The sequence below is a fragment of the Vigna unguiculata genome, chromosome 11 (assembly GCF_037176805.1).
Source record: "Vigna unguiculata cultivar grain cowpea cultivar isolate G323 ecotype 2 chromosome 11, ASM3717680v1, whole genome shotgun sequence".
Lineage (NCBI taxonomy): Eukaryota > Viridiplantae > Streptophyta > Magnoliopsida > Fabales > Fabaceae > Vigna > Vigna unguiculata.
The window spans coordinates 34,217,379-34,289,467 of NC_140802.1; the positions used below are offsets into that span (position 1 = coordinate 34,217,379).

The 72,089-nt window shown below is 35.2% G+C and overlaps 3 protein-coding genes and 1 pseudogene across 6 annotated transcripts; 2 read left to right on the forward strand and 2 right to left on the reverse strand.

Moving 5' to 3' along the window:
* Window positions 1-34,105: 34,105 nt before the first annotated feature.
* On the reverse strand, window positions 34,106-40,455 carry LOC114170690 (uncharacterized). 4 transcript variants are annotated; one of them, XR_003601122.2, is made up of 5 exons: window positions 40,089-40,455; window positions 37,978-38,067; window positions 37,845-37,903; window positions 36,449-36,565; window positions 34,106-34,429 (listed from the first exon to the last, which is right to left on the reverse strand). XR_003601122.2 is itself a non-coding variant. In XM_028056222.2 (5 exons), exons 1-4 carry the CDS (start codon window positions 38,468-38,470, stop codon window positions 36,478-36,480), a joined length of 408 nt encoding a protein of 135 aa, XP_027912023.1. In that variant the 5' UTR covers window positions 38,471-38,661; the 3' UTR covers window positions 34,106-34,429; window positions 36,449-36,477. The 4 variants fall into 4 exon arrangements, 2 of the variants coding, with proteins under 2 accessions (XP_027912023.1, XP_027912024.1); XM_028056222.2 differs by lacking the exon at window positions 40,089-40,455 and adding an exon at window positions 38,300-38,661; XR_014986103.1 differs by lacking the exon at window positions 36,449-36,565.
* Window positions 40,456-41,697: 1,242 nt separating this feature from the next.
* Window positions 41,698-43,571, forward strand: LOC146881831 (uncharacterized). Its single transcript, XM_085669359.1, has one exon. The coding sequence runs from the start codon at window positions 42,261-42,263 to the stop codon at window positions 43,569-43,571; it is 1,311 nt and encodes a 436-aa protein (XP_085525485.1). The 5' UTR covers window positions 41,698-42,260.
* A 2,256-nt stretch (window positions 43,572-45,827) lies between these two features.
* LOC146881832 (uncharacterized) lies at window positions 45,828-46,652 on the forward strand. The gene has a single exon (XM_085668473.1). The coding sequence runs from the start codon at window positions 45,858-45,860 to the stop codon at window positions 46,623-46,625; it is 768 nt and encodes a 255-aa protein (XP_085524599.1). The 5' UTR covers window positions 45,828-45,857; the 3' UTR covers window positions 46,626-46,652.
* A 7,572-nt stretch (window positions 46,653-54,224) lies between these two features.
* Window positions 54,225-56,537, reverse strand: LOC146881833 (uncharacterized; annotated as a pseudogene).
* Between the last annotated feature and the right edge of the window lie 15,552 nt (window positions 56,538-72,089).

Here is a 72,089-nt window from a genome sequence, read left to right on the forward strand (position 1 = left end):
CATCTAGAAGGAAGAAACCCGCATATTCATTGAAGAAAAGTCATTCGTAAGAACCATAGGTAAAAAACAAGATGTGTAATACAAATTAATTTTTAACTTGATAAGTATTACCTCGATTAAACAATTCAATCATCGATCACTCAAGAAGAGGAGGGTCAACATCAGTAAATGCATCAGTAGTATCTAAGGTTCCAACAATATTAGTAGAAGGGACTGATGATAGGGTAAGTATAGCAATATTTTGTAAAGCAGCAAACAATAAGGGAGAAGGTTGTTGTAGATGAAAGAGGGGTAGTGTGGTGGGTACCACAGTTGGTGGTGGTGTGGGTACCTTAACTGTGGTGTGGGTACCATAGGAGGGGGTGGTGTCGGTACCACAACAGGAGGTGATGTGGGTATCACAAAAGGTGTGGATGAGGAATGTGATGGCATGGGTACAAGAGCTGGGGAGGGGGACTGTATGGGTGCACTTTGTGGGTCAATCGTAGGGGGTGGAATGGATGTGGATGTTTTAGTGGCAGGAATCCTCAAAACATATTGTGCCTTTTTTGGCACCCTTTTTTCTCTATGTTTAGCTCTCTCCTTCCCCTTATCAAGATTAGATTGACCTTCGGATGTCATTGTAAACTGAGTGAAATTAAAACTATGACAATATGATAAAGAAGTGGAACTCTTATACATGTATCAATAAACTTATAATCTAAAATTTGCACAAAAAAAAGAGAAAAGAATCATAAAGATATAGTACATATCTAATAATTTTTCAAGAACATTCAATTAGTGTATTCATAGTTGATCATTCATAACTAAGTCATAATCGCAATCTTATTTTCAATGCAAATGGCTCCAAAAACTCTTTAATCATCATCCTCCTCATCATAATTTTCATCTTCATCATCATTGTCTTCTTCTTCTTCTTCTTCTTCTTGTCTAGGTCCTTGTCTAGGTCCTTCCAATTCTTCAGCATCACCATCAAAGTCATGCAACCCAAATACACCTTATACTTCAATTATTTCATTGGCATGTGACATTTAATCAACTTGGTAGGCAATATCCTCTTCCACCTCATTTGAATCAATGCGACACCTAGGTTTGGTTTGTATTGCAACACATCACCCACGTTTGTAGATGCGAAATGTTGGATATGGCACATACTAAACTTGTCTAACATTTTTTGGAAGAATAAATGGATCAAATGGTTGGTATCTTAAACTCATTTGAAGTTCAACAATATTATACCTAGGATCCACTATTGTACCTCTTCTAGAAGGATCAAACCATTCACAATAAAAAACCATTACTCTTTTCGGAGAAGTACAAGTTTTGTACTCTAACTCAAATATTTTAAGAATTATCCCATAAAAATCAATATAACCACCCTTAGTGAGGCCTTTGACGTACACACCAAAATTAATTGTCTTTTTTTCGTTCGACCACGCTTTGGTGTGGAACTTGTACCCATTGACAAAGTATGTGTGTCATTCTTTGACGCATCTCATGGTCAATTTGCAAAATCCCTTAGCTCTTGATTTCTAAGACTTAATGGCTCGTTATAAACATTACAAATATGTGGCAATGGAGAGTTACATCAAGTTTTATAACAAAGGAATGAATTGTTAAGAGGATACAAGTTGCTTAGAATCATTCCAATACATGTTAGGTTGTACAAATAAGATTATAACATACTCAAGGTAAGATTTAACTTCAATGCAATTGATCAACACATGCACATGAGCAGAGTTGAATTCAGCATCAGTTAACCAATAAGTGAACTGCTTGCCTACGTGACGACCAACTTGTTGAAACAACTAATAATTTTGATTGCTCGGTAGCAACATGAAGTTTTTAAAATAATGGAAACAAAAGTATGTGGTCTCATGATGCAAGTAAGCTACACAAATTGATCCTTCTACTTTGACTTTGTTTTTTACAGAACATTTTGATTCCCCTATGAATCTATATGAAGAAAAGGAATACATTAGGGAAGGACAAGAGCAAGATATAAAAAATATAGTAATCATATCACCTTTCAAATGGATACATCCACCTATATTGCACTGGTCTGCCAAGCATTGCTTCATATGGAAGATGAATAGGGAGATGCTCCATTGAATCTAAGAATCCTAGAGGGGATATTCTTTCCAATTTGCAAAGAATAAGTGGAATATTTTCCTCCAATCTTCTTATTGAATCCTCCTTTAATATCGTTGAGCACAAGTCTTTGAAGAAGTGACTAATTTCTATTAGAGGATTTAACACATGCATTGGCAATGAGCTAAACGCAATAGGAAGTAATGTCTCCATGAATACTTGACAATCATGACTTTTCATATGGTGAATACTACCTTTTTCAGTATCTGCACATCTTGCCAAGTTAGAAGACAACCATCTGGCATTCTAAGCTCTTTGATCCAACGAAAAACTATTTTAGTTTCATCTTTTGTTAAGGTGTAATTTGCTTTTGGCTTCAGTAACTTCCCGTTAGCTTTTGACTTCAACTCCAAGTCTCTTCGCCGACAATACAAAGCTATATTTCTTATTGCCTTGTCATTATCTTTTTTCTTGCCACTAACATTCTTCATCGTGTTGAAGATGCTTTCAAAAATTTTCTATATGCATCACATCAATATTATGTCTTAGCAAGTTATCTTTCCAGTATGGAAGATTCCAAAAGATGTTTCTTTTCGTCCAATTATGCCACTCTCCATACCCATCCATCCTTGTCATACCATTTTCAATCACTTTTGGAAAATCTTTGACTCTTCGTCATACTTGTGATGGGGTTAACCTTGTAGGTAGCCCATCCTTTTCAACATCCCCTTTGTAAAATGCCTTATTGTTTCTCCTAAATGAATGCTATATGGACAAGAATTGACGATGACAATCAAACGAACAACTTTTTCGACCATAAGTTAATGTGAATGACTTAATGTGCTCCATACAATGTGGACAAGCTAATCTATCGTGTGTGCTCCAACCGGATAACATCCCATATGCAAGGAAGTCATTAATAGTCTACATCAAAGTTACCCTCATTAGAAAATTTTGCCTCCTTGAAACATTATATTGTTGACATGTGAAACCAAGGTAGTATGCTTCTTGAAGATTTGATGAAGATTTAATGAAGCTCTTGTGAACTATCTTGAAGCCATTACTATTGGAATGAAGCCTACATTGACGAAGGAAAAGAGATTTGATGGTATTCATGTTGATCAAGGCTGGAACGTATGCTCTCTACATAGTTACATCATTAAGAAAGTGTATTTGAAAGTTTGTAATTCATTTTGTAGACCTTATGTAAGACCCGACAAATTTATATAATTAATTAAATAATTATTTAATAAATGCGGGTAATATGAGCCTTTAAGGCATTTAATGCGAAGTTCTATGACTTGGAAAAGTACTAGCTCAAGTGATTGAGAGTACTTAATTATGTTAAAGGACTTGGGTTCAAGTCCTATGTATTCCAATTGTATGTTATTTTAATTTGTGCATTATTTTAATGTGGTTAGTGATAATGTAATCCTACAATTTTTGGAATTATCACGAAACATCTATTGGTTAATTTGGTTGTGCATTGACTTTGTAATGAAGGGATTGTGGGTTCAAACCTTGCTAAGAACGAATTAACTATTTTTGCCAAATTTTTCTTTTGGCATGGATATGAAAGGGTTTAGGAACCCTAACAGCCAAGAGAGGCAGCTAAAGGGGCTGAAAACATTCTGTTAAGGATTATTGAATAACCATTAAGCCAAATTATAATTAAATTTTGTTTCAATGAATTAAAGGGTAATTAAGATAGAATTAACCTTGAGAGAGTAGGGAATTCAAGAGAGAAGTTCTGCATTTTTTGTGTGAGGGTTAAGCAGAGTTGTTCCAGAGTATTTCGTGTTGGTTGGAGAAGAGAATTGGAGTGACAACCATTGTTGGAGTGGGAGAAAAGGCTAAGAGAGATTTTGGGTTAGAGACACACCAAAAATTCGAATTGGGAGCAAGGATTCCAAGTAAGAGGAGTTGTTTATAGAGGTTTTTAATCATGTTCAATATATTGTGACTTATATGAACTGAATTGCATGAAGCCTTGTGCCTAATTACGCTGTTTCTCGCAAATTCTGGGTTCTCCCCTAGAAATCGCTTGGCGGGCATGAAGGTGTCGCCAAGCGGCACATCAGTTTTTACCCAAATTTTGGGTTCTGCCACGAGTTTCCTAGCGGTGGGTTGAAATCCGCCAGGCGGAGCATGAGTTCTGATGTTATTTTGTTGTTTTGGTGAATTTTGTGATATATTGATATCCCAGTTCGTCTTTGTTTCATTTGTTTGATTGATTTATGTTATGATATTGTTCGTATGGTGCGATTGTGATTAACAATGAAGAAGGGAACATGAAGGGTTCATGTTGAAAATTGGTAATCCCTCTAACAAGTAGAATTAGTCATCCTCCGAGATGTGATTGGAAGAGCTTGACTATAGAATTTTTGCATTGAGAAATTTGGGTTGTAGTGCTCGAGACAACAAATCCATGAGAAGGGGGAAGGGATCTACACAGGTGTAGAAAACTTGCGTCCTTACCCATTATTTGGTATGTCGCCTGGCGGCATCTCATTGGTCGCTAAGGGATAGAGGCATAACAGGGTTGTTCTTAGGAAATTGGTTAATCAGCTTGGAAAGAAACTAACGGCGAATTGAGTTTTGAACTGTCCGGGCATGGAGAGATGATAATATTAGAGGAACCGGGGGTGTAATGTAATGTAGACTATGTAGTGGTAGTAAGGGTGAACTTAGGATGAGTTGAAGTCAAATAAGTAATGACCCCTAGTGAGAATTAATAATCTGACATGAGGAAATGGGGAAGGAGAGACTACCTATATTCAATTAGTGAGTTATATGATCTTGGGTTTTGGTAAGATAATTGATGATGGTTGCAGGATGAAAAAGGTATTAAATTGGTTTAAGAATTCATAAGAATTGTGCGGATTAATGGGAAAGGTAATTGATGGAAAAATGTTAGTATCATAGTGGAGCAGGAGTAATAAACTATTTAATTATAAGGTAATGAGTTGGAGGTCTATCCCATAGGCTTGATTTAGAGTATTATGAAATGTTGAAGTAATTAATAAAAGCATAGGTTTTAGTTAAAAGACTTGCTAAGTGTGAATAATAGACACTTGAACCATATGAGGGTTGTAGGTTGCCAAGTGAGTTCGTATGATTTGATGAGTGTATTTCTGGATGTTGGGATGGTTTTAGTACGTAAGCCAAGCTGTGTTGGGTGCTAAAATCAATAGAAATTCGCTACTGATATAGCGCCTGACGGCACGGGTAGATGCCCTAGGCAATAGGACCTCCAGGGACATTCCTGCACCGCGTGACGCCTGGCGGCAAGGTGTGTTCCGCCAGGCGACAGACCCTGAAAAGTGGGTTTGTCTGGAGCTTAGCGCCTAGCAGCAAGGGGGGATCGCCAGGCGGTCTGCGCAGGTTTCACCTGGCGGCGCTTAGGCTGCGCCAGGTAATAATGATGAGGATAGTGGCTTGTGTGGTTTGTTTTTATGAAATGACGTGATACTTGGATCAAGGGATGTTGTGCCATGAACAGGTAGGTTCATGGAAGGTGGTGAACATGTGATGATATGAGCGGGGAGATTCATATCCAATTACTCTCGTGTGGCCAAGAACTAACTAGAATGAATAAGATGGGTGAATTACTTTTATATTATTGACTTATTTTATTTTTGTGTATAAGCTCACCCTTTCTATTTGTGATTGGCGATGATCGTGTGATTCATTACATAGGAGCAAATGATGATACAGGTGATGTTGTGGATGCACAGACGACGGAGTGAGGGCTAGCTTGGGAGTAGAGTTAGGGATTTATCATGTTTTTCATTACTATTCAGCTTTATATAAATTATGGCACGCTAATCTATGTTTTAAATTTTCCCGCATTTGGGAATAATAATATTGCGACGTTTGAATTTCATTTTCTATAATTATTTATTTAATTAATTTATATTCCATAGGGATGTTACACCTTGTAACATTAATTAGATGTATTTGGTCTTAGTTGTGTCTTTTAATCTGTTAAATAGTTTTTCAACAGGTTAAAATGTGTCTTTTAATCTATTGAATGGTTTTTTAACAGGTTAAAAAGTTGGCGGCAGCAGTCTTAAACTACAACAAATTCAATCAATTGATTTATTTTTCAATCGACTAATTTCACTTAAGTCAAGTGAAATCAATCGATTGATTTGGAAATCAACCTGTTGAATTTCGTAACAGTTTGACTATAAAAGTTGTGATTTTCGAAAGAGAGGTCTATTGATCACTTTTAAGTGTGAATTTGTTCTGGAAAGTTGTGGAAACTCTCTCCTTCTTGATCATACAGTTTGCAGTAGTTGAAGATTGATCTTGGATCAATTCTTGGAGCTTTTAGCTTGGTTTGAAGCTTGGAGAAAGTAGTTTGTGGTAAGCTAGGTTGTGCTACCACTCAGGTTTGATCTTTCTTAAGCTTTGTGTGTGTGCCTAGTGGTTTTCCAGGCCTGCAAGAGGGTTCTTGTTGTGTTGGTGTGACTCTTGTGTGATTCAAGAGTCTTTTGTGTGGTTTTTGCATATTTTGAAAGTGTAAGGGTGGATACTTTGTAAAACTTTTGAAATAGTGCAAAGTCAAGCTTAGGTTGTCCTAACAAACTAGATGTAGCTCAGGTTTGAGTGAACCAGTATAAAAATCTCATGGTCTCCTCTCTTCTCTAACTTTTCTCACTTGCATATTCATTTTAAAGTTTAAAGAACTTGTGCTTTAATAATCTTTTTCATGTTCTTACATGTTTTCATGACATTTGCAGCATTGAGCATATTTGTATAATCATTTAGAACCTGTCTTGATCATTCTTGTGCATTGTTCCTGGTTTAAAACTCAAATCTACATTTCTACATTTTCCCAGTATTTCAGTCAACTATTTTTCTACTTCAATCGATTGATTATACTAGAACATGATATGTTTAGTAATATCAATTTGTTAACTCTATTTTTGATCCACTAAAAGTATACTGTCCAACACCTTTTGCATCCTAACTTGGTGATCTAATTGATTCAATTAAAGGTGGTTTTTAGCTTTCAAAGATAGCCTAAATTTTTAACTAGCCAATTCAATCCCCCCTTCTTGACATTTCAACCATTTCAAAACTAACATATACGTCTAAATACCACTACACAACTTATTCAAATCATCAATCAACGACTCTAGATAAACATTTATAAATGCCTTTGGATTAGATGGACCTGATATAAGACATGTTAAAAACATATAAGGCTTATTCATACAATTCTCAAGTGGAAGATTATATATATGGAGTAATAATCACAAGCCAACAAGAATAGTGGGATGACAATGCCTGAATCTACGAATTAAATCCATTTGTACATAGATAAGGTCAAACGTTACGAGAATCACTGGCAAAAGATGGATGTTTTCGATCAAAGTGCTTCCAAGCTTCCCCCTCATATGGCTGACCTAGCATGCCTTGTGTTTTGTTCTCATCATGCCATGTCATATGTTGTGTTTTTTGCATTGAAGCAAACATTCTTTGTAGTCTTGGAATTATAGGCAAGTAAAGGACTTTAATGGAATTGGTTTTCTTTGCCTTTGTCCTGGATGGATTGTATGGTATCGTGGTTGCCCAAAAATTTTGCATTGGAGCAAGGATGCATCATTTTCATTATCGTTGTCATAAAAAAGCATACAATCAATCACACAACAATCAATCTTCTTAGACTCCAATCTCAACTTTGAAACTAATCTCTTTGCTTCATAATAATTGTTGGGCAAGGAATTATTTGGTAGTGTTAGATCTAAAATTAGTTTTGCCATCTGGTCCAATGCTTGGTTGGGAACGTTCTAGTTGGATTTAAAGGCCAAAAGTCTAATGTGTGCTGACAATTTTGACTCTTTTACCCCTTCAAATACATGTTCATTTGCCTCGACCAAGAAATTGTAAAACCTCTGAGTTAATTCACTTACAGACTCTAAATGAATATCGTCTACTTATTCAAATGAAGCAAGTTGGCCAATAACATTATTCAACTTCTCTTGCATGTACAACCGTGCTTGAAGTAGGAAGATGTCTTTCATGTTCAACCAAATAAACAAAAGACACTTCTTCATTATGAAATGTCTAAATCCAGTAATCTGGCATGAATCCATTTTTGTATAAATGAACTTTAACATCCTCGTCTTTCAAAATATGAGTACATTCGCACTTGATGCATGGACATCTAATCCCTTCCTCAAAAGCATAATATTTATATTGAACAACCATCTGGATAAACTGTTCAAATCCTATCACAAAATTTTCCTTCAACCCTCTCTTACCACTATAACAACGGTCATACACCCATTGATGGGGGCTGGGAACTTCGCCCATGTTTTGTGATAAGGCAACGACGGACAATGTTACATTTGTGATAGTTAAAGAACATGGGAATTAAGTAATAAACCTATGATTACTTAAGTCCAACATGAAAGGCAATGTAGAAGAGAGAGATGCTCCTAAAAGAATGATATTGTGGGGATATATCTCACTTATTGGGTAAGATATCTAATGAATGACCAAACTCATCATTGTCCTAATTGGAAAAACCTAAGTCAAACTATGATTAGCAATTTCTGTTTCGTATCTTACAACTCAAAAAATTCACTTCATAGTGTTAATGTGTGTTAAAACTTGTCTAGCTAGTTACTTCAAAATTGTATTCTCAGATTTAGTGCAAAATTTTAGTTTTAACTTACTTTAGGGAACATTTTTAGATTTGGATACTTGATATTTTGCATGCTACATACTTTTAAGTTGTTAGTATTAATTATAGACTTTTTTATAGTTTTAAACTTGTAGCAAGTAGTCTACATAGATTAAGGTTGCTTGTTTAAGGTTAGCTTATTACTCTCCTCTAATTAGTTGTTAAGATGTGTAGTTTCTAGGTTGTTATGGACATATTTAATTTCTTTTATTTTTCCTAACTTTGTGTTTTTTTTTATCCTTTATATACCACTTATAAAGTCTCTACCTAGTTCCTTAGCATTTCCAAATTCTAGCTTAGTTCAATTTTAAAAGTTTTAGCCTATTTTGGATGAGTCTAGCTTGAAGTTTATGTCTTAGTTAGTCAAATTTTGAGTTTTATGTAGATTTAATAACTTGAGTTGATCCATTGCTTTATTTTGGCACTTAAAACTTAATTGCACAATTTGTTTACACTTTCTTACATATATTTCGTGCAGATAAATATTTCTAGATTTGTAGAGTAGTTATAGATTGGTGTCTTAGCTTTAGACAGTGAAATTAGGTTGTAAGGTTCAATTTTAGGTTGTCAAGCTAGTTATACTAGTGCAGATTATAGTTTTTAACTCGCCTTATATGTCTCAGTTTAGGGAGCATTTCTAGGTTTGGATACTTGATATTTTGCATGCTACATACTTTTGTATAGTTAGCTTTAATTCCAGTCTTTTTTGTGTAAATCTTTGAAGAAGTAGTCTAAATAGATTAAGGTTTAGAAGGTAGGGACAATGGTAAGTAGTCTATATGAATTCAAAGAGAAATTTAAGCATGAATTAAGACTAAAATTCGGTGAGCCCTATGTTGGTTCATTGTAGACCAAAATTCCCATGAATGCAATAGAGAATATTCTGCCAAGATCTACTGATTTAGGTTGTTTAACTGAAATATAGCCTAATGGATTGCTTAGTCATGTTTCTTTAGGTAGATTTGTTAGCATGACTAACCTTAACTTAAGTTTTATGATTCTAATGCAGCTAAAAGATGCAAAATCATCATTGAAATAGTGATTGAAAGAAACCAATGCATGCAAATCAGCCAAAGACTCATAAAATTATGTAGAGTTGACTTTTTTGATCAGAGTTGACCAAAGAGTTGACAAAGATTGACTCTTTACAATTCAGAACCAAATGTTATGATAGTTGTGGGAGAAGCTATGGGACATCTACCTACACTACCCTTGAACTTAAAAGAGGTGACAAATGATAAAGGACTGCATCCAAACTTTAGTTCTAATTTGCACTTACCTAATTGACTAGTCTAGTTGTACTTTGTAGTTAAACCCTACTTTTATAATTGAAATTTAGTTTCTTTGATTCTGAATGCAGATAATGTGATGTGTTGAAGTTCTAGAGTTGTCCCTACCCTAAAAGAGGTTGCTGAGATGAAAGTGCTTTGATGAAGAAATACAAAAAATGCTACAAAAGCCTTGCATGTGGGATTCATTTTGGGAGTGAAGTTAGAGCTACTATGAGCCAGCTAACTTTACTACCCTTGCAACATGTCAGAAACCAAAGGAGGCATATTAGGAGGAAAGACTATTTTGTTCTAAGTTGCTTTAACAGAAACAGGTGCAACTCTTTGATTGGAAAAACATGATAAATGAGTTAAATGGTAGCATGAACTACTAATCAAAAGAGGTTGGGTGGGTTACTGATTTTTTCATGTTCCAAGAGGATAACTTCACATACATACACATTTAACTTTAATATTCCAATATAAAACTTTACAAATTCAAATATAAAATTTTAAACTAAATTTACAACAATTTAAAATTAATATATTTATTTAAAATTTTACAATTCAATTTATAAATTTGTTATTTTTAAACCAATTCTAACATTTGTCTATAAATTATTGATATATAAATATTTGAAACAATATTTAAATAAAGTTCAATGCAAAATATACATTTAAATAAACTTAATTTTGTTAAAAATATCAATTATAATAAAAATATCATTGTAAAATTTATATCAAAATTAAATTTGATATAGGGATGAAAATGATTTAGTTTTAAAAAAATTGGGACCAAATTGAGACAAAATAACAAATACAGAGACTACATTGAGACTTTTCACATCTAATAGTGACACGTGGTACTGCCACTACCATATCACATTGTCTTTGCCACGTGGCAATTTTTTTATTTATTTATTTTAAATTATAAAAAAATTTAAAGATGAAAAAAAAATCACGTGCTGACACGTGGCACATAGTTAACACTGTTACTGTACTACTAACGGAAAGGACCTGATTGCAACGAATTTTCCAAAATAGAAATCAATTGAGTCAAATAAAAATAGGGGGACCTACTTGAGATTTCGCTACAAAAATGGGGGACCTCTGGAATGATTTAACCTATAAATAATTTGTCCCTATAGTAACCAATTTAGATACTAATTTATAAACTAAAAATTACAGGTAACTAAAATTGTTTCAAAAAGTTATCATAGATTCCTAAATTGATAACTAAAATAGTTTATATTATGAATTGGTTTCTAAATTAGTCACTAACATTAGCTACCTAAGTTTTGACTACTAAAATAATTTGTGTCTAAATTAGCCTCATTGAAAATTCGTTTCTAAATTGGTCTCTAAATATATTTTTTGTCATAAAATTGGTCACTATTTGATAGTTTTCTTGCATTGTCTCAAACTTTGATAGAGTATGATCAAACTTAAAAAATAAATAGATATAGTCATTCTAACTTAACTACATGAAACTTTGTTAATGTGTTAAACTGCTATTTCAGTTTATGTTTGAACTTTCTACACCATTTCATACATTTTAGCTCAAATGTTAGCAAGAACATTGTTTAAAACCTAAAGAAAAAATTTAATGTTGTTGGTTAAAAAGACTATATACATTCAAATTTAAAGTTTTAAACCAAAATGTATCAAAGTTTGGGATAAAGACGAATTCTATTTTTACGTCCAAATTTATAGACTAAAAAAATTTAACCAAAACACATTTTAACAACATAATATATTATTATCAAACTAAGTGTTACATGTTTAGTAAGTGTACCAAATCGCACAAGTAACGGTGTACAAGTCTAAATATCGTTTTGCACAACACTAGTGCAAAAACACTGTTCCACGATATTGTTCCACGACGGTTGCCATGCAAGCGTAGTCGAAAGGAATGCGGTGGTAGATTCATAAATAACATTATCAAAATTGACGACGATTTTATACTTAACCGTCGACAATTTGAATGGTAGAGACATCAATGACGACTATTAGTAAAGCTGTCGTTATTTTCGTAGTAATGTTTACGGTTATACTACAAACCGTTGTGGAAATGTGTCGAGGGTTAAAAAAATAGTTTCACTTTTCCCTGTTTTCACTTTGCGTTTTTCATAGTTTCCTCCACCACCGTCTACACAACGCCACCATCGAAGGTGCTCTCTACTCCCGTTGAACTTTGCCACTGGGTGACTGGCTTCCGTTGTTGAACCTTGCCACTAGGTTTATTGTGCCACCGTCGAAGTTGTCACTGGTTGAGGCGCTGCCATAGTCGATGGTCCGCTAGCTGAGGCGCTGCCACCGGCGAAGTTACCACCACTGCTCCCCTACTCGTGCCCCAACTCTGCTCCAGTATCCACCGCTGCTGCTGCTTGCGCGAGGTCCGCCGCTACTGCTGCCACTGCTTGCGTGAGGTCCACCGGTGCCGCTGCTTGCGCAAAACCCATTGTCGTTGCTCGAACCGCCACCGCTACTTGTAAGAAGCTACAACCACCACTGCTTCTGGTTTATTGTTCCTCCCTACCTCATTTATTTGAACTCCATTGTTGCTTCATTGCTCCATTTCTAGAGGTAACTTTTTTTTAACTTAGTAATATTTTTAATTGTTTAATATTATGAATAGGTCTCTTGTTAAATGTGTTGGTATTGAGTCCGGGGGTGTTCGAACCCCGGTAATTATTATCTATAGTTATTGTTGGAATTGTAAATATTATGAATATGTTGGTATTGAGTGTGGGGTTGTCATTAAATTTATTGTCTTTATTTATAAGTAACGTTATTAATGTTTGTCATTTTCATTTTAAAGCAGGAAAATGTCTTCCGATAAAGGTCCTCTAAAGAGATCTGGCAGAGAAGCTACTAGATTAAAGTCCCTCCTTATGAAGTTAGCTAGTGGCAAGGAGACATCGGTGGATGTCGATGTCCACACTGGATGTGGATGTCATTCATTTACTTTAGTATTCTCATGTGTATTTATAATTAAATACAATTACTATAAGTGTAGTGTAATAAACAAACTAGGAGCTTTGAGTGTGGTTATTATGTGATGCAATGAATGACAACCATTATTCAAGGCAATTATGAAAGTGGTTGGGATAAGGTAATATACTAACATATTTCATGTACCAATTTTAACTTGAACTAATTTATATATGTATTGATAATAATTCTCCTACACTTTTGCAGAAATTCAATGACCCAAGTTCAATGGATTTAGGAGCAATAGCTTATGTTCAACAAACCTAGGCGAAATACTTTCTTTGTAACTTTGTTAAAACTGTCTAGATTGGAACTGTGTTGGTACTGTTTGTTTGTATTGCAATTGTGTTGAATTTTTTTTTTTTTACTTCCAGGTTGGTGTTAAGAAATAAAACAAGCTTGCCTTTTAAAAAAAATGAAATTAACGATGGTTCTTACCAAGACTGTCGTTAATTTTGCAACTTCCACGACGACTAATACCAAGACCATCATCGTTATTGGTAGGGAGATCTCATTCTACTTCGAAGAAAAAGAAATTTCCACGACGGTTTTTGAAGTGTCGTGGAATAATGTCACAATGACGATGGTGTTTTTAGACCATCGTTAAATTAGACCGTCGTTATTACGAGTTACTTTTAACGACGGTCTTATCAACGATAGTTTTCGAGCCGTCTTCATAAGCTTCCAATAGTCATCGTTAATAGGAGTTGCTACAGTAGTGCAAGGACTAATGTGGTTTAAATTAATGGATTGTTTACTGATAAACAATGAGAATAATAAAACATTTTTTGGTTTAAAGGGAAAATAAGATTTAGAATTAAGATGTAATATATAAACAAAGATTGACATAGTGAAAACAAATAACTTGTTTGAGAAAAATATAAGATAAAATCTTCACCGGATTGGTTTCATGATCCAATTCAAAACAAAAACACAAAATAACATTCTTCTAATTTGTACTCTAGCATGAACTTCAGCGAAAGCATGGACTTAGATCAAAGGTGGTGAATGAGTTAACATTCTCAACCCTATGCAGCACCAAGACTAGGTTTCATGTCCTAAGTTTTATGTAATAATATTAATGATTGATAATTTTATTAATAATTCTATATTCATTTGAGAAGAAACTTAATACTAATACTTACAAATTTATGCAATAAGTATAAATAAAATCAATAAAAAGTATAAGGAAATAGTAATGATAGAACCCAAGAAAGAGTAAAGATCATTGATTTATTATTTTGATTTAAAATTTCTAATTCAAGTTTGAACTTAAAAACTTCTTTCATTCAATTTTTCTGTAGAAAAACAAAATTAAGACATGAAAAATAAAATATGGACCCATAATCGATTTTTTGTTTTGTATAAACATGTTTAATTAATGTTGATTACAAGTTTCACTTATGCATTATTTGTTTGAAGGGTAGTACGTTCACTACAAATATTGACCACATAATCATGATGAATTCCTAATTTGGTTACTCACCGGTCTCCTGTTTGACTATAAATGATTGTGTAAAAAGAATAAACCTAAGATCCTGATGAGTGGAGAAGAGAAATAGGAAATGTTTGGTTGAAAATTAAAAGACGGTGAGTAGCCAAAAGTATCAAATTTGATGTCTTTAACAAAATTAAAAGACTAATTTTGATGTTTTAAAAAATTAAAGAATTAAATTGAAAAATTTAAATTTAAGAGTCTTTTTCAAAATTCAAATAAAATTGGAGGAATAAATTAAAAATTAAATCTCATTTACATATATCGTAACATCTTTAACAAGAAATACATTCCTTTATATAAAATGTGGAAATTGAAATTTAATTGCGGTCATTTATGGATATGGATTAACTCCATTGGATGGTAAACTACTTTGACATATTTATACCGAAAATTTGGTAGCATAACATAACATATCCCAAAATTTAAACAAACAAATGTTAAATTTTATATACATATACTCTCACACGTAGGGCTGGCTAAATTGTACTGAACTGCACTGAACCATTAAAAACTTCACTGAACTACAAAATAGTTCACCTGAACTGCACTGAACTGAGAAACAGTTCAGATGAACTGAACTGAACTATTTTTTTTTTCTAACAAACTAAATTAAATTGAATTGTACTGAACTGCACTGCACTATAATATGAACTGAACTGAACTGAACTGTTATAAACTGAATTGTTTTATGAATTGTACTATTTTTGAACCATTTCAATGTGTTTTTCACTATTTTGTTAAATTTTTGAAATAATATTTGATTTTTTATTTATTTTTCATAATTAAACAAATTTTATCTTGTGGTTTATTCAACTAAAAATTATTCATTTTAAACCTTACACATATTACTTTAATAAATTAATTTAAACAAATATTTTTTATGTTAAATATAAAATACAAGTTAAGTCTCCTAAAACAAATATAATTAAATTAGCATATTGTAGAAGATATGGTTAAGAGAATTTATTACTTTTTTAAAAGAAATATTTTAATAAAAGCTTCTTTGATGTCAAAATAGTATAAGATAAACCATGTTGATTAGAGGTTAGTCTATGGCAGTATAAGATAAATTCTGCAAAATGCATTCTGTTATAATTTTAGCCTTGAGCTAATCCTAACCTGAATAATTAATAAAGTTCAAAAACTAAATATTTGATCTTTGATTGATCACCTGACAGACACTACACTTCTATTCAACTTCCATTGACAAATCATACATCGAGAAAATTGTGCACAATGGAACTTTACAGAAGCACACATCTATGTAAATGAAATGTGTTTTGTAACAACAGAGCAAGTTGGACAGCAGTTTCAATTATCCCATAGTTAACTGAACTTAATCTGTAGAAGTTCAGTTTTCTTAAACTGAATTGTATAATAGTTCAGTTTAGATTTTGTTGTAATTGGTTCAATTATTTTAGTTTAATTTAGTATAGTTAATCCATAGTTTAGTACAATACAATTAACTCACGGTACAAATAAATTTATCAGATTGACACTTTACCTGTCTTAACAATAAATTTTCTTTTTTTTTAAATTGGAACATAACACTAAAATAAACGTTAAGTAAATAATTATTAGAGAATATGGTACACGTGGTCTTTTACATCTAGTTTTCTAAAACTTGTGAAAATGATTCTACAGTGGTTGTTTCTCCTAGGTATCTAACCCTAGTGGGGGTATTAGGATGTTAGAACATGCAGATGAAGCCCATTTTTCAGTCATGCATTGACTCTCATGCACTAACAAAACCATTCTTCAAATGAATGCATGAAAGAATGTAAGGGAAGATGAATGTAAAAGTTGCAATTATAATTAATGCGCAAACATATGGCGAGACTTGGGAATGCTCTGTACACGCAAGTTGACGCAAGTTGACTAACAGGTCTGTCCTTTTCAAGTCCCACATTGAACATAGTGTTTATAAAGATTTGATTAACTAGAAGCAGTGTCGAGCTAGGTCGTGCTAGCTTGTAACCCAAACGGGAATATTAAGATGTTGGAATTTATTATTAGACTCATTGGTGCGACAATGGTTGTTTTCTTCTACTTCAAACGAAGTCCTATCTCTATATAACAACCAGCAGGTTGAAGAGGGAATGAGTCTATATGCAGACTTTGATCGCCACCATCTAGGGTCTCAAATATTATATAATAGGTTTAATTACTCGGATTATACCCATTTTGGTTCGCAAATTTCAAAATGGTACCCACTTTGAACTTTGTCTCAATTTAGTACCCAATTTTGATTATTACATCAGTGTAGTACCCTCTGTTAAGTCTTCACAAACGCTGTCAGCCTCTGGATTTTTTTTTTATTTTTTTATTTTTTTTATAAATTTTTTTTTATTTTTTTTTGAATTTTTTTAAAATTTTTTTTTGCCACGTGTCAAACCCTTGATGTGACACGTGGCATTGTCAGTGACACATGGCAAGGTATCGCCATGTGTCAAGATACCTTGCAAGTGTCATTGTCTTCATTTCAACTTAGTCCCCACATGTGTCTATTTGTTTCAATTTAGTACCCATATATGTTTATTTGTTTCAATTTAGTACCCATATATGTTTATTTGTTCGAACCAAAATGGGTATGATCCGAGTAATTAAGCCTATATAATACTACTTCGAACCTTCACTTTTTTATTCATTGGTAGTCCAACTTCACCACATATCTTGTACCTCTTCATATCCATTTATAAATCTTATAAAATCTGACTATTTTGCATAGACCATGCAGATTAAAACGTTCATTGCCCTAGGTTGAGATTTATTGTTTTTGCTGTTGTAGCTATTCTGAGAATAAATGTACGTATACTTACAAATAGTTTTCTACTTGCAACAATGCTATCATCAACATTTGATGAATAGGACTTAATAGTATACCCAATAAAAATCTTCGAATTCAAAAAGCAAATATTCAAGTACCCTATATCTTTTTACAGAACATTTGTCCTTATTAGGTTAGAACACTCAAAGTGCTCTGTTACTATAATTTTAGTTGTAATGATGAAAACATTTGACATCATATTTCTATAATTTGTTTGCAATTTTAAGATCATGAAGACAGCGAAAACCATGAAGGTAGTAAAGACCATACTAGGAAGACAACAAGATAATCTTTTACAATAGTAAAATTATTGTGTGTAGTGAAGAAACACTTCAACATATGTTGTTTTCTTTTTTTTAATTTTGTAGTTTTAACTTTGATAAGTTCATCCTAATGACTTCAAGACTTCAAGGCAACTATTTTAATAATTTAAGTTTGAATTCTAAAATATATGTTTGAATTATAGTCATTATAGATTCAATAATAGTTGTCTAAATTTGAACGTATACAATAAATTTTGTATTTTAAAGTTTTGTATAAGCAATCTATACAAAATTAAAGTAATGTATTTTGTATAAAATAACAGTTAAATAAATATAACTTAGATCCAAAAACAACATGGTTACAGGTAGGAGACTTGAACACTAAATACTTTCATAGAGTTATTAAATGGAGAAGAACAAAAAATATGATCAAGGGTTTGGTAATTGATAATGAATGGTGTGAAGAGCCAGAAAAGGTAAAAGAAGAGATAAAGAACATCTTTAGGATTAGATTCAGTGACGATTCTAATGTGAATGTTAGGCTAGATAACATAGGCTTCCCACTTATTAACTCAGAGGATAACAATCTATTGATTAGTAGATTTTCAAAAGAGGAAATTTGGGAAGCCATATGGGATTGTGACAGTAGCAAAAGCCCTGGGCCAGATGGTTTTAATTTCAATTTTATTAAGCAAGCCTGGGATATTATTAAGATGGACATTTTGAGGGCTGTCAATTGTTTTCATAGTTGTGGTAATTGGCCCACTGGGAGTAATGCATCTTTTATTAGTCTTATACCTAAGACTGAAAATCCCCAACAGTTGGAGGAGTATAGGCCTATCTCACTAATTGGTTGTATATATAAAATCATCTCTAAAATTTTAGCAAAGAGACTGCAGAAAGTAATACATAAGATAATAGACCAAAAATAGTCTGCATTTATAAAGAATAGAGGTTTATTAGATTGTGTGGTGGTTGCAAATGAAGTAATAGATGATGTAAGGAGGAAAAGAGATAAATGTATCATAGTAAAGGTAGATTTTGAGAAGGCATATGACTCGATTGATTGGGCTTTTCTAATGTATATGATGGGAAGGTTAGGCTTTTGTTCAAAATGGATCAGATGGATAAGGGGATGTCTAGAGTCTTCAACTATATCTGTTTTAGTTAATGGTAGTCCCACATAGGAATTTAAACCACAAAAAGGGCTAAGGCAAAGGGATCCATTAGCCCCTTTTCTATTTCTTAGTGTGACTGAGGGGCTAGCAGGGGCAGTTCGGGAGGTAGAAAACAAGGGCCTTCTACAAGGGGTAAAGGTAGGGCAGAAAGACCTCTCCTTAAGCATGATGTAATTTGCTGATGATACCCTCTTTGTGTGTAAACCAATGATACAAAACGTTTTGGCCCTAAAAAGTATTCTAAGATGTTACAAATTGGCCTCGGGGCTAAAGGTCAACTTCCATAAAAGTAGAATAGGGGGTATAGGAGTGCACTTCAATGACATAGAAAGGTTCTCACTCATTTTAAATTGCAATACTATGACCATACCATTTACTTATTTAGGAGTACTTGCTAGGGGAAATCATAGAAAAATATATTTTTGGCAAGTGATGCTAAGAAAATTAAGAAAAAGATTAGCTATATGGAAAGGAAGACACATATCATTTGCAGGAAGGGTCACCTTAATTAAATCTGTAATATCTGTTATTCCTCTATACTTCATCTCAATCTTTAAAATTCCACAGAGCATGTTGAATACAATTGTTAAAATACAAAGGGATTTCCTATGGGGATGGAGGTTTGAGGGGAGGAAGATTGCATGGGTGAAGTGGGAGCAAATGTGTAAACCTAAGGAAGAGGGTGGACAAGGCTTAAAAGATATGAGATTTTTTAATTTTGCTTTACTTGGCAAATGGAAATGGAGGCTTGTGAATGAAGAACCAGGTTTGTGGAGAGATATTATAATATCAAAGTACGGGTCTTGGAGAGCCCTAAATGAGACAAAAGAAGGTGCACCTGACTCATGGTGGTGGAGAGATATAAGGAAAGTTTGTGTGAGAGGACAATGGGGTAATTGGTTTGATAGTAATGTAACATGGGATAGAGGATTAGGGAATAAAATAAAGTTTTGGGGAGATGTGTGGACAAAAGATTTACCTCTAAAACATAGATTCCCTCGACTCTTTTCTAACTCAGTTTTAAAAGATGCCACATTAGGGGAGGTTGGGTTTTGGAACGAAAACCAATGGATTTAGAATTTGGTGTGGAAAAGAGAATGGTTTCAATGGGAGAAAGAACTGGTGGAAGAATTGATGAAAGAGATACAAGAGAGTACACCCGATAGAAATGAGAGTGATGAATGGTTATGGAAAGTAGATGAATCAAAAAAGTACACGGTAAAGTCAGCATATAAGAGGTTTTATAATGGAAATAAAATGGATGACAATGACCAGTTTGTAAAACTTTGGAAATGCAGAACATTACCAAGTGCTCAACATTTTGCTTAGCGAGTTTTTATCAATAGGGTTGCAACAAAAGACAACTTGTTAGGAGAGGAATGACTTTAGGAAACAATATGTGTGTAATGTGTGGAATTATAGAAGAATCAGTATCACATCAGTTCACCATAATTGTGCTAAGGAGCACTTTTCACAATTTCACATTATAGGGTTGAACAACAAACAAAGTATTGTTTGGAGATATATGTGGGTGGCAGTTATAAGGAATATATGGAATCATAGGAATAACTCTATCTTTAGGTATTGTAAAATTGATGTGGAGGAAGTATTTACCCTAGCACAAGTAACGGTTTGGGCTTGGATCACAACTAAGTATCCAAAAACAACATTCTCTTACTCTGATTGGTGTTTTAGCCCAATCACTTGCCTTCAAACAATGCATTTATAAGTCATTTTTTAGTCTTAAGGGGTAAACTATTCTAACAATATGTCTTCTAGATCTCCTTGTCTAGGCTAAAACTTGCTCACCTGCTAATAAAGTTATGATATACTTTAATCAAGTAAGTTTGGACTCACATACTTGTGCATGTAGGTTCAATTCAAACGAAGGTATTGTGGATTTGTTTGTAGTTTGGTTACAGGTTGTGTAATAAGCATGTTGTAGCTTACAGTGGTGCTGGAACATGGCTGTTAGGTAGCAGTTTTCAGGAAACAAGCATGAATGAAGCATTTATTGGTTGATACATGAAAGAAATCACTAGCAGTTATGGATGTCAAAAAAATCCGTACCCGTGGGTATCCGTGGATAAAATCCGCAATGGGTAGAAAACGGATATTAAAAATGGATACCCGCTACCTGCGGGTACGAATATTTTTGATACCCGCATGTTAACGGGGCAGGTACGGGTATCATGGTATCCGTACCTGTGGATACTTGTACCCGCTAAACTTACACCCGTTGACATTATTCTCTTTCCTTTCTTTGAAATTAGGCATATACATCAAACCTTATATAGACAATGACGTTTATGGTATACTTGTTGTCAAACGATGGAATTAAAATAAGAATACTTGGCACATGGCAATTGAAGTTTATTATTTGTTTATTTTGTTTATTTTTCAGGAATCCATAGGAGAGAGTGAGTTTGTTGGTCAAAACACTAATTAAAAAATTTCCATTGTGTTCAACGTCATTTTATATTTACTTTTACAATTATTTGGACTTGTATCAATTTGAGTTTATTTGAACTTTATTTAAAATTTATGACAATGATGTATTTTATTTTATTTTATTTAAATTTATGATTAAATATTTATTTTTTAAATAATTTTGCAAATACCCGTGGGTATCCATGGATACCCGCGGATATGAAAAAAATAGGCGGGTACCCGCATAATGGATACCCGACGGATATGGGTACGGGGCAAATATTTATCCAGTGAGTAGGGTACGGGGGAGCTACTACCCGTACCCTACCCGTCCTGTTAACATCCCTACTAGCAGTATTGGATCAAAAGTGCATGAGATTTTTATGTTCAATCCATTTTTTCATGTTTTTGTAGTAGGGTCTAGTATTTGCTTTGTATGTATGGACATGCAATATTCTTAACCTTTGTGTTATTTGAGAATGTCAGGTTTATGCACAGTAGGCCTACTATGAGAGAGGAAACCTTAAAACTTTTTTTTTGTTTTCTTTTTGTACTGTGTATACAGGTTGAGGTAACCAAATTATCTCATTAATTTAATTTATTTATTTTTGCCGATAAAAAAAAAATCCAAAAACAACATATATAAAAATGTGGTATAAACCTTTTCAAAAAAAGTACATGTCAAAACTCGTGATTATTATGATTTTAAGCAACCATTTTAAAAATATTATCATACTATAATTTGTTGCTTATCTGTTTCCTATCAAACCTAAACCATACTTGAAAAACCATTGTCTACACCTTGGACACTAGTATAAAATATATATATTAAATTGGCTTTGGAACATATATTAGATTGATTGCATAATCTATTTAATATGCATCGATGTAATATGAAACAACCGATCTAATACTTTAAAGTCAAAAACCAAGAATCACACTCACACTCGGATAATTATTCAACAAAAAGATCTCCAAAATCCAAATAAAGAGCCGAACATTCTAACAACCGAAAAAAACCGTAATTAAAAAGAAATGACTGAAGTGAAAAAGAAAACATTGATGGAATCAATCACATTCAGAAAAATTGGGTGAAAGAAAATGTGAGACAAAGCCCTATACCTTCATAAAACTATTGAATCAAAACCAAAGTCGTGGAAGCTGATGAGCGTGGAGAGAAAGATTAAGAAATTGGAATTGGAATTGGGTGAAAGATAGAACGCAACTTTTTTGAAATTTTGGATTAGTTTTCCAACCATCGTTTCCAGCCCTTGGATGTAATTATAAAGATGAAATTTGAAGGAAAATAAATAATCATGTCTTTAAAAACATAAAAGAAGAGAAGAAGAAGCTTCCTAAAGTGTGACGCAATAACGGTAGAGCACAGTGGCGACAATGGTGAGTGTGGCCTGGAAGAAAAAAATAGTTTTTTTGGTTTTTTTCGTAGATTAGAGCAATCAAAGTGCTCTATTAGTATATTTATGAATTTTTTGCTGATAAAAAATAAATTCTCCTAGTGGAGAAAACATAGGTAATGAGCTGAATTTGGTTGGTTTTTACATTGATATTCCTTGTATTTAGTTATACTTAATTAAATTTTATCAAAATGTATAACATGATGAAAACATTTGACATCATATTTTGATAATGATTTGCAATTTTGAGATATGAAGACAATGAAAACCATTACGATAGTAAAGACCATACCAGGAAGACAACAAGATAAGCTTTTACAATAGTAATATTATTGTATGTAGTGAAGAAACACTTCAACATATGTTGTTTTTTTTTTTCAATTTTGTAGCTTTAACTTTGATGAAATTGTAATTTTTTTTAAGCAAGAACTTGGTTTCTTTAAGCAGCAAGAAATTGTAAAAAAAAAAATTTAAATAATTATAATTTATATTAAATACTAATCTAAAACTTTTAATCGATTAATTTAATCTAACTAAATATTAACATTTTTAAAATAAAAAAATAAGTAGCGACCAATTATAAAAATAAATATTTAGTTAATTATAATTTATATTATATATTAATCTAAAGTTTGTTATTTTGTTAATTTTGTAAAGACTTAGAGAATGACATTTTAGAAGTAACAACAATTTAAAAATAGTGAAACTCAATTATTTTAATATTAAAAGGTTTTAGTATAAATAGAATTTTTATAAATGAGTTTCATTATTTTAAAACAATCATCTCTCTAGAAATCATTTTTTTAGAGTTCTCTTACTTCTTTCTAAGAGTTCTTCTTTGCTCATCTAATCGAAGAACCGAGATCGTAGGAATAATCCTCACGGTAAACTCTTCAATTTGGACCAATCAGTTCCTCCGGTTGTGTAAGTTAGTTTTCTACCATTTTCCCTTGGTTCAATCTTCTTTCTTTTTGCATGCAATCCTTCTTTTGGTTGCATGTGTTGTTTATGTCATCAATATGACTATCTGCTAATCAATGATCATAAAGATATGTTTTGATCGCCTTTGTGGTGTGTCTATGTGAAGATAAAGCATCCTCTAAAGCTAAAGGTGTTGAGTTGTCTTAGGATTGTTTGTGTAGTTTGGTTTGGTAAGGGAAGCCAGTTTAACTAGTTTTTTACATGATTGAATGATTGCATGTGTGGTTGCTCACTACTAGAAATATGTTAAATAGTGACCGAAATGATTGTGGTAATTGTTTGTTTGGTGACTTGGGGAGAGAATTTGGTATTGAAGTAATTGGCCCAAATTGGTACATTTGACCACTGTTTTTGAAGTCAAATGAATGAAAACAAGGGGTAGAATGTATTCAATTTGACCAATCAACTTAGATCACTTCTACCTTTAGTTGTCTATTAATGTCATGGAGTTGGACTACAATGATGGGGTTGTGGGCACTAGTTTTAGAAACCCAAAATAGGAGCCATTGCGTGTGTGGTGTCGGGTGCCACCCTCTCACTATCGGGCACCAATTTTATAGTGGTTCACATAGTTCAACGCTACCTAACTAGTTTTGGACACATAGTTCTTTAATTTGGTGTAATGAGGTAAGTTGTATAGAATAATTGGTGAAAGTGTATATGATAAGGTATGTTGATGTGTGATTGTGGGTATGAGGATCTTGTGAATATTTTGTTACGATAATTGTAATTGATTGAGATTGAAGAAATTTATGGTATTCGTAGGGGGGGAATCCTATTGAAAGCTTAAATTTTTAGGGTGTGCATTGAGGATTGGACTGTTACATCTTGGGATGCTATCCTGAAGTTTATTAGTCATTCATACTCATGTAGAGGAGGATGATTAGGTAGTGAGAGTGGCAGGAGGTCCTGTCATTAGAACGACCACAGGGTTCTATGATTGTAAAAAGGAATTACATTGTGTGTGGTAGCTCGGATATGCGGGTTATTCCCTCACCATAAGTGCATAACATCCGTAGTTCTACTCAAGTTGTACTTGTTAGTTTTGAAATGGTGAGTTTAGCCAAGAAGGGGGGGTTGAATTGGCTTTATAAAACTTTTTTGAAAGCTTAAAACCTTTTTCAATTGAATCTAATAGACTGGAAAGTTTAGATGTAAATGCAGCAGACCAATACACTTTCAGTCAATTAAAATATAAAACAGCAGACTAAATTGTTCTTGATGCTATGAAACAGTCGATTAAAAAGACAAATCAGTCGGCTAAAATACTGGAGAATTATGCAGAATACAGAATTTGTGAATTCAACTCAAACAACAATCTTTTACATACAAGACATGTTTCAATCAGTATTTATAACAAGTACAAAGCTTCAGATTATACAAGCACGCATTAAATCACACCAAAGATCAAATTGCTTGGTTTTCTTCAGTTTTTAAAGAGTTTGAAAGAGAGAGAGGTGAGGGAAAGAAGAATGCACAGCTGATTTTATACTGGTTCACTCAATCACAGAGCTACATCCAGTTTTACAGGACAACCTGAGTCTGGTTTCCACTATATTCAAAAATTTTACAAATCAAACACCAAGATTACACTTTCGAACACAAAGCACACAAGACTTTTAACTCACACAAAAATCTAGAACCTCAACCTACAAGAATCACACTTGCAGACTTGGAATCACATCAGGCAAACCATCAAGAGGCACAAGAACATCCAAACCTAATGGTGGTTGTCCCTAGCACACTATACATGTGTTCTTCAAGCTACTCACAAGCCAAAATGCCTCCAAGATCAACCAAGATCTTCAAACACGAGTTACAGTTGTGTATTGCAAAGAGAGAATGCTTCCTAGAGATGAATGACACGATTTCGCTCAGAAAAACTCAGATTCGCACCACTACTCGCGAAAACACAGCTTATATAGTCTGGTTTAAGTGAAAATAGTCGATTGAATTTTCTGTACAGTCAGCTGATTTCACCTGACTTAAGTGAAATCAATCGATTGAAAAATAATTCAACTGACTGAAAGCATTCATACCAGAAACTATATACAACAAGCCTTTTAACTTGTTAAAACTCATTTTAACAGATTAAAAGAGACACACTAAGGCACACAAGACATCTAACCTATGTCATATAGCCTATCAACAATGTATAACACTAACTGGTGGAGCTCCAAAGGTGCATGAAGAGCTCCATGGGCAGCGGAAATGGATGAAGGAATGGAGGCAAGTTGGAAGGCACTTGCAAGCAATGGAAGGTGAAAGAGGTGATAGGATTTCCTAATCTATGCTAGCCTAAGGAAGGTGGCTAGAGGTAGAGAGAGGAAATCTCTAGAAAGTGGTGACTCTCAAAGGCAATAGAGGGAGGAGTGCTCTCAACTCAAGTTGCATCTATTGCTTAAAATTTCAAGAGTGTCTACAAATGAGTGAAATTTTGGCTTTTATATGAAGCCATTTACACATGAGAAAGGAGAGCCTTTGGATGGAGTGGGCCTTGATCTTGGCCCTTAGATCAAGCTTGGAGAAGGAGGCTTAATCTTGGCCATTGGATGATGCCTTGGAAAAGGAGGAAGCATTCCTAACCTTTGGATGCTTTGGATCCATGAGGTGTAGGAAGAAGTGTTGACTTCTACTTAGTCCACCTTGGCTTTTTTGATAGCTCATGGCCAAATCTCCTATTGGGCTTAATCAAGCCCAATTTTATCAATTGAACTACTCATTGTTTGATTTATTATTCTAGAAAGCAAAGCCTAAACAATGGGCCAATATTATTGCTATTCTATTGCTCTTTGAGACACTTCTTCAAATCTTCACATCTTCTTTGGCCCATGTGAAGAGTATGAGAAGCCCATGTGGGTTTGGGCCATCTTGAATGAAGTCCAATTGGATCTTTTTGAGCATGCTCCTTGTTATTGGGCCTTTTGATGAGCTTGGGCTTGAAGGTGCATATGGGCCATGTATTGGGCCTTGAGCATGATTTGGGCCTAGGCGTTGACCCAAGCTATAAGCCTTGTTAGGATCACATCACTAACACATTACATTTAACATGTTATATACAAATTTAACACACTAAAATTTAATCTTCAAATGGATCTTCATCGATCTTCATCAAACACTTAAGATCTTCATGCACATGGTTTTATCAATTCTTTGCTTCAAGCTTGCTTGTGCCAACGGTACTTATGTAGATAAATCGTGTTCTGGAGAGTTTGATAAATACATGTGTGTGAAATTGATCACTTATGATAATTGTAATAAAATTGATTATTTATGAGGTATGATTGCTTTTATAGCTAGCTTACCCTATTTTTGTTGTTGTGTGTTTGGTTTTCTTCTTTTTGCAATGATCAATATAGCTTTGTGAGCAGATGATTATTTAATGGCTATGTGTTTTTGCCTGAATTGTTATTTTGAAGAACTCTTGTATAGTTTAAGTTTATTATTCTAGTTCTAGAAGTTTTAAGTTTGGCCTTTGTATAGGTGTTTTGAGCTATGATATGGAAGAACTACAATAACGTTATGGAGCAATAACCTACATCCTTATGAATTTCAAATGTGTGATATTTTCCTTTAATTGGAAATTTTTCAATTAATTCGATGTTACAAATTTAATCTAATTAAATATTAATTTTTTTTCATAAAAATTTATTAAGTTTATTACAAATAAGTAACATTTAATATTATTATTCATATAATTTAAAATAAAAATGTTAAAAAAATTGAAAAAAAAAATGTTTATGAAAAAAATTATGTTTGTGGATTTAACGATCAAATATTTGTGGTTGCTAACCTAGTGGCTAGATAATTATATTTAGTGAATTAACATTTTTTGTGACTTATACAATATTTAATTTTGTCATTATTTCGATGGTTAAAATATTACATTTTGTGACAAAAATATTTCGGTCACTACTTACCATATTAAACATATTATAGCAACCAACAAATTTTTGATGGCTAATACTATATTATTTTAGTCGCTACACTACAAGAAAATCATCCATTAGAAACTAATTTTAGAAACAAAAAATAGTTAGTCACTATAATGACCAATTTAGATACCAATTTACAAAATTAAAAATTATTGGTTACGAAAAAAGACATTATTATAAATAAAAGATTATAGTTTTTCATCAAATTGATCACTGATTAATTAAAGACCAATTTAAAAACTAAGTCATTTTGGTAGCCAAAACCTAGGTAGCTAATTTTTAGCAACCAATTTCCTTTAGTATCCAAAACTATGGACGCTAATTTTAAAGACCAGTTTAGTGACCAATAATAATTTTTTATTCATAATAGTGACTATTTTGGTAACCTATCATTTTACGTTTTTTTAAATTGGTATCTAAATTGGTCACTATAGTTACTAATAATTATTGGTCACTAAAATTGGTCATTATTTATAAGTTTTCTTGTAGTGCTAATACGGTGACTAAAATATTAACTTTAATGACCAAGAATTTTGGTCATTAATTTATATAATAAACATATTTTAGTGATCAACTAACTTTTCAGTGGCTAATACAATATTATTTTGGTCGCTAATTCAGTAGGTAAAATATGTGTTTAGCAACAAAAAATTTTCAATCTCTATACAAATTAATATTACAATATACTAATTCAATCGTTATTTCATTCACTAATTTGTGACTAATACTTATCGGTGGCTATTTCAATCACAATTAGGAACAAAGTTATTTCGACCGTTAAATTATTTTTTGTTTATTATAAGTTTTCACTCGCAGTTTTTGGGTCCAAATCTTAAGCATCAAATAAAATGATATCAAAGATGTAAAATGAAATTAAAAGAGTAATTGGGTTTCTAACTTTTAGTTTGTCAACATCTGTAATTGGTTCCATCCAAAGGTTCAAGCTTGGATAAATCAGGCAGTGACTTAAGAAGAAGAACCAACCATCATTGAAGAAATTAGAAAATGAAAATAGTTTCGCTTTCAGATTGTTAGCAATAACAAAAATCAAGAAAGAGGTGTCATGGAAGAACCACTACCATGAAAGCAAAATTTTGGCATGACCGAGGTGCAACCGATTCACGTCGTTCTCTCCCTAAGGTTAACAAAACACCTCCTACCTCGTGCACTCATGGAAGGAGGTTGGGAAAACATACTCTTGTTGCCCATAACCAAAGAAGATGAGAAAAGTTTTTTACTTTGTTTTCCCATGAAAAACCTAATCCCGTATCTGATCCTTAAAGTATAATATATTTATTTATAAACTACTTTTCTTTTTCCCGATCATTAAGGCACAGTCCGCTATCTCCTCGGTTGGCTCTTCCCATTTGGCATATATCGGCTTGGACCCGGGAGGAGTTACCTGCAGAAGGGACTCCGAAGCTTAAGTCAGCCAAAGCTCTCAAAAAGTCAAATCAGGTGATTAATGAAGTAATGAATGCATACCTTTAATTCGTGGGGTCCATGTGTATTTATAGATTATTAATTATGTTTGCCTATTCCATGGGTTGGGCCTTGGTTTGGGCTATAGGTGGGCCTAGGCTTTGGCCCAGGCCCTTAGTCTCGACTATTCTGGGCTTTGATTTCATTAAGTATATTAGGATGGTCGGCATAGGCCGATTACCTCTTTGGCGGCTCGTGCCGCCATTGCTAATACGTGGTCCTAGGCTTGTTATTTCTTTTAGCGTCTTAGGTTACCGGTTTAGGCCGGTTAGGCTTAGGTCAGCCTAAGCTGGTTACCTGAATAACTTCGCGTGTAGATATGGTGGACGTTTATTATTATTACTTGGTTGAATTGGCTAGGTGTGATACACCAGTCCCCCAGCCTTTGCCGATAAAGGTATGTCAGTGAAGGATGATATGTGCGGATATGCCAACGAGGTCGGCTAGGTGTGATACAATATATATATATATATATATATATATATATATATATATATATATGAAATTTTTTAAAAAAAATTAACAGAAAGAATATTTTAGTAAGAAAAAATTGGCCACTAAATGAATGCATCCTTTAGTTTCAAAATAAACTGGGTTGAGAATAGCTCATAGTCGTTTCTTATAATATAGTCATATTCCCAACAATCCCCCATAGTTGACTATATGTTTAAAAATACATTTTTTGGGCAAAGAGAAGGAACTAAGTTACTTAAACATTAATATCTTTCGATTGAATTAATGTATAGTGAAATGAGGCAAATACATAACTTATGAAAGTGAAATAATTCTTGAACTTTCAAAAGCTTAGGTTGAGATCGCCACAACACGTATTAATTTTTTAAAGTCTCTTATTCTTCGATGCAATCACAACGCTATTAAAGGCCCTACGCATATACCTTGGTTCCATGAGTGATCTAGAAAGAAAATTTTTATTTTCTTTCATAGAAGGTGGCCCACCTTCACACTCATATAAATAATAACTTTATCAAGTTTATCACAATAATAGACCACTCAAGAAGTAGAGTTGTAAAGTTATTAAGTCCTTTAGACTTATATCACACTTATCTATTAAGTCCTTTAGAATTTTGGATTTAAGCACTACCATAGGTACAAGGATGGACTTTAATGCACCAAAATATTTTAAAGCCAAAGGCTTAAGTCCTATCCCTTGAGAAGTCTCTTGAATGACTCTTCTACTTAATCCACTTGTTAAAGGATCTCTTAGGTTCTTTCTAATCTCACAAACTCTAGACATATTAAGTTGTTTAACTGCACCATTATACACATAATTTTTGGCAATTCCAATAGCGGCTTGTGAATCACAATGCAATGAGATTGGTATAGAAGACCCCCACAATGGAATATCACCTAACAAGTTTTTCAACCATTTAGCTTTGACTTGCTAGCTCAAGAGAAAGGAATTCAGATTCCATGTTACAGCGAGCAATACAGGTCATTTTGGAAGATTTCCATAAAATAGCTCCACCGCCTAAAGTGAACACATATCCACTAGTAGAACTCACCTTATCATTATTTGTTACCCAGTTTGCATCACAATAATCTTCAAAAATAGCAGGAAACTTGTTAAAATCCAAACATAAATTCATAGTTCCCTAAAGGTATTTTAACAATCAATGAAGTGCATTCTAATGTTCATTATTATGATTTTAAGTGTATCTACTTAGTCTACTAACAACATAAGCAATATCAGGTCTTGTGTAGCTCATAAGATACATAACACTTCTTATAACTTTAGCATATTGAACTTGTGAAACATTATCACCACTGTTCCTTTTAAGACTCATGCTAGGGTCATAAGGAGTTCTCACGGGCATTGCATAAAAACTATCAAATTTCTTTGAGTACCTTTTCAATGTTTCATGATTGACACAATGAAAAGCCAAATTTAGTTATCCTTATTTTTACACCAAGAATAACATTTGCCTCACCTAAATCTTTCATCTCAAAGTGAGTAGTTAAAAACATCTTGGTATCATTTATTACTTCCAAGTTAAAGCCAAAAATGAGCATGTCATCAAAATACAAACATATAATCACACAATCAGAACCAAACAATTTAGAGTAAACAGATGAATCAGAGGGATTCACAACATACCCATTTCTTACTAAAGTACGATCAAATTTTTCATACCATTGTTTGGGTGCTTGTTTGAGACCGTAAAGAGATTTTCTAAGCTTGCATGCCTTGTCCTCATGTCTAGCAACTACAAATCCTTTGGTTGCTCCATGTAAATTTCTTCCTCCAAGTCTCCATTAAGGAAAGTCATTTGTACATTTGATGAATTATCAAATCTCGAATAGCTAAAAGCGTAATCAAAGATATAGTAGCAATTTTAGTCATTGGAGAATAAGTATCAAAATAATCAACGTATTTCTTTTGAGTATATCCCACTACCATTAGTCTTGCCTTGCATTTTTCTATAGATCCATCCGGTCTAATTTTCCTTTTAAAGATCCATTTACACTTTATAGATTTACTACATTTAGTTAAATCAACCAAATCCCAAGTGTGATTCACCATAATAGAGTCTAGTTCACTTTTAATTACTTCTTTTCAAAAGCTAGAATCTATAGAGGTTAAAGCCTCTTTATAGGTTTTAGGATCATCACCAATCAAAAATATAGAAACAAATTGCTCCTTGATTTTATGAGGTTTTTCAACAATAAAAGCAATTATAAAATCAGGCCCAAAGCTATTCTAAGTTCTCTTCCTTTCACTCCTTTTAAGTTCATTAACATGTTCACTAGAAGTAGATTCATTTACCATATCAATCCTTGAAGAAGCAAAATTTTCAATTGTCGTATTATTAAGAGGAAACAAATGTTCAAAGAATTCAACATCTTTAAATTCACAAATAAAATTACCAGTTAAACACATGAATTTGTATGCAACATTATTTTTAGCATAGCTATTAAAGCCACAATCAAAGGTTTTAGGCCAAATGTTAGATTTTCTAAATTCTAGATATGTAACTTTAGCTAAGCATCCTGAAACCTTTAAATAATTAGGTGCAAAAGCTTTCCACAATTCATAAATTATTTTATTCAGTTTCTTATAAGGAGCTTTGTTCAAAATATAATCTGCAGACAATTATTTTTATAATTTGCGTCATTTTTAACAGTCATTATTTACTCGAGTGACGATTTCTAAAATTGTCGTAATTCTTACGGTCACAAAGCATAATATGGCTGTTATGGATGAACCGTCGCAACAACTGTAATTTTATACCATGTATACAATGACAGTTTTAAATAGGTTTATGGATGAACCGTCATTATTATCCAGTTTCTTTTTAGGAGCTTTGATCAAAATATAACATGCAGACAAAACAGCTTCCACTACAAAAAAACGTGTAAATAGCGACAATTATTTTTATAATTTGTGTCATTTTTAATCGTCATTATTTACTCAAGTGACGGTTTCTAAAAATGTCATAATTTTTAGTGTTACAAAGCATAATATGGCGGTTATGGATGAACCGCCGCAACAACCATAATTTTATATTATGTATACAACCATAATTTTATATTATGTATACAGTAACAATTTTAAATAAGTAAAAAACGTCAACTAAAACTGACACTAGTGCAGAATTGCATTTTTACCTCGCCTTATAGGCCTCGGTTGATGAGGAACCGAAGCATATAATGGCGCGGTGGTAATTTTGCAATTACAGGCAACTTTTATGCCTCGGTTCACATAAAACCTGAAGCCAAAAGCGGTTATAGGCCTCGGTTCAAAAAAAACCGGTGCCAAAAGGTTGCCAGAAATTTCAAAAATGCCATTGACGTTGGGACTTATAGGCTTCGGTTGGGAAAAAACCGGTGCCAAAAGGGGTTTTAGGCCTCGGGTGTTAGGGAACCGGGGCCAAAAGGGGTTATATGCCTCGGTTCTAAATTGAACCGAGGCCATATAGTTTAATTAGGGCACAAAAACGCGAACTCCCCTACTTCTTCCTCGCGCGCCGCTGCACAAAAACGCAAACCCCTCTCTGGTTACTCAAAACCCTCCTCCTCTACCACACCACCACCGCCACCTCCACCTTCTCCTTCCACCACCTCCTCAACATGTCCCAAGGAACCTGCCTCACCACCCTCCTCCGCCACAAAAACATCTCCCTCACCAAGGTCCGCCCCACAACAAACCCCGTCGAGATCAACAACGTCCTCATATCAAACCCTAACATCTTCCTCGCCGACCAACTAGCCGTGCATGGCGTTCTTTCCCCCTTCTCCCCCTTGCACCCGCACGACCTTCTTCAACGGAGTTTGGATTTCTTCATTCGACCCCCTCTTGTTCTTCCAACCACTCCCTCTCCAAGAACGGTGTTCACTGGAACCGCGTCGTTCACTTGCTCCGTGCAAAGGGCTACGCTTCGTTCTCCATCATAATGCGTTCTCTGCCTCTACTTCTCCGCCGCCTCACTCAGCCGGCGATTCAGCTCCACTTCGCACGCCTCCACAGCACCGACAATGCTGCACCACCGTGGGATTCTTCGTTGAGAAAGATCTCCAACTGCAACGAAAAAGAAGGAACACACTCCCTCCAACTGCAAAAAATTTAATTAAAAAAAAATATTTTTACCCTATGGCTCCGGTTCATTTAGAACCGAGGCATAAAATAGACTCTATGGCTTCGGGTAACAACCGAGGCCAAAAGGGTACCTTTTGGCCTCACCCCAATATGCTTCGGTTCCAGACCCGAGGCAAAATGAGAAAAATAACCGGGGCAAAAAGCCCTTCCTCCACTAGTGTGATGTAGTATTCTAACTGGAAAACAAATATAACGGAAAATACGATACTTTAAACTAGCACTATTATCATTAAATTATGACATTTCTAATTGACACCATTATAATTAATTATATTTAATTCTCAGACTAATTACATCATTGTTAAGTGTATCAAGTGTCACAATTTTAATATTTAATTTTTTTTTAATATTTATTATACTTTCATAATTTAATAAAATTAATTTTTGATGATAATTTAAAATACATAAAAAATTTTAACACTATAAAATAGAAATTAACAAACTAAATTGTTTCATTGTCAATATAACATAACTATACTAAAGTACCAATTCAAACATCTACAAAAAATAAAGGCAGCATTAAGAGTACCAAAATATTCAAGTATTTAAAAAAAATAACAACATTAAAAGTACTAAGCCTAAGGTGTTTTGCTTCCACCACTTGATCCTAGTATATATCGTGCGAAGATGGCACACCATTTCCAACATCTAGGGCATGCAATGAAGTCTGAGGCATATTATAATATTTTGCTTCCACCACTTGATCTGATTACGTCATTTAAAGATGACATGCCACTATCAACATCTCGGGCCTACAATAAACAAAGAATAAGTATATAAGTTTATGAAATAGATAGCAATATAAAAAAAAATTAAGTTATATTCTTTAGTATATCTTAACTGAGTTCTACTAGCTTTTTCCTATATCATAGTCAACAACTTCTAACCAAAAGTTGAAGATCCCTTTGTTGGCTACCCATTCAGAAATTCAAGATCACAATATGGCACATAACTAACAAATTATGCATGATTTTATTCTTGCCAAACATTTATGAAGATAATTATATATATAATTATATATATATATATATATATATATATAAAAGTGCGTATTTGCATACATAAAGATAATTCTATTATATATAGTCAAAAGCCAAACTATGATATGCGGTAGTCATTGTTGATAATGAAATGCCGATGAAATATATATATATATATATATATTGTTTAGTAGTAACTATACGGCCCTCTTATTTCAGCCCTAATATTTAAGGGTTGCCTCCAAAGTCTAATGGGCCTAAGGGCTGGCCCATAGGGTGTTCAAAACCCCTAAGGCAGCAAAGCCCATATCACTTGCCTTTCTTGCAAAAACAGTGTCTTACTTCTCTCTTTTGTTCCCTCACAGAACCACTGCAAGGGTTTAGCCCTTAGCCCTCTTCAAGCAAGCTCAAGCCAGATTTTCTACTCCACGTAAGTCAGTTCCAACTCATGCTCTTTCTCCATTCAGTTCATTCTTCGTGGTTCCAACTAGAGTTTGTCTTAGTGAACTCGTTTTAAACTAGTTTCACTGTTTTTCAGCTCTCAAAGCTACTCCTTGAGCTGTTGTGCTTCACGGTTTAGGTGTCGAAGCTCTTAGCTAACACTTTCCAGGTAAGGGAAGTTAGGGTTTTGCTAAATCTTCGGTTTTCATGGTTGCTTTGATGATATTTCATGATTGTATGGATTGTATGCTACTGTGAGCTTATGAAATGTCTTATTGCGTTGTTTGGGTTGTATTGTTGAAGTGTTGCACGAGAGAACAATGGGCCTCTAGGTGAGACCTCATGGTGGTGCCCTATCTATATAATTTAGTAAGGATTCAAGGTAAGGTTGCATCCTGACGCTCTAAGGAGTTTGTTAGTCTCACATAGAGCGGACTGACTCTTGTGGTGAGAGTAGCAGGAGGCCTAAAACCCATTAAGGGCTAACCTTGTGTGTGGGGGTTGAGACATTGTAACACTTAGCTCGGGGGAGAGCAGCTCGATAGAGCAGGGAATGTCCACTGCAAGTGCAAGCATCTGCTGAATCTGACTAATTATATGTATCCGGATGAGTCGTGTCTGAGTCTTAGTGTATTGTTTACACGTCATAACATGATTGGTTGGCTTATGCATTTTGGAATGTGGAATTGCATGTAATAGTATGATCAACTGTTTTCTACTCTAGCTTACCCTTTTGCTTGTTTGATTGCTTTGTGTGTGTTCTTTCTCCTTTTGTGATGATCATCAATTTATTAATGTGAGCATATGCGAGAGGTACTCGAGGTCAACAAGGAAGGGATGATTCCGCTGCTTAGCTCCTTTGGGATGGTCTCCGTTTCTCCAAGTTTTATTTAGGGTCATGGCCCATGTATTACATTGTTTTTGAGTATTAAGCGTTTACTATCAATTCTTGCACTTGGTTCTGTATTGGCACCTTAGTGTGCCTTGGTTTTTTCTAAGTATTTTTGGATAATTATGTGGAGTGACGTCATACTCTGAATCTTCGCTCATTATATTATATTGTGTGACGTTTTCATTTAATTGAGTTTAATTATTAAATGGGGTGTTATAGTAACTAAGTGTAGCTTAGTTATTGTTGAGTTCTTTAAGGATGGGCATCCAACCACTTAACAAGCTTAATGATTCAAAACATGATGCATATCAAGCAATATATTAGCAGCATTCCAAAAAGATGCCTTCATGCTTGGCCAAGTGTTATACAAAATGGGTTGACAATATATTATGCATGTCATCGGTAGAAATCTAAGCAAATATGCATAACAAAATTACAATTTACAAAAAAAGAATTACTTTTCACATTTTGCTTCCTTTGCTGGTACCTATGTTGTTTTCCCCTTAGGGCCCAATTTTGATGTTAGCCAAGCATAAACCTCATCCATCTCTTCTGGTATTATGTAGTGTCCAAGCCTTTTTCCGTAGAGGCAAAAGAAAAGTTTAGAAAAAACTAAAATTTAGCATGGGATAAAGAAGATTTTATAAAAAAAGTAGGACAAAATCTATCATAGGGATTCTCCTTTGTTACCCATTATACTCTTTAAAAGTTATATCCCCAAATCCATTTACATTAATAAAATATTTATAGAGCCACTTGGATCTTAGGTTGTTGATCATCCTTAAAATAAATATTTACATATGATAAATTAACATAAAAATAACCTTAAAATCGCATTAACATTAATAAAATATCTCAACAATTAGTCATATGGTCCAACTCCATCTAGCAAAATGTAGGGATTTAAGGGAAAATTCTTTGTTGTCTCTCATTTAGCTGACCCAATCTAACTCAAAAAAATAAAAGAATCACATGTTGGATTTAGGGCTCAAATTCACAGGGGTGACAATATGCATTATAATGAAGAAGTTAACTAGAGAGTGAAAATATGCATTTTTCAGTAACATTGGTTATTGAGTGAAAATGTGCATTAACCTCCAATGAAGCATGTAATCTCTTTCTCCATCTATAAAACTCCACAAGAATAGAACTCCCATTCATCACCACACCAAAACCAGCAAATGTGGTCAGAAGGATAGACAAAATATTTTGCACACTTTCATGCATCCATATAACCAACTAATTATGTTACGCTATACAAAAAGGAATGCTTAATTATGAATTAACATCAATGTCCTAGTGTAAATTACCAAACTCATGACCAATTAGTAATTGTGGGTTACCATACAAACGTAAATGATGCACTATAAAGACAATAATTGTCAACTAGACCAATAACACAAAAAATTGCAGTTGCATTACACCCATGACATTATCTGTTAGCATAATGAATGTACCCCACTAGGGTCTAAAATCCTAGTATATAGGGCATGTCAAATATGGCTTTAGCTCCAAATAATTTCAATTATCAATGGATGATTGATCAATTTGTTGTTGTTCACAATCGCATCTGAAATCTAGAAAATCAATGGAAGAAAGGTGGCATGTTCCTTTCCCACAATATACTAAATCGCATACATTAAAAACATATACACAAACACAACCATCACATGAACAAGGGTGAGAGTATTGCCTCTCTTCATAAACAAAAAAGAAAGGTTCTAAGCAACCCTGGCTAAAATACTAGGCGTCCAACCACCACATCGCCACCCAAATTGATTAATCGCAACACAAAAAGCACATCAAAATAAAAGCCCATCACAATCTTACGATGCATGAACTTAGAAAACTTACCTATATAGGCCAACAGTAGTGTAGGGTTTGAATGTGAGAACCCTTGCTCCAACCACCGACTAATTCCAAAGATAAAAACCTGTCAACATAAAAAAATGCAAAACTATTGTAGAATACATCTTAAAACACTTACCTTTAGGGGCAATGATGGATAACAGTTTGAGCTTTGGGCAAGAACATCAACCAAAGCATGCCACCAGTTGGTCTGGCTACTCATAAACACCTTCAACATTACCCATTAAAAAAATAGTTAGTCAATGAAGGATTTAAAGCAGCGACCAAATAAATGCTTTCAAAGGCGGTTCAGAGTTACGGTGGTGGCTTAGAGTTGAGAGAGGGGTTTGTTTGAAACCGGTTTGGAAAGGAGAAGATGAAAAGAGGGAATCATGCGCCATGATCGAGAATAACTCCTACAATGGTTCCAAGCAAGAATTGCAGTAGAGCTGGGGACAAACCAAGATGGTTGATGCAGACTGTGGTGGCGATCCAGGGAGGAGTAATTGTGCTTGTGCGCAAAGGAAGAAGAGGAAGGTGTGCGTCGCATGGGATAAGATCTGGCGACGACGTCGGTGAAACTTCGGATGGTGGCCAACACTGTCGCCGCCGACCTTGGTGATCAGCGACATTAGTGTCTGTGCCAGTATTGTTGTGCACTCTAAGGGTTGAAGATGAAAATCAAAAAACCTTTCAGCTTCTCTTTTGAAGAAGATGGAGGTAGATGTTTTAGGGTTTGGTTTGACCCAATGTTTAGTGGAAGAGGAAAATGAAAATTTGAGAAGTGAAGGTTGAGCGCCTGAAAGAATTGAAGTTTCAAGAAAAAAATTTAGGAGGGAAATGAGTAGATAATTCGGAAAAGTTTTTTTTATAACTTTTATTTCAAAGCGAAACTTAAAATTGTCGAATTTTACATGTTAAATATGACCATTTGAACAAATGACAGTCAAAATCGTCAAATGTTGCAAGTAAAATATGACAGTTCAAAAATTGTCGTATTATTTTCTAAAGAATGACGATTTTAAATAATTGTCATATTAAAATCGTTACAATTTACACGATTTTTTGTAGTGTTCATCCCACATTTTATCAGGCATACTAGAACTTAATAACATAATTCATTATTTCCTTTAGTATCCTATTTTTTCGTTCAACTATGCCATTTTGTTGAGGTGTATAAAGGATAGAAGTTTCATGTATAATACCATTTTCATCACAAAAATTCTTTAAGTAAATTTGTACTATATTCACCACCTCTATCAGACCTAAGCTTGTTAATCTTTTCATCTAATTGCTTTTCTACTTCAACTTTATATTTTAAAAAGATTTGAGCAATCTCATCTTTTTACTTTAACAAATAAATTTTAATATATTTGGAAAATTCATCAACAAAAGTTAGATAATATCTTTTACCACCTTTACTCATTGTGTTTTTAAAGTCTGCCGAGTTAGAATGTATCAATTCAAGCAATTCGGTGCTTCTAGAAGTGACATGTTTAAAGGTTTCCTTGCAAATTTTGCTTCATAAGCAACAAAAGATTCCCCCAAGTTAGATTTAACAAAAATTGAAGAAACAAAATTATCATGTAACAAGTGAGAGTGGATTGCTCTTATTCTACTCACTATTTTGAGACTAACAAGCAGCTTAGAGCTGGAGGGGGCCTGATCTTGCAAAAACCTATAGAAAATTACGGCTAGTGAGAGTGGATTCGTGCAACCAACCATTCCTAAATTTGATGGGCATTATGATCATTGGAGTATGCTCATGGAAAATTTCTTGCGACTGAAAGAATATTAGAGTCTCATAAAAGATGGAATACCTGCCGCAATAGATGGTGCTCTCCTCAGTGAAGAATAGAAGAAAGTCATTGACGATGTAAAAGTGGAAGATATGAAGGCGAAAAATTATCTTTTTCAAGCCATTGATAGATCAATTTTGGAAACCATTTTGATTAAAGATACAACTAAGAGCATTTAGGATTCTTTGAAACAGAAATGTCAAGGGACAACGAAAGTGCAACAAGCAAAATGATAAGCAATGCAAAAGGAATTTGAAATGCTCAGCATGAAAGAGGGAGAATTTGTTAATGAAAATTTTGCACGCACCCTTACCATCGTCAACAAGCTACGAGTCAATAAAGCAAAGATGGATGATGTTGACGTGATTGAGAAAATACTGAGATCGATGACACCCAAATTCAATTACATGGTGTGTTCTATTTAGGAATCAAAAGATCTAGACGAACTTACTATTGATGAATTGCAAAGTAATCTTCTATTTCATGAACAGCGGATGAAACCCCATAAAGTAGAAGAACAAGCTTTGAAGGTTACTTGTAATGAATCTTTAAGAGGACTAGGACAGGGTCGTTGTGGAATTCGAGGATAAGGAAGAAGTGGAGGCAGGGGTAGCTTTGATAAATCTTTTATTGAGTGATACTATTGTCATAAACTTGGTCAATTTCAGTATGAATTCCTAGTGAAGGATTCAAATTCAGCAAGTTATGTTGCGGGTGGCGAATAAATATTGTTGATGGCGTCTGTGAAGGATGAAGAAGTTAGCAAGGAGGAATGGTGGTTTCTAGACTCTAGATGCAACAATCACATGTATGGTAATCTAGACTCTTTTCTTGATCTTGATGAGAGCTTTAGAACAATGGTGACATTAATAGACAACTCAAGCATGATAGTGATGGGAAGAGGCAGTGTTTGATTGTCAATAATTGGCGCCACACTAATTCTTACCAGCGTGTTCTATATTCCATAATTAGAAAACAATTTATTAAGCATCGGCCAGCTAGTTGAGAAAGGACTTGAGATTCTTATACAACGAGGAACATGCAAAATTTATCATCCTAAAAAGAGGTTGTTTTTGAAGATCCCAATGTCGTCAAAACGGATGTTCAAACTATCTACAAAAACGCAATCAAAGGGAGAAGCTTGTTTCAATGCTCTTACAAAAGACCCAGCCCGACTTTGGCACTACAGATATGGCCACCTAAGCTTTACAGGTCTAACCACTCTTCAACAAAAAGGAATAGTGCGATACTTACCACATTTTGACACTTCATCAAAAGTGTGTGGATACTATATTGTGGCAAAACAACAACGAAATTCATTTCCACATGCAACCACATGGAGAGCCTCTCAAATTCTTGAACTAATCCATGCTGATATATGTGGGACCATCAGTCCCATATTAAACAGCAACAAAAGGTATTTGATTACCTTCATTGATGATTTTAGTCGTAAAACATGGATCTATTTTTTGGCTAAAAAATCAAAGGCTTTCATTATATTCAAAAAATATAAGAATCAAGTAGAGAAAGGATCTAGTTTATACATTAAATGTACAGATCGTGTAGGTGAGTTCACATCACATGAATTCAATAATTTTTGTAGTGAAAGTGGTATTTGAAGGCATCTAACAGCTCCATATAGCCCTCAATAGAACGGCGTAGCTGAGCGGAAGAATCGAACGATCATGAATATGACTCGAAGTATGCTCTCTTGCAATAAAGTACCAAAGACATTCTGGCCTGAAGCTGTTAATTGGGCCGTTCACATTCTCAATAGCAGTCCAACATTAATAGCGAAGAATAAGACCTCGGAAGAAGCTTGGAGCGAATTAAAACCATCAGTATCCTAATTTTGAGTGTGATACAGACCCAAATACAATTGGGTTTAAAGAGCCCATGATCCAAGAAGAGAATGGTAAGAATAGGTGGGGCAGGGTGTATGAGAGGAAACGGTCTAGGAAGAATGACTTGGCACACTAGGAAGAATAAGTTGGTTAGAAGAGAGAGAAGAAACGGAGGTAGTGGGAGTTAAAAATAATGAGGGAGGTGAGATGGGGGGAGAGTGGTATGGTCATTTTGGAGGAGGACCATTGTGGTTGCTTCTTAGGAGCTTGGCTCTGGGCAGTTGGATATTCCTATCCTTCTGTATTTTCTTGTTTTCAATTAAACGGGATCAGTGCATTCAGTTCTCAATTTCTGGTTTCTTTATCCTTGCAATTTAAATACTTATTAAGTGGTCCGACCTGCCGGATAATTCTTTTATCTGGAAACAATGCCACCGAAGAGAAACAATGCTCAGGGAGAACCAGCAACTGAGGAGCCGGGAGATGCGAGAGTAGAGCTTGTAGTAGGAGAAGTCACCAAGCTCAAAGCCGTAGTTGAGGAGCTTGTTGCACAATCATTGCAGAACTAGAATCAGATGGAAACGTTACGTAAGGAGGCCGCTGAAAATCAGATGAAGCTGCTCAATCTCATGTCAACATTTTCGAAGGAATTTGAGGAAAAAGGTGAAGGCCAGGGATCAGTAACAAAAGGAAAGTCGTGTCCTGGAACAGTGAAGTCCAGTGAGAATTGAAGTTTGAGACAACTCGAAGGAGACGATTTGGAGGAATTTCGTCAATCGATGAAGAAAATTGAGTTACCATCGCTTTATGGGGAAGATCTAGCAGGGTGGATTGCTAGGGCTGAAATTTATTTCAACGTTCAAGAGACACGAGAAGCTGTTCGAGTGAGTCTTGCTCAACTTTGTATGGAAGGGGGTACGATACATTTTTTTCAATCTCTGTTAAATGAGTATGAAAATCTGTCATGGGAGGACTTGAAGAGAGAGTTATTGGAGAGGTATGGTGGAAGGGGAGAAGGAAGTGTTTATGATCAATTGACCTCGTTGAAGCAAACTGGGGTTATGGAGGATTACATTCGAAACTTCGAGTGTCTGATTGCTCAGGTGCCTAGTATGCAAGATGAGCAATACTTCTCGTACTTTACACATGGATTGAAGGACGAACTCCGGGCAAGGATGCGAAGTATACATGTTGCAAATCCTCTTTCCAGGGGACGAATGATGAATGTAGCTCGTGCTATTGACGTAGAAATCTATGGTAGGAGCAGGGGGTGGCAGGGAAGAGGTGAGACACGTGGAGAGGGAAAGACCCAACTTGGAACTCGACCCGTTTCTCATGTGTTGGGTAAAACCGGCCCATGGCAGAATAATGGAAGTTGGGGAGGAAAAGGGTCAAGCCCAAGTGCACAAAATGATGGGGGTGAGAACAGCAAAAATGGGCCCAAGGATAGAGGGGCTCGTCACCTTTCTTATCAGGAGTTGTTGGAAAGAAAGAAGAAGGGTTTATGTTTTAAGTGTGGAGGTTCATTTGAACCGCTCCATCAGTGTCCCGTTAAACAACTTCGGGTCATAATGATTGATGAGGAGATACGAGTCGAATGCGAAGAAAATGAAGAGAAGATAATAGAAGATACTGCAGATGACGTTAACGAGGTCGAAGGGGCATGTACTGCATTGAGTTTGTACTCTATGACGAAAGGGAAGGAGGAACAACCACGAACGATGAAGTTGCGAGGAAAGGTGGGTGAAATGCCAATGATGTTTCTAGTAGACAGTGGAGCAACCCACAACTTTATCTCACGAAAGTTGGTTGAAGCCTTGGGTTGGGAATGGGAAAGGACGCAACACAGGAAAATTTTGATGGGAGACGGGCATAAATCTGAAACTCAAGGTGTATGTCGCGAAATGAGGGTAACATTCGATGAAGGGGAATTTGTACTTGATGCTTTTCTCTTCGATTTGGAGGACATGGATATGGTATTGGGTATGTCTTGGTTGACCACATTAGGGGAAACTACGGTGGATTGGAAAAGGCAGATTATGAGAGTCAAAACGGATCAAGGAGAGAGTGTTAAAAGGAGCACCTCGTGAAGATTCGTTGTTGGTGTCAATGTTTGGCTTGTTGGAGGAAAAAAGGGAAATAAAAAAAGATGGGTTGAGCCAAGAATAGAGACGTGTGCTAAATGATGTGTTGCAGAATTTTGCGGAGGTGTTTGATGAACCCAAGGGGCTGCCACCTGTACGTGCGAAGGAACATAGTATCAACCTTCAACCAGGGTAAGGTCCCATTAACGTGAGGCCGTACCGTTATGCCTATCACCAGAAAAATGAAATTGAGAAACAAGTGAGGGAATTAATGGAGGTGGGTCATGTGAGGCATAGCCAAAGTGCATATTCCAGCCCAGTTATTTTAGTAAAGAAGAAAAACAACAAGTGGCGCATGTGTGTGGATTATAGAGCACTAAATAAGGCCATGATACCGGACAAATTTCCTATTCCAGTGATAGAAGAGCTTTTGGATGAATTACATGGGGCCAAATTCTTCTCAAAATTGGATCTTCGGTCGGGCTACCATCAAGTGCGAATGAGAAAGGAGGATATCCCGAAAACAGCCTTTAGAACACACGAGGGGCATTACGAATATCTCGTAATGCCGTTTGGGCTTATGAATGCCCCTTCCACTTTCCAAGCACTTATGAATGAAGTATTCCGCAATTGGTTAAGGAAAGGAGTATTGGTGTTTTTTGATGATATACTCATATATAGTAAGGGCTGGGAAGAACATTTGCAATTGCTGGAAAAGGTGTTGAGTACGTTGAGGGCCAATAAGTTATTTGCGAACAAGGAAAAGTGCACGTTTGGGCAAAAAAGTATCGAATACTTGGGTCATATTATATCGATACAAGGAGTTGCGGTTGACCCAAATAAAGTGAGTAGTGTTATTGATTGGCCTATCCCTACGAATGTGAAGGGAGTCCGCGGGTTTTTGGGGCTTACGGGATATTACCGTAAATTCATTAAAGATTATGGTAAGGTAGCAAGGTCCCTCACGGAGTTGACAAAAAAGGATGGATTCAAGTGGAATGAAAAGGCCCAAGAAGCTTTTGAGGAGCTTAAAAGGAGGATTACTACAGCACCTGTGTTGCAATTACCAAACTTTAATGACGATTTTTTTTAGAGTGTGATGCTTCTGGGACAGGAATTGGGGCTATCTTAATGCAGCACAAGAGACCTGTTGCTTACTACAGCATAGCGTTGAGTCCCCGTAACTTAACTAAGTCAGCATATGAACGAGAATTGATGGCGGTGGCACTTGTAGTACAACATTGGAGACCTTACCTGTTGGGGTGGAAATTCACTGTGTTTTCTGATCAAAAAAGTCTCAAACAATTATTACAACAACGTATTACAACGGGAGGGTAGCAAAATTGGGTGGCAAAACTCTTCGGGTACAATTTTGAGATAGTTTATAAGCCGGGGAAAGAGAATCGAGGAGCTGATGCTTTGTCTCGTAGCAAAGATGAAATGGGGCTGAACAATATGATTTATTTCCCAATATGGTTGGATTGGCAAGAGCTCAATACTGAAGTACATGCAGATAAAAGGTTGCAAAAAATAATTGAAGAAGTGCAGCAAGGACGTGGCGAGAAGTTCTGTGCGGGATTTGTTTATAAACAAGGAGTACTTTATTATAAAAATCGCCTAGTCATTTCGGAGAAATCTGTTTGGATTCCGAAATTTTTGGAAGAGTTTCATGCTACTCCTCAAAGTGGTCATTCAGGGTTCTATCGTACATACAGAAGAATAGCAGCAAATTTGTATTGGAAAGGAATGAAGAGAGACGTCAAACAGTATGTTCAAGCTTGTGACACGTGCCAAAGACAAAAATATATTACAGCAGCCCCTAGTGGTCTTTTGCAGCCATTACCAATTCCGGAGAGGGTCTGGGAAGACATTAGTATTGACTTCATCACGGGATTACCAAGATCAAAAGGGTTTGAAGCAATCTTGGTGGTTGTAGATCGATTGACAAAATACTGTCATTTTGTGCCTCTTAAACATCTTTATAGCGCGAAGACTCTTGCTGAAATTTTTGTGAAGGAGGTAGTGCGGCTACATGGAGTTCCGAATTCTATTGTGAGTGATCGAGACCCCTTATTTATGAGTGTATTTTGGAAAGAGTTTTTTAAAATGCAGGGAACCAAGCTGAAAATGAGCACAACCTACCATCCTCAAATGGATGGACAAACGAAAGTAACCAATAGGTGTCTTGAAACGTATTTACGATGTTTCATCACTGATCAACCTAAGACTTGGGTGATTTGGATGCCTTAGGCTGAGTTTTGGTTCAACACAACTTAACATGGATCTACGGGAATGACTCCTTTTGAAGCGGTGTATGGTCGACAACCACCCAAGATTGTTCAAGTGGTTCAAGGGGAAGTGAGAGTGGAGGCTGTCCAAAAAGACCTTGTAGAGAGAGATGAAGCTTTGAGGCAGTTGAAATCTCATTTACTCAGAGCTCAGGACAAGATGAGAAATCAAGCAAATAAGCATCGTAAGGAGAGGCATTTTGTTGTGGGGGATTTCGTCTTTTTGAAGTTGAAACAGAACAGACAACATTCTGTCATGAATAGAGTGCAGTCAAAGCTGAATGCTAAATATTATGGACCTTTTGAGGTTGTGGAGAAGATAGGGGAGGTGGCATATCGTTTGAAATTACCACCATCTTCGAAAATTCATCCCGTGTTTCATGTATCCCTATTAAAAAAGGCAGTAGGAAAATACAAGGTAGGGAAGGATCTTCCCAAAGGGCTGGAGGATGATAGAGTCAAATTAATGATACCAGAGGCTATATTGGCGACTAGGAACAACACAAAAGGGGGGGAGACCAAAACACAAGTATTGGTACATTGGAAGGGGCAAGATGTTGAGGAGGCGACTTGGGAGGATACGATTACCATCCACAACCAATTTCTGGAATTCAGCCTTGAGGACAAGGCTCTATTTCAAGAAGAGGGTATTGATACAGACCCAAATACAATTGGGTTTAAAGAGCCCATGATCCAAGAAGAGAATGGTAAGAATAGGTGGGGCAGGGTGTATGAGAGGAAACGATCTAGGAAGAATGACGTGGCACACTAGGAAGAATAAGTTGGTTAGAAGAGAGAGAAGAAACGGAGGTAGTGGGAGTTAAAAATAATGAGGGAGGTGAGATTTGGGGGGAGAGTGGTATGGTCATTTTGGAGGAGGACCATTGTGGTTGCTTCTTAGGAGCTTGGCTCTGGGCAGTTGGATATTCCTATCCTTCTGTATTTTCTTGTTTTCAATTAAACGGGATCAGTGCATTCAGTTCTCAATTTCTGGTTTCTTTATCCTTGCAATTTAAATACTTATTAGAGTGTTTGGTTACATATCACATGCTCATGTTCTTGATTGTAAAAGAACAAAGCTGGATGATAAAAGTGTGAGATATATCTTTCTTGGAGTTAGTGAGGAGTCAAAGGCATACATATTATATGATCCTACTTCTCAAAGATTATAATAAGTAGAGATGTGGTGTTTGAAGAAGACAACAACTGGAATTGGAGTAAAGGTATTAAGGAAGTTGTGGATGGTGATGTGAATTGGGGCAATGATGATGGTGAAACAAATGCAGCAGATATTGCCAATGGAGATAGGATTGAAATTGATGAAGTTAACGAGGAAGAGCAAATGGGAAATAGATCCAGTAATGGGATTTCATCTAATGTGGGTGAAGAACTAAATGGTCAAAGAGTGAGACAAGAACCAACTTGGATGAGAGATTATGTTAGTGGGAAAGGATTGTCAGAGGAAGATACATCAAATTTTGTCATGTTTGCAAGAAATGATCCAATCTGTTTTGAAAAGGCTCAAAGGGAAGTAAAGTGGAGGACAACAATGGATGCAGAGATTGAAGCCATAAAGAAAAATGATGCTTGGGAGCTAATAGAGTTACTAGTAGGAGCAAAGAAGGTTAATGTGAAATGGGTGTACAAAACAAAGTTTAATGAAAATGGTGATGTAGACAAGTACAAAGCACGTTTGGTTGCAAAGGGTTACACCCAAAAATATGGTATATACTACACTGAAGTTTTTGCACTTGTTGCACGTTTGGAAACAATTCAATTGGTTATTTCTATTGCAACTCAGAAAAAATGGAAGATTCTTCAGCTTGATCTCAAGTCAACCTTTCTCCATGGTGAACTTAACAAAGAGGTATTCATTGAGCAACCACCCGATTATCAACAAAAGGGTGCTGAACAGAAAGTATACAAGCTTAAAAAGGCTTTATACGGGATAACGCAAGCACCATGAGCTTTGTATAGTCGTATAGAATCATATTTTGCTAAGGAAGGTTTTAAGCGATGTCCTTATGAGTATAATCTTTCTTGTCAAACTAGGAGATGAAGGTAAAATTTTGATTGTATGTCTTTATGTTGATGATCTCATTTTTACTGGTAATGATGAACATATGTTTGAAGAATTAAAAAGTTCTATGATGCAGGAGTTTGAGATGTCAGATCTTGGACAAATGAGATGTTTTCTTAGTATAGAAGTCTTGCAAAGTCAAGAAGGTATTTTTATTTGTCAAAAGAAATATGTCCAAGAAGTTTGTGGCAGCAACTTCATGTGCTTGTCAAGCCATTTGGATAAAGAGAATTTTAATGAATTTTAATCATGCTGCTTATAATATTACCATAACAATTTTCTTCAACAGTAGTTCATCTATTGAGCTCTCAAAGAATCTTGTTCTTCATGGTCATAGTAAGCATATAGATGTCATATTTATTTTTCTTCGTGAACTCACAAGGGATGGAACTGTAAAACTGGTACACTATCATACCCAAGACCAAGTTGCAGACATAATGACCAAGCCATTAAAACTTGATCAATTTGTGAAGCTTTAAGGACTTTTAGGAGTTTGTTGCTCTGATTCACATATAAACTGAATACACGATGTTTTCAGTTTAAGGGAGGATGTTGAAGTTTGTTTGAGTCTATTTTAATGTTTTGAATAATTCCTATTGCTAAGGATTTAAATAATGTGTTCCTAATTATCCTCCACGATTAGGGGTTAGGTGTCAAACGTGGGTTGCAGTTACAACTTTTCTTTTAATGAGTCATTTATTTAAGGATATATATATATATATATATATATATATATATATATATATATATATATATATATATATATAGTTTATTAATAAGAAAGAGAAGTGCTTTTATTCTACTCACTGTTTTGAGACTAATAAGCAGCTCCTATAGAAGCAAGTTCTTCTTTTTGTGTTTCACATGATTCCTATAATCACTCCATGAAGGTAGAAATTTTTCTAGCAAAACATTAGTCTTTAGGACATCACACATTTTCATGCCTTCTCTTAGCACATTCGTAACCAAGTTCTCATACTTATGAATCTACTTCGTGATAGTCTTGTCATCTATCATCTGGAGCTCCATCCATTTTCCCACCACGTACTTTTTTCCTACTAGCATCATCAGCACTATACCTTAATTCGAAGGTATCCCAGATTCCTTCGTGTATTTATGTTCAACAAAAATATCAAAGATAACATTTGTCATGTGATTAAGAAGATGACCTCTGACAGCTTTATTATCCTTCAAGTATTTTGCTTTTGACTCCTTGGCTCTAAAACCATGGCCCTGAAACCTAATCTACTTGAGAGGAAGTTTTGGAGGCCGAGACTTTCTTTTATCCTCTCGTTCTAGGAACCTCGAAGAGGACTTAACAAGGAGTGAGTTAGAACTAATCCATGGATCATTATCCAAATTGTCACTTCTATGTTAGAGCGAAAAAATGGTGGATCTAATGGTAAAGTTCGATAAAGCTATGGTGACTCTTTCAACCTTGAGAAGTGTTGATCTTCATCAATTTACTTTTCACCAAAAAATCTGATTATGATAGCGGTACAGGCCCAAATGAAGAAATCAACACCATCCACCAGACCAATGAGGCAGCTGACCCAACGACGTCAACAAGGGTTCGCAAGATGCCAAAATATTTAGTGGATTACAAACTTTCATATGTGGGGAGTGAGTGAGGGAATATTGATATATTACGTGTCAGTATTTGAGTGGGTTTGTTGTGAGTTTTTTTATGAGTTTGTTATTCCCTGATTCTGTCTTATAAATGCTATGAAGGAATGAATGAAATAATAACAAGAAAGTTTTCATCTATTCTCTGCCCTTTTTCTGTACGAGGTTCCTTGACCTCGAATCAAGGCTTCTTATTCATATCATTTTGGTACTTTCATTGAGAGGCGAACATGTCAGACCACAACACCCGTTCCAAATCCATCACCAATTTGGAAGAAGCTATTCTCAAACTCACCGTTAACCAAAATGAAATTACTACACGTTTATACGTCATTGCTTCTCAGCTTTCCAGTCGAGACATACAATCCCCACACTCTGGTACCCATAGTTCATTTCACTCTGATTCCCCTCCATTCACACTGCATCTCTGTTTGGATGTTCCACGGTTTGATGGAACCGACCCCATGGGTTGGATCTTTAAGATCTCCCAATTTTTTGAGTATCATCCACTACAAAAAAATCGTATTTTACCGACGTCCACATCCGTCGGTAAAAACTCATTTCTGTCGGTAATTGATAATTGTCGACGGAATTTCGACGGCAAATCATCCGTCGGTAATAGGCTTGTCTGTAATGTTTACCGACGGATAAGTCATTCGTGGGTAATTACCGACGGAATTATCCGTCGGTAATGACTTCTTATACCGACGAAATTATCCGTCGGTAAATCCCGACGAACGGTCGACTCGTCGGAAAGAGTTGTACGAGTTTCAGCGACGGATACATCCGTCGGAAATGCCGTCGGTAAATATTCATCAAACTACAGAGTCTGTTTTGCATGTTTGCCAAAACCACACATAATTAAGCATACCTGCAAATTACAAACATTCAGAAACAGACCTGCCAATTATAATATCCAATCCATTCTAAACAAATAGTAGATATCTACTTCAACTCCAATATTAAACATAAGCATATATGTCTACATTATTTAAACATAAACATAGTAAAAGTATCAAATGTTTATACTCAATCAAAGTAAATACTAGTCCTCAATGATACTACTACAAACAGTCATCCGTATCACAGAAGTGAAAGCATCAAGTGTTTATTATTAATCAAACTGAAAAACTCAATCAAACTAAAAACTAAAGTCCTGAGTAACTCTGACATCTGGTCCTAATAGTCTAAGTAGTCATCCGAATCAGAGTCCTCAGGATTTGTTGCGGGTTGGACTGGTGCGGGCTGGACTGGTGTGGGCTGGACTGTACTGGGTTGGACTGCTTCGGGTTGCTGCTGAGATAGTGTTATGCTGGATTGAGGTTGTTGAAGGGCACGATGGTCAGGAGGCAGCAATGTTAAGACCAGATTGTGTAAGTTTTGAAATTGGCCTTTTAACTCCTCATAAGCCTGATCACGGGCTTCTAGTCTTTGTCTGAGGTACGTAACGTCCTCAGCACTGGAAGACGAAGAAGACGGTTGGCGCCTGAGGCTACCGCTTGCACCTGAGTTTGCAGCAAGTTGGCCTGCCCCATATACTCTTCCTTTGTTCTTTCCACCAACAACCTCAACCCAACACCGAGTCCTAATTGTGTCTTCTGCTGTAGGATCAACATTAGGATCTAATGGACCAACACAAGAGCCTTGCTCAGATCTTACCTGTGAAAGTCTATTTTCAAATTCTTCCTATCAAGTAAACAAGAAGGTATTAGTGAAATAGGGTCAACAATATACTTTTATGGAAAAGTAATGAAAGTGTTGCTTGCATGGGTCCTCCGAGATCTTTCATCAACATACTCGCTGGATCCTTTACGGATATGGGTTTGTTGAAAAACATCATCAATGTGCACATATCGGCCAAGCTCTTGTGCCTGTAAAACAAAATATGGTGTTAATTTTTAAGCATAAATTATTAAAATTCGGAGTGTGATGAATTACTTAAGAGAGAAGTTTATTACCATACGAATGGCATGCTCATGAGTAGTAATGGAACCGCCTGTGTGTAGGCTCCCACCCTTTGGGGAAGCTCTGTTCCTTTGGGCTGTAATACATTTATTGCGATAGGCTGGAGAATTCCAATGTGTCAGCAATTGATTCCACACATCATCCCCAAGCCAATAAGGTCGTTGTCCTGCAATTCTGGCCTCTCTAAACATCTCTGAGAGCCTATGTGAAGCTCTAGAGTTAAAATTTGTGTGAATTTGAGCTTCATGTTCAGGTCTCCAATGAACCTTCCTCTGCGACAACGAATAAAGTACAAATCATCAATTGCATTGCATGGTTAACATACACAATTATTAAATATTTAAAAAGACTGATGATATGTTTACCTTAAAGCGTTGCCAAAATACATCTCTATCTACTGGAGGTATTGCTCCCCATGTCGGCCAAGCAGTCAAATATTGTTGTTTAATAGACCTTGTGATGGCCTGGGAAGCAACTCTAGAAGGATAAAACCTGCACATGATTTAAGAAAATTAATTCACAAAAGGGCAAGGTAAAATAAGTCATGTAAAAGAAAATAGTTTTTTAAGATGGGAGAAGTTATTCTTACCCTTTCCCATAAGGTTCAATCGTGGGTCGTTCATTGGGAGGAGGGTCAACAAAAGCAGCATCTGCATCAGTGGGACCAAAAGAGGCAGGATCACTAGGTGAAGGGACTGATGATGGAGAAGGTATGGCAGCAGCAGCAGCAGATGGTGAAGAAGAAGGTTGTGATAGCACAACAGGGGGTGGCATTGGCACCATCACAGGAGGTGGTGTGGGTACCACAGGAGGGCGTGGTGTAGGTACCATTACAGGAGGTGGTGTGGGTACCAAAGGAGGTGGTGTGGGTACCATTACAGGAGGTGGTGTGGGTACCAAAGGAGGTGGTGTGGGTACCATTACAAGAGGTGGTATGGGTACCATAATAGGAGGTGGTGTGGGTTCAACTGCAGGAACGGTTGGGGAAGGTAATGGTATGGGTGAAAGACCTACAGAGGTTGACTGTAAGGCTGCACTATGTGTGCCAGCAAGAGTGGATGGACTGGATGTGGATGGTCTTGTAGGAGGAACTTTGTGTGGCCTTTTTGGTGCCCTTTTTGGTTTTGCTACCTCTTTCCCCTTGCCAGGATTAAGTGGACCCCCGGATGACATTGTGCACTATTTTCAACAAATACTATTAGAATAAATAAACGATGAATATTAATGTCAAATTATACGTACAAATATTAAAAGGTAAAAGGCCATGTTACAACTACACAACAACAATGGCACACAATACAAATTACAAATATTAAAAATTAATCATCATCACTATCATCGTTCATGACTTCATAATTTTCATCATCATCATCGTCGTCGTCTTCTTCTTCTTCTTCTTCCTCTTCTTCTTCTTTATGTTCTTCTTCTTCTTCTTCTTCTACTTCATCTTCTTCCAATTCTTCACCATCCCCACCAAGGTCATGCAATGTAGAGACACCTTCAACTTCAATTATTTGATGGGCATGTGACATTTCATCAACTTGATAGGGAATATCATCTTCCACCTCATTTGACTCAACACGACCCCTAGGCTTAGTTTGTATTGCAACACACCAACCACGTTTGTTGATGTTCCGAAATGTTGGATACGGGACATAATAAACTTGTTTAACATTATTTGCTAGAATGAATGGATCAAATGGTGGATATCTTAAATTGATTTGAAGTTCGACAGTATTATACGTAGGATGTACTCTTGTACCCTTTCTAGAAGGATCAAACCATTCACAATAAAAAAGAACAACTTTCTTTGGATAAGTAGAGGTGTTGTACTCTAGCTCATATATTTTATGAATTATTCCATAAAAATCATCATAACCACCCTCTGTGAGGCCCTTCACGTACACACCACAATTAATTGTCTTCTTCCCGTTCGACCATGCATTAATGTGGAATTTGTATCCATTGACAAAGTATGTGTGCCACTCCTTCACGCATCTCATGGGTTGGTTTGCCAAATCCCTTAACTCTTGATTTCTAAGACATAATGGCTCGTTGTAAACCTAAAAATTGTGTGAAAATTGAAAGTTTAGTCAACTTTAGCAACAAAGGTTCTTGAACTAAGAAGACTGCACTTACTTGGTTTCTAAACCAATGAGGAAAATTTGAGTATATGTTGGTAGAAGACGTTCCTTGAGGTATTTGTTCAGCTACAAGGAATGAGTTGTCAAAGGAAGATTAACAATACAGTGAATACAAATACCTTAAAAGGAATTTACCGTTTAGGTTGTAGACAATGGGATTAGAACTTACTCAAGGTACGGTTTAACTTCAGTGCAATTAATTAACACATGCACATGAGCCGAGTTGAATTCAGCATCAGTTAACCAATAAGTGCACTCCTTGCCTGCGTGACGACCGACTTGTTTAAACACCGATAAGGTTGACTCAGATGTTTGACTTTGCCATTGTATTTCATTCCTACGATTTTTCGGACACAACGTGAAGTTTTGAAAATAGTGAGAGCAAAAGTATGTGGTCTCACGATGCAAGTAAGTTGCACAAATGGATCCTTCTACTCTGGCTTTGTTTTTTATAGAACGCTTTGAATCCCCCATAAATCTTTACGAACAAAAAATTTGCACATTAGAATTGAACACGAGAATAAGAGTTCAAAGTTCAAACAATTAAGTAATCATATCACCTTTCAAATGGATACATCCACCTATATTGTACTGGTCCGCCAAGCCATGCTTCATATGGAAGATGAATAGGGAGATGCTCCATTGAATCAAAGAATCCTGGAGGAAATATTCTTTCCAATTTGCAAATAATAAGAGGAATATTTTCCTCCAGTTTTTGTAATGAATTCTCCTTCAGTGTCGTTGAGCACAAGTCTTTGAAGAACTGACTAATTTCTATTAGAGGATTTAACACATGTATCGGCAACGAGCTGAACGCAATAGGGAGTAATGTCTCCATGAATACATGACAATCATGATTCTTCATACCATGAATACTACCCTTTTCAATATCAGCACATCTTGCCAAGTTTGAAGAATAACCATTTGGCATTCTAAGCTCCTTGATCCAATGACAAACTATTTTAGCTTCATCTTTTGTCATCGTATAATTTGCTTTTGGCTTGAGCCACTTCCCATCGCCCTGTGACTTCAACTGCAAGTCTTTGCGCCGACAATATAAACCAATATCTCTTCTTGCTTTGTCATTATCTTTTGTCTTACCACTGACATTCATCACTGTGTTGAAGATGTTGTCAAAGAAATTCTTTTCTATATGCATGACATCAAGATTATGTCTTAGCAAGTTATCTTTCCAATATGGAAGATCCCAAAAGATACTTTTTTTAGTCCAATTATGCCACTCTCCATATCCATCGATCCTTATGAGACCACTTTCAGTCACTTTTGGAAAATGTTTGACTCTTCTCCAAAGTTGTGATGGAGTCAACCTCGGAGGTGGCCCATCCATTTCAACTTCCCCTTTGCGAAATGCCCTAGTGTTTCTCCTAAATGGATGGTCACTTGGCAAGAATCGACGATGACAATCAAACCAACAACTTTTCCGACCATAATTCAATGTGAATGACTTAGTATGCTCCATACAATGCGGACAGGCTAATCTACCATGTGTGCTCCAACCGGATAACATCCCATATGCAAGGAAGTCATTAATAGTCCACATCAAAGTTGCCCTCATTAGGAAATTTTGCTTCCTTGAAACATCATAGGTCCAAATACCACTCCACAGCTTATTCAAATCATCAATCAAAGGCTCTAGATAAACATATATCGATGCCTTTGGATTAGATGGACCTGGTATTATACACGTCAAAAACATATAAGGCTTAGTCATACACATCTCAGGTGGAAGATTATAAGGAGTAACAATCACAGGCCAACAAGAATAGGGTGATGACGATGCCTGGATGTACGGATTAAATCCATCTGAATAGAGACCAAGTCGAACGTTACGGGGATCACTGGCGAAGGAAGGATGCTTTCGATCAAAGTGCTTCCAAGCTTGTCCATCGGATGGATGACGTAGCATGCCTTCTATTTTGTTCTCATAATGCCATGTCATATGTTGTGCTGTTTGCATTGAAGCAAACATTCTTTGTAGTCTTGGAATTATAGGCAAGTAGAACATGGACTTCAATGGAATTGGTTTTTTTTGCCTCTAGCCTCCATGGAGTGTACGATATCGAGGGTGTCCACAAAATTTGCATTGGAGCAAAGATGCATCATTTTTTCCATTATCATTGTCATAGAAAAGCATACAACCGTTCATACAACAATCAATCTTCTTAGACTCCAATCCCAATTTTGAAACTAATCTCTTTGCTTCATAGTAATTCTTGGGCAAAGAATTATTTGGTGGTGTTAGATCTAAAATGAGTTTTGCAATGTTTTCCAATGCTTGGTTGGGAATGTTCCAGTTGGATTTGAGGGACAAAAGTCTGATGCATACTGACAATTTAGACTCTATAACCCCTTCAAATACAGGTTCATTGGCATCTGCTAATAAATTGTAAAATCTCTGAGTGAAGTCATTTGGAGACTCTTCTAAATGACTCTCGTCTGCTTCTTCAAATGAATCATGTTGGCCAAGAGCATTACTCAACATCTCTTGCATATACATAATTTGATTCATCTCAGAGGTATGATCCATCGTGCTTGAACTAGGTAAATGTGTGTCATGTTCACCCGAATAAACATAGGGCACTTCTTCACCGTGAAATGTCCAAATCCAGTAATCTGGCATGAACCCTTTTTTGTATAAATGAACTTTAACTTCCTCATCTTTCAAAATATGAGTACATTCGCACTTAACGCAGGGACATCTAATCCCTCCCTCAAGAGCATAATATTTATATTGTCGAGCAGTCTGAATAAACTGTTCAACTCCTATCACAAAAGTTTCCTTCAAGCCTCTCCTACCACTGTAACAACAGTCATACACCCAACGACGGTGGCTAGGAACTTCACCCATGTTCTGTGAGAAGGCAAACAATGACAGTGTTACTTTTGTGGTATTCAGAGAACATGGGTCTTAAGTAACAAACCTATTACTACTTAAGTCCAACATCAAAGGAAACCTCTGATTACCAATTTCTATTTCGTATCTTACAAACCTTAAATGGTAAGATACGTTATAACAAAAAATGGACAAAGTGCAGTAGAAAAGAATGAGAGAACCCAACTACCCTTAAGGAAACCCACTGAACCACTCTACCAATTAAACCAACCACACAACACATAAAGTGACTAAGAACGAAACCACAGAACAAAATTAATATTGATACAATAGTTAATTAAAGATGAGAAAGAAAGCAAGGTTGACGTTCTTGACTATGAACCAATAGTAGAACATCATCCTTAATGAGCAATACAACGTGACTAAGGCATCAAGTTTCTTTGTATTTAATTTTATGTCTTTTTACATGTAAAGATCATCAACTCATCACATTTATAACTCAAAAATCAGCCATGCATGCTCTGCTAAAAATTATAATGCATGAATATAGGAAATGTAAAAATTGAGGGCAAATGGAAAGAAATACCTCACAAAAATACAACTCTTTTAGGGGAATCCTTCGCAACTCTTGTCAATTTAGGTCCACAACCTCCCTGACCCTTACCCTTTCCTCCCCTATCATAATCAAGATAAAATGATAAAGTTTTCAAATTTCCATTACAACATGAATCAAAGGCAAAGGCAGAAATTGAAATGAAATACAAACAACATATACAAACTTCAATAGAACAAAAGTTCATAACTACTTAATTAGCTTGTCACTATATTAATTTCTACATTAGGGCTTATATAAGAAGCCACTAGAACGAGTATTAGTCTTAGTGTAGGAATAGGTTGCTATTAACCAAAGCCTAAACGTGAAAGGTAGGAAGAAGAAATATAATTCAAATGTTGGAGTTAATTATAATTAGTTTTAGAAACTAAGGTACAAAAATCAAAGGTTGGAGTTAATTAGAATTAACGTAACAATCACTCAAAGTAATAAGAGGCTAAAGCAACCGTGTTAAAGGATTTGGCAAGAGAATTAGGAATGCAATGAGGCTTAAGAAATAATAGATTGAAACTGAATTAGAACCTCACTTAAATAGATTTCATTGCACCAAGATAAGGAATGCAAGTAGCATGCTCAAATGCACTGTATAAAGCTTACACAAATACAATCTTGGCCTCTAAAATTACTATAAAACTGGGAGTTATCACACCCCCAAACTTAGGCCTTTGCACTACTAGATAAATAACAAAGAAAAGGAAACAAAAACTAAGCCCAAGACTCAATAACAAATTTCACAAGCTATAAATGCTGCCATACAGATTATTGGTTCAATGTCCCGAGTTAAATCCCAATTTGCCTCAAGAACCACTCTTGAACAAACCAAGCCCATTTTATAAACTAGAATCGTGCAATTGGAATTGTGCAAATTCCCATTCAAACCCAAACAAAGGAAAGCACAATACCATTTAATCATAGCATTGGCCAAATCGCAACTAAACAAATGAAAGCACAACACCAATTCATGACAACATCAAATAATCACAGGTGTTATATTTAATTGCAAATGCTCAGGGACAAATTGACAGAAACATAGCAGATGCATCATAACAGCACAGGATAAACTAAACATACCAACACTTCCTCCATAGTTAACATTATCAGTTCCACTAACCTCCGTCGATGGTGCAATCACCAATTTAGCAGCCTCTATCGCGCCAAGAGCTATCCCAAAAATTGTGGCACTATGGAACAACGATCATCCCTCGCAGCCTCAATGTTCATCACACAAACAAAAACACGAAATTAATAATAGAGGGATGAGATGGCGAAAAGAAGAGAATCAAACCCTACTCACCAGAATTTTCTCCGCCAATGTCGCGGCAACAGAACAATGGCAGCGGCGACACCGTGACGGTCTAGTCGAACGGGACACCCTCAATAGCGGTTGCGCGGGGACACCGTCCTTCCTCTCAAATCTCTGGTAGCAAACCCTCGTCGCGATGCAATGGATGATCGTGAAAGGTGTTCGGCGGATGAGGGTTCAGAGTGAGTGCTGCATTGCGGGGAAAATGAAGTGGGTAAAGTGAAATCTGAAATGTTTAAGTCATTTTGTCGAGGCCCTTACTGAAGGATTTACCGACAGCACAATCCGTCGACAAGGGTTTAACACTTTTACCGACGCAATTACCGATGGAATAGCTTTCTCATACCATTTATTAACGGATCACCGACAGAAATATCCGTCGGTAAATTCGACGACGATATTCGTCGATAAATCCGTCGGTAATCAACTATTTGTGGCGGAAATGGATCCGTCGGTAATATTTCGCCGGAAATAAATAAAATTCTTGTAGTGATCGCACACCGGAAGTGGATCGACTTCGGATTGCGTCTTTTTACATGGAGGGACCAGCTCTCAGTTGGTTCCAGTGGCTGCATCGGAACAACATGATCCTTTCGTGGCAAGAGTTTCCTCAAGCTCTCGAGGTTCATTTTGCCCCTTCTTATTACGAGGATCCTCGTGGTTCTCTCTTTAAGTTGACACAGAAAGGTTCAGTACAAGATTACTTGAATGAGTTTGAACGGCTTGCTAACCGCATTGTTGGTCTTCCTGTGAATTTTTTGTTGAGCAATTTTATTTTTGGGTTGACACCGGATATCCGTCGCGAGGTTCAAGCGTTGCAACCTCAGACTCTAATGCAGGGTACGGCGTTAGCTAAGTTGCAAGAGGACAAACTCAATGACCAACGTCGTTCAGTACGACATCGTCTTCCCGTATCATCCTCATCGGGACTGCCGTTGCTTCCCACACCTTCTCGGCCACCGACACCGTTATCCAACTCGTCCAAACCGTAGTATAAAAAGTTGACTCACGAAGAGATGTTGGCCCGTCGTGAGAAAGGATTATGCTACAAAATTCAGTCCAGGTCACAAATGCAAGGGTCGTTTCTTTCTTTTAGTTGCTGTTGATGAGGAAGATGAAGTCCAAACCAAGTCCCCACATTTAGAGGCGGATCCTAGTACGCTTCATCAAGAAGGTGAAGATCTAGGCCAAAGTGAAGCCCAAATAAGTTTCGACGCTTTGGCTGGGTTGCCAGCCCCTAAAGCTCTTCGCATAGTGGGCTACATCTCTAACCAGCCCACTACTGTTCTGGTAGATGGGGGGAGTAGTCATAATTTTATCCCAGATAGAATGGCACTTTTTTGAATTTGAGGACTCAGCCCACTAAAACACTACGAGTAATGCTGGGAAATGGTAGTGAGCTTGAGTGTGATAGCATCTGTCCAAGGGTGGAATTGAAAATTCAGGGTCATAAGTTCCTGGTGGATCTCCATGTGCTCCCCAATAGTGGTGCTGACATAGACCTTGGCATCCAATGGCTCAAAATTTTGGGTCCTATTGTCACCGATTATTCCCAACTCACTATGAAGTTCGTTAAGGATGGGAAATTTGTGGAGTTTAAAGTTGATGCCCCCCCAAAGCCCAATGACATTTCAGCTCAACAGGTTAAACGAATTCTACAAATACATGCTACTGCAGGATTTTTTCACATTCGTATACTGCCTACTACACCCTCATCAAATTCATCTAACTCACACGCCATCCCTAACCATCCTATTCATCAAATATCGACCCTCTTAAAGAAATACTCTAAACTATTCCAGAAACCGGCATCCCTACCACCTTCTCGTCGTATAGATCACCAAATACACCTCATTCCCAATTCCTCACCAGTCTATGTACGTCTGTATCGATATCCCCATTTCCAGAAAGCAGAAATTGAGAAACAAATTGAGGAGATGTTGTCTGATGGCATGATACAACCAAGTCATAGCCCTTTTTCTTCCCCGGTCTTGCTTGTCAAGAAAAAGGACGGTAGTCGGAGATTTTGTGTTGACTTCTGTGCCCTTAATGTTATCACCATCAAAGACAAGTTTCCCATTCCCACGATCGACGAGATCTTAGACGAGTTGGGGGGAGCGTCGTGGTTTTCAAAACTGGATTTGCGGTAAGGATATCATCAAATTCGCATGTCTGAAGCTGATATCCCTAAAACTGCCTTTCGCACGCATCACGGGCATTACAAGTATACGATCATGTCGTTTGGGCTTTGTAACGCCCCTTCAACATTTCAAGCAACTATGAATGAACTGTTAAAACCATTTATGCGTAAATTCCTGAGTGTTTTTTTTACGACATACTGGTTTATAGCAGGTCACTAGAAGCTCATATTCACCACTTGGAGCTGACTTTCCAACAATTAATACAGGGCGAGTTTTTTTTTATCGTGGGACTAAGTGTTTGTTTGCCCAGTAACAAGTTGAGTATTTGGGGCATGTGGTTTATGCGGCTGGTGTGGCATCAGACCATTCAAAAATTCAGGCAATGTTAGATTGGCCACCCCCTACCACGATCAAAGCATTACGTGGCTTTCTGGGATTGACAAGCTTTTATAGGCGATTCATAAAAGGGTATGCAACCATAGCTTTTCCCTTGACTGCACTTTTAAAAAAGGATGCATTCCAGTGGACCAGTGAAGCTCAAACCACTTTTGACACCTTGAAGACAGCCATGATTGAGGCACCGGTCTTAGCATTACCCAATTTTGACTTGCCTTTTGTCTTGGAGACTGACGCATCTGGCTTCGCCATGGGAGCGGTTTTGATGCAGGAGGGTCATCCGATAGCGTTCCATAGTAAACCATTCTGCCTAAAGCTCATGCGTTCATCTACCTATGTCAGGGAACTTCATGCCATTACCAACGCCGTTAAGAAGTGGCGCCAATATCTACTAGGACATTTCTTTACAATCCTCACGGACCATCGTAGCCTCAAGGAGTTGATGTCGCAAGTCATCCAAACGCCGGAACAACAAGTTTATTTATCGAAGTTACTGGGCTTCGATTATTCCATACAGTATAAAACAGGGAGCACAAATGTAGTGGCAGATGCGTTGTCCCGTCCTTTTGATTTTGGTGACAGTCATCTCTTTGTTCTATCTATGCCTCGTTTCTTATTTCTTGAGGAACTCCGTAAGGCTCTCCTTACAAGTGCTGAATTTGTTCAATTATTTAAGGATGTACAAAATGACTCAAATGTTCCGGCGCACTACAACATCCACCGAGACCTCTTGTTGTACAAAGGCAAAATCTGGTTAAATCATGACAATCCCTTCGTTCCAATATTGTTGGAGGAATTTCACAACACTCCACTCAGTGGGCATACCGGGGTTGCTAAAAATTTGTCGATGCTCCAGCATAATTTTTATTGGAAAGGCATGCGTAAGGATGTTCAAAATTTCGTTGCTCACTGTGCAACTTGTATGCAAACCAAGTATGAAACTAAGCGGCCAGCCAGACTATTGCAACCTCTTTCTATTCTAGTAGAACCATGGGTTGACTTGTCTTTGGATTTTATTACGGGCTTGCCACTCTTCCAAGGCTGTACGATCATTCTGGTGGTTGTTTACCGCTTCTCGAAGGGAGCGCATTTTGGAATGCTACCCACGCATTTCACATCCTTTAAGGTCGCACAACTTCTTTTGGATATGATTTTTAAACACCATGGATTCCCTCGTAGCTTGGTCTCAGACCGAGATCCAATTTTCATTAGCAAATTTTGGAGAGAATTATTCCGGTTGTGTGGCACCAAGTTGCGCATGAGCACCTCTTTTCACCCGGAAACGGATTGCCAGACAGAGGTTTTAAACAGGTTCTTAGAACAGTACCTACGTTCCATGGTTCACAACAAACCGAATGATTGGGGAAAATATTTAGGCTTAGCAGAGTGGTGTTACAATACAACCACTCATTCAGCCACTAGAATGTCTCCTTTTCAGGTCACGTATGGGAAAGAGCCTCCTTCGATTCCTCAATATTTGGTGGGTTCCTCGTCAGTGGAGGCAGTTGATTCTCTACTTTCAACTCGACAAGACATGCTAATTACTCTTCGAAGGAAACTCCAAAAGGTACAAGATCAGATGAAGGCAAGTGCAGATGGCAAGCGAAGAGAGGTGGAGTATCAGGTTGATGATTGGGTTTATGTGAGGTTGCGACCCTATCGCCAAAATTTTGTTTGTGGTTCATCTTATGCGAAGCTAGGCAAGCGGTTTTATGGCCCATTTCGCATACTGGCACGAGTTGGACATGTTGCTTACAAGCTAGAGCTGCCTTCAAATTCCAAAATTCATCCAGTTTTTCATTGTTCGGTGCTTAAAGCTCATCGCGGTCCTATTCCTGTTCACCAAGTTGAGATGCCAGTTGAAACCCATGGTAATAACCTGACAATTACTCCTATGGCTATATTGGATTCTAAGATAAACAACTCCACGAACCCTCCTGTGAAATTCGTTTTGGTACAGTGGAAAGGATTGACTCTGGAAGACACCACATGGGAAGATTGGAATGAATTGCAGCTGAATTATCACCTTGAGGACAAGGTGATTTTCCCAGGGAGCAATAATGATAGCAGTACAGGCCCAAATGAAGAAATCAACACCATCCACCAGACCAATGAGGCAGCTGACCCAATGACGTCAACAAGGGTTCGCAAGATGCCAAAATATTTAGTGGATTACAAACTTTGATACGTGGGGAGTGAGTGATGAAATATTGATATATTACGTGCCAGTATTAGAGTGGGTTTGTTATGAGTTTGTTATTCCCTGATTCTGTCTTATAAATGCTATGAAGGAATGAATGAAGTAATAACAAGAAAGTTTTCATCTATTCTCTGCCCTTTTTCTATAGGAGGTTCCTTGACCTCGAATCAAGGCTTCTTATTCATATCATATTATAATTAACCGAATTCGGATTAAACCGAAACCGCTCAACCCAAACCATTTAATGGTCGGAAGCATAGTTAAAAAATTTGAATTCGATTTGTGTTGGATTGCATAAATGAATCTAAATCCTACCCAAAACGACCTTTTGTTCATCAGACAAATTCCAAAGCGCTAATGATTTGGCAAGTGGGATGATAGTAGATCAAATTTATTTTCCCCCAAGAAAGAGAATTGCACTATCAGGTATAAAATCACGGCCCCTAAAATTTCATGATTCCTATGCATTTAAATTAACATTTAATCGGTATACACTTAAATAAATATTAAAAATATATTATATTATTATCATATTAATTTAAATAAATAATAAACTAAATAAAATTAGTATCATATATTATATTATTTTCATATCAATTTAAATAAATAAAATTAGTATCAATATGATTGACGCCAACTTAAATATGTAAATACTAAAATAAAATATAATTAATATCAACTTTATTGAACTAACGTTATTTTTATTATTTAGTGTTAACATAAATATTTTTATTTATTAAAAAATATAAAAATGATTAAAAATAATATAGCTGACATAAAAAGTGTAACATCCCATTTAAATAATAACATAATTAAATGAAATCTTATACCGGATAATATAAAGAGCTAAGTTGCGGAGTATAAGGTCACTCGTTACAGTTATTCAAGGTACTTAAAAGAAAATACTAAAGCTCACTACAATGCCTACAACCCAAGAGGAGTAAGAGATAGCTAGTATTCAAAATAAAGCCTTAGGGATAATACAATAAACAGGCCTTAGCCCTAAAGAAAAGCCCAAATAAAACGTGAAGTTCAACCCAAGTAGACTATGCAGCGGAGTCATCTCTCTCCTGTTGACCACGAGTACCTCTCGCATTTGCTCCCATCAATAAATTGATGATCATCGCAAAGGTAGAAGAACAACATACAAGGCAATCAAACAAGCAAAGGGTAAGCTAGAGCCAAAAAGATTTCATCATGCAATCAGATATACTTTCACAGTCCAATATACACAGATCATCCAAGCATGTTATGACCTTCAAATCAATACACTAAGACTCGACTCGACTCATCCGGATACATATAACCTGGTTGGATTCAGCGGAGGCTTGCACTTGTGGTGATACCTCTGCTCACCCCCGAGCTGCTCACCCTCGAGCTATGTGTTACAAGTGTTACAATGAATCAATTCCCTCATATACAAGGTTAGCCCTTGATGGGTTTCAGGCCTCCTGCTACTCTCACCACAGGAGTCAGTCCGCTCTAAGTGAGACTAACTGACTCCTTAGAGTGTCAGGATGCAATCCTTACCTTGAATCCTTACCAAGTTATATAGATGGGGCACCACCATGGACACTCACTAATAAGGGCCATGTAATTACATCCCGACCACTGAAGCACGACTAGGAAGTCTCACCTAAAGACTCATGGATTTACGTACTAACAACATACCAATCACATTCCAAACAAACAAATAATATTGATCATGAATTTAACACCTCACGCCATCCTTTGTAACCCATCCTCATTCATATTCCATGTTGATTTCATACCATCCCATTCTTCTCAATTCGGGGATATAGAACTTCACCTTATACCAATACCATGCCATCAATGTAACATTATTGTTCATACTGAATTCATGACCACATATATAACCAACCATTTCATTGAAATCACATGCCAAAATTTATCCAAGTTCATCATTCACAATCCATGAATCACATCACTCATGCAAATTCATTCATCTCATACTTTATAAATGCATACCAAGACATACATATATCACAAAATAGTATTCATCTCAAATAAATGAGTGTCGACGTTTAAGTACTTGCAATTCCATACAATCAAGCACAACTCACAACCATAATTCTTACACCAAAATTCCCAAGAAAATTTATTATCATGAAACCAAAATCATTGTAGTAATGTGTGACATATTTCTCAAGCTACAGACATCTAATCGCCGATCCAACCGGTCAAACCATAAAATAGCATGTTATGAACCACATGTCAAAATTTGAGCTCAATCCAACGGTTAATGAGTCGGGAAAGTCAATTTTATTAAAATTGCGCATATAAGAAAAATACACAGTCGCCCAACGAGCCAAGGAACTCGCCCAGCGACTGTGCGACGCATCAGAATACAAGAAATGACGTCAAACATCACAGTTTCATTAATATTTGAACCCCTAACTCATAAATATACCAAAACTAACGTTTTCCAATCATTTCATCATAAAACAGAAACGAAAATAAACCACATGTTTCAAAAATGCGAAAAAGAACCTAGCTTCCCTTATCTGGAAAAGGGCTAATATTGGACTTCGACTCTTAAGCCAACGAAACCAGTAGCTCCAAAGACAAATCTATGAACTAAAACAGTGGCACGACAAAGGAGATTGGATTCACACAGTGAGTCCCGACATAAACCACGAAAACAACTTAGAAAGGCTAGGTTCAAGAACTAAGTTACGTGAACGGGAGACGGAGGTTGAGCTCACTTGAACTTGGGTAGATCTCTAAACCCTAGCAGAGGTTCTGTGGAGAGAAAATGGGTGAGTTAGGACACTGATTTTTCAGAATGACTTGCAATTGAGGGACCTTGGTTGCTTTAGGGGCCTTGGCACCCTATGGGCCAGCCCTTTAGGCCCAACAGTGTGGCAGCCCTTAACATTAGGACACTTAATAAAAGTGGGTCGTACAAAAAGATTGATTCTATTAGTGTTAACTTTGATTGTGTCGCTATAGCTTTAGTGGCGGATCTTCACAAAAAAAATTTTAGGGACAAAAATAATTTACTTAAAATTTATATGTTTAATTATTTTTATTAATTTAACAAAAATATATAATTGAGTATTGAATTTCTCCTTAGAAAAATGACTCCTCTAATTCTTCAAATCTTAAGAAACGATTTAATCCAACCCTTGGATCTTAGTATCATGTTTGAAAATATGTAAAGAAGATAAATAAGTAAATCTATCTTGTTTCCATCTTCATTGATATCTTCCCTTCTCTCACTTAAAAAAAGGAATCTATTATTTTACTTTTGATCAATATATTTATTTAAAAAAAATTAAGACTAAAAATAATTTATCAAAATTTAATCAAAAATTGAAAGACGTAACTATTAAAAAAATTATATGATAATCAAGCAAAAATTAAAAAATGGTTATGAAAAAACATATATTATATAACTTTTCCTTCTATATTCATAAAAATATAAATATACAAAAACTTATGAGATGAAAAGAAATTAACTATTAAACTAATATATCAGTATCAAGAGATAACGGAGGATTACCTTTTTATCTTACAAAATGAAGCACAACACATGAAAGATGAGAACATAAAAAATGAATTTGTATTTAATTTCTTTTCTAAAAATAAAAAACAAAAGAAAACATGAAAAAGTGAAAGGTGACCAGAATATACGAGAGACTTAAAATGAATATAAAAAATATTTTAATAAATTGTTTTTTTTTTCTATGTTTAATTTTATATTTTATTATTTATTAGCATTAAATATTATATTTTATAAAATAATAAAAGTCTATCAATTTAATTTTCATATTAATATAATATTATATATATATATATATTTTTTTTTTAATTTTAAAATAATATATTTTTAAAAATAGTTAAAAAATTTGGAATACACTTTTTAAAAAAATTTAAAAATTTTGGGAGGTCATGGCCGCTAAACACACACTAAAATCCACCACTTCGTAGCTTACATTAATAACAGTAACAAAAAATATTTTTACTATTTAAAAAAATAAAAATAATTTTCTACTTTTTAATTTATTTTTCAAAAATATTTTTTCTTTCATATTATTTTAACGTCCGTTTAACCGATTTTAGTATTTCATATTTATTTTAAAAATTAATTTGATTTTTTATATGGGAGTCCTCATATGTTTCGTTCATAAAGTATGGTTGTCCCTTCCACCAAATAGCTCAGATAATCTAAATAGTAATTCTTGTGTTCTATAACTTTTCTCTAATAACTATCTCTCAAGTAAGTGATAATTTCTATAGAAAAATATTCTACAATTTAAAAATTCCTACAAATTCAACATTGTAGTTATGATTATAGGAAACTCCCTAGATGAATCCAGTTTCTATTATCTAGGTTTCCTTATTAAAACCATTGGGACAAATTCAACAAATTAACCTACCTCAATTTAATGTCACAACTCAACTCATCTTGTGCCAGTCATAATCTGTGAAAGGACCACAAAATTTCAGCTCTCAAACAAACCATTACTTTACCATTACTGGATCCTCGAAATATAATAATAGACATTAAATTTAAACTTAAATATTAATTTGGTCTACCTTTTATTGAGTTTATTTAATTTAGTATTTTTTTTTAAATTTTTGTCAAATTATTCAATTTCATCAATTTTTTAACATCTTCTAAATAATTAATGAACGATGTCTATTATGTGTTAAAGATTTTTCTGCTTTTTTATTTTTCTAATTTTAAAAAAATTGTCTAAGTGTCAAAGCCAACCTCGTGTCAAGTGTCACAGTCAATTTCAATTTGCTCCCTATATTTATTATTTTTGTTCAATACTTCATATTTGTTTTAAATGAAACAATTTTGTTCTTTTCTCAAAATGAAACCAAATTTAATTTTTATATAAATATTATACTGATATTTTTTATTAAATATTTTTAATTCAGGATTACAAATGGTTTAAAATTAAAATGAAAATTTTAAAAGTGAGAACTAATACCACTTATTCAAAATTGTAAGAAGTTAAAAATTAGTCCCCACTTTTTAACCTCTTAAAAATTTTAAAAATCATGTTTTAACCTCTTAAATTTTAAACCAATGGTATTACTCTCCACTTAAATTTTTTTTTTCTAATTTTAAACCAATTCCAGCCCTAAATTAAAAATATTTTATAAAGATATAAATTTTAATAAAAATATCGGTATAATATTTATATAAAATGAAATTTGGTTTAAATTTAGGAAGAGATAAAATTGTTCTAGTTAAGAAGAATAGATCTAAATTAAAAAAAAAATAACCAATATAGGAACCAAATTTAATTTAAAACATTGACCTTGATACTAACCTTACAACATGGCACGATACTGACTTGACACTAGAGATGTCAAAAATATTCGTACCCGCGGATATCCGCGGATAAAACCCGCAATGGATAGGAAATGGATACTAAAAATGGATACCCGCTACCCACGGGTACGGATAATTTTGATACCCGCATGTTAACGAGGCGGGTACGGGTATCATAGTATCCGTACCTGTGGATAACTGTACTCGCTAAAATTTAATTCACACAAATATCCTTATATATATATATATATATATATATATTAGTAAAAAATATTCTGATCTAATATTTTCTAAGCTGCACATTTTATCTTTTTTTTGTCTCCATTCTTTCGGCTTCAAATATTGGTACGTTGTCTTCTTCCAATACATCCCTTGACATTCTTCTATTTCGCTTCTTTGAAATTGGGCATATACATCAAATCCTATATAGACAATGACGTTTATGGTATGCTTGTTGTCAAATGATGGAATCAAAATAAGAATACTTGACACGTGGCATTTGGGGGTTTATTATTTGATTATTTTTCAGAAATCAATCGGAGAGAGTGGACTTGTTGATCAAAACACTAATTAAAGAATTTCCATTGTGTTGAACCGTCATTTTATATTTATTTTATTTGAATTTATGATTAAATATTTATTTTTTAAATAATTTTGTAAATACTCGCGGGTACCCGTGGATATGAAAAAAATAGACGGGTATCCACATAATGGATACCCGACGGATATGGGTATGGGTACGAGGCGAATATTTATCCAGCGGGTAGGGTACGGGGGAGCTACTACCCGTACTCTACCCGCCCCGTTGACATCCCTACTTGACACACCAACATTTTCTTTTTAAATTAAAACAAAAAGTCACAAATCTAACATGTGACAAATACTATTTCTGTTAATTATTTAAACTGCGTTGACAAAAAAAAAATTAAATAAAATTAACGAAAATTGTGATTAAATTAAAAAAATATTAAAATGAAATTGAAAAACTCAACCAAATTAGAGATCAAATTAATATTTGAACTTTAAATATGTGAGAAGAAAAGTACATATTCATAACAATGTTTTAGAATGCTGACTTGTAATTTTTGTTTTAATGTATCATGAAATAGATATGCCAAAAATGTATATCACGCCAAACTCTTAATAAACATAATCCGGCACCATACAAGGCCTAGTAATCTATGGGAAAGCAATAACTAAAATGGCCCAAATGTATGAATTATGTAGTAGGATTTTGGATCCTTTGCTTTTAAGGGTGACTATGTTTCATTTAAGCACTAAAATATATTTATCAATTTTGTAATTTTATGATTATAAGTGAAAAATAACTAAATTGTATAAATAATTTGAGAAAGAAGGTAATAGATAAAATGTTTTAGTTATCAATTGAGAGAGAAATTTCTTTTGTTAAAGTTTGTTCTTAAATCATTAGATTTCATTAATAATTTTTTTAATTTTTATGATAATTTTAAAGATTTATCAACCGTATAATTACTTGTGGTGTCCAACTTTATGTGTTTTTTCTTTTCATTTATTAGAAAAAAAATTCATATTTCCTGCCAATTTTGTTTTGAAATTTTTTTTATAAGAAATACTTACAAATTTTGTTATGAAAAAAAAATTGTAAGAAATTGCTATTAATATTTTTGCAAAATATTTTGTATAAAACACTTTTCGCAACAAATTTGGTTAGAAATACTTGCAAATTTTATAATTTTGTAGGAAATAATTATTCACGAAAAAATTACCTACAAATTAAGATTCTTAGAAGAGATGATAGAAAAAAGTCTTTTCTTGCAAATCTTTTCAAAAAATTTAAAAAAAAAAAATTCATATAATGAGAATTTTTAGTCATGATTTACAATTCTATATATTAGAATCTCTTCCCCGTTCAACAATTTTAGAGTTATAATCATGATAATCTTGCAAATTATATAATTGTTTTTTATCAAGTTATTTTTATTTTATCATGGATGAAGTTTTACAAAATATTTTCAATGCTTTAGATGTCAAAATTATACGTCAAATCTTAATTTCACATCAATTATGTTCATATTGTGTTTATATCTTATTTTATATAAGTCCAAAATTAATATAGGTTATACTTAGAGAAATAAGTTTAATTTTGTTAGACTAAGAGGGGTCGAATTATTTTTATTTTTTTTTTCGAAATAAAAGTTCTTTCTTTAAATTTTTTTCAATTTAATGTAAATGGAGATATAAATTAAGAGAAAGAGCACACAAGAATTAATCTTGATGGCAAAAGTCAGAACTTCTGAGTGGTGGTGGATCAAAGTAATCTCAGAATCTACAAGAACCACGTGTACTGCACACACGTGTAGGTTGAAAGAGTCAAAACTTCTTTGTGGTTGTGGATCGAGCCTTCATGATGCCGTGCTCCAAAAATGTGTATCCCCTTCGCAACAATACGGGGTACATCATTCAACTATTCTATCGTTCTTAGGTTGCTAGTCTTTCTTCATTCATCCAATACAAATAAAAAAGTGAGACAACAAAATTTTGTTGCACAACAAACATATGAAACCTTAACTAATTTAATATACAAGTAGGTTAATAATAATATTAAGTAATATGAAGTTCACATAATAAATGGTTGAGGTTTTTATCCATATCGTCAACCTCATCCTAACTCCAAAATAACCGATAAACATAGGACAATTTAGGATTGGATCCATACTGGAATGAGAATATATGTCATTCACTACAAGAAATTCTCATATTACATAGAATTTTTCTTATAAATTTGTTATAAAAATTTGTAAGAAAAGAATTTTTTCTGTCATTTTTTCTAAGAATTTAATTAGTAGGTAATTCTTTCGTGGGTAATTATTTCCTACAAAATTATAAAATTTGCAAGTATTTTCTAAAAAATTTCTTGCGAAAATTGTTTTATACAAAATATTTTGCAGAAGAAATTGGTAGCAATTTCTTACAATTTTTTTTTTCACAACAAAATTTGTAAGTATTTCCTACGAAAAAATTTTCAAAAGAAAATTGACAAGAAATATGAGTTTTTTTAGTAGTGCCTACATCATCTTCTTAGTAATTCGTCTCACAATTAACAAAGATAGGTGGGTGACAAATCTACAAGGTTCACTCTTATCACGATCCGGTCTACTAAAAAATACCAATAATTATAGACAATCAAGCCATTATATCTAGATATTGGTCATGATATAGCTTTGCATGTTACTAAAAACATGATTAAGGCTCAAAGAAGACAATCTCTCAAAAAAGTCACATATGTACATATGCTTAAAGTGATTTTTTTCGCTTTACATAATTTGTTTAAACCTTTGGCTGATGCTATCAGCTGCAACTTATGAAAAGTTTCACAAAAATAATCAGACCAAGTAGATAATAGATGAATGATTCAACCTGAAAAATAATCATCATGGGAAAAGGACGTGATCATATATATTGCTTTGGAAAAAACGGCACAAATGGGTGCAACTACTACAAATTCTAAAAGAAGTGTAAAAATCTGTGTTCTCTTTATCTCTATAGGTCCGTAAAGCCTGTTTTGGACAAGCTTCTCCACAAGGATAAGTAGGATAGAAAAAAAAAAGAAAAAAGGAA

Excerpts from the sequence above, each read along its gene's own strand:
- LOC114170690 (XM_028056222.2), bottom strand. The coding sequence starts at position 38,470 with ATGTCGCTGATCACCAAGGTCGGCGGCGACAGTGTTGGCCACCATCCG. Across the intron at positions 38,068-38,299 it reads AGTCTGCATCAACCATCTTG|GTGTTTATGAGTAGCCAGAC; the intron begins GTTTGTCCCCAG and ends GTAATGTTGAAG. Across the intron at positions 37,904-37,977 it reads ATCCATCATTGCCCCTAAAG|TCGGTGGTTGGAGCAAGGGT; the intron begins GTAAGTGTTTTA and ends CTTTGGAATTAG.
- LOC146881831 (XM_085669359.1), top strand. The coding sequence starts at position 42,261 with ATGAAGAAAATTGAGTTACCATCGCTTTATGGGGAAGATCTAGCAGGG.
- LOC146881832 (XM_085668473.1), top strand. The coding sequence starts at position 45,858 with ATGACTCCTTTTGAAGCGGTGTATGGTCGACAACCACCCAAGATTGTT.